General features: G+C 52.8%; 2 protein-coding genes across 4 annotated transcripts; one reads left to right on the top strand and one right to left on the bottom strand.

Annotated features, from left to right (window-relative positions):
* Window positions 1-13,551: 13,551 nt before the first annotated feature.
* Window positions 13,552-28,774, top strand: TCEA2 (transcription elongation factor A2). 2 transcript variants are annotated; one of them, XM_041396122.1, is made up of 10 exons: window positions 13,553-13,748; window positions 16,128-16,190; window positions 16,799-16,904; window positions 17,977-18,067; window positions 23,073-23,206; window positions 24,623-24,679; window positions 25,376-25,530; window positions 25,861-26,007; window positions 27,854-27,925; window positions 28,480-28,774. In XM_041396122.1, the coding sequence occupies exons 1-10, from the start codon at window positions 13,680-13,682 to the stop codon at window positions 28,486-28,488; spliced, it is 903 nt and encodes a 300-aa protein (XP_041252056.1). In that variant the 5' UTR covers window positions 13,553-13,679; the 3' UTR covers window positions 28,489-28,774. The 2 variants fall into 2 exon arrangements, with proteins under 2 accessions (XP_041252054.1, XP_041252056.1); XM_041396120.1 differs by lacking the exon at window positions 28,480-28,774 and having other exon boundaries at window positions 13,552-13,748; window positions 27,854-27,970.
* A 2,078-nt stretch (window positions 28,775-30,852) lies between these two features.
* On the bottom strand, window positions 30,853-47,080 carry RGS19 (regulator of G protein signaling 19). 2 transcript variants are annotated; one of them, XM_041396124.1, is made up of 6 exons: window positions 46,987-47,080; window positions 35,788-35,924; window positions 35,511-35,647; window positions 34,055-34,129; window positions 32,803-33,037; window positions 30,853-32,264 (listed from the first exon to the last, which is right to left on the bottom strand). In XM_041396124.1, the coding sequence occupies exons 3-6, from the start codon at window positions 35,609-35,611 to the stop codon at window positions 32,076-32,078; spliced, it is 600 nt and encodes a 199-aa protein (XP_041252058.1). In that variant the 5' UTR covers window positions 35,612-35,647; window positions 35,788-35,924; window positions 46,987-47,080; the 3' UTR covers window positions 30,853-32,075. The 2 variants fall into 2 exon arrangements, with proteins under 2 accessions (XP_041252058.1, XP_041252057.1); XM_041396123.1 differs by lacking the exon at window positions 46,987-47,080 and adding an exon at window positions 38,427-38,524.
* Between the last annotated feature and the right edge of the window lie 17,808 nt (window positions 47,081-64,888).

The raw sequence follows: 64,888 nt of genomic DNA, 5'->3' as shown, positions 1-64,888 counted from the left end.
AAAAAAAAAATTTAAAAATCGTGTCTCACTTATTCTTCAATCATCAACCAGGAGCGACAGAGGTTTCGGGTGAGATTTCCTTCACGTTTCTGGAGCTTCTTATTAAAATTTTGAAAGTGCAAATCAGCACCAGTCCACAGGAGAGCCCACACAGCTGCAAGGAGTCTCCTCTCCTCTCTCCCCCATCCAGAGGGAGCTGGAGCACTGCTTTGGTGGAGAAGCAGTCCCTGCTGCCATCCAGAGCAAAGCCCCTGGAGGCTTTGGCTCTTTGTCCCAGCTCTGGGAGAAGCAAGGTGGGTGCTGGGGGATCTGGGGACTCTCAGGCTGGGACCTGTGGCTGCCTGTGGAATGAAGTGAGCAGCCTTTGGGGGAGTCAGTCTGGGCAGTTGGTAGGAACATCCCCCTTCTGCCAGGCTTCAGCCAAGCATGTGGTGCTTTCCCTGATCACATCCTCTCTGTGGCCTCCTCCATGGCCCTGGCAGAATCCTTGGCCTCCAGGTGTGCTCAGAGGTGCCCTGGAGCCAGGGTTGGACCTGGTGGCACCAGTTGGCATTTGGGCTGTGGTGGGGATGAGCTGCAGCAGGCTGGGAGGGGGGACAGCTCTGATTTTCCTAGCTCTGGAATGATATTAAGAGCTGAGCAAAACACAGGGGAGGTAGAGCCTCATGTCACCCACACTTCTTGCTCTTGCAGCCACTCCAGACCTGGGCTCAAGATGCTCTCCCTGTTGCAGAGGGCAGAGATCAGGGTGGTGCTGCTGTCTCTGTTATAATGGGATTGTTTGAGAACTCCTGGCCATGGAGCAAAGCCAGGCACTTCAACCCTCAAGCTTGCATGAAACCCAGCCTCACCCTGGGTCTGCAGACCGGGTCTTACAGTGCATTTGCTGTTGGTTCTGCATAGGAGAGAAATCATTAAGAGAGAGAGAGAGAAAAAAAAAAAAAAAAAGGGGAAAAAAGGAAAAAAATGCAAAAAAGAAAACAAACAGAGAGGAAAAAAAAAGGAATGGGATGAAGAGCCACGAAGTGTGGCATGGTTTTGGAGGAGGCAAAGCACAGAGAGTGGGGAAGGAGAGCTGCAAGAGGGATGGAGCAGTATACAAAACTCACAAAAATGCCTGGATACAGAAATGCCTGCGTGCAAAGCACCCAAAATATCCCCAGGCCAGCCCGGGAGGAGCCTGCCTTCAAGGACAATGTCACCCCACTTTGCTCTCCTCCCTCTCCCCACAGCCAGCAGCAGAGAGCTTCACTCCAGGGAGTGAAAGCCCCCTCACCCAGGTGTGGGGTGAAGTTGCAGGGTCTTTCCTGGGAGGGGGATAAAGCCCTGCTGCCCACAGGGCTGGAAGGCGGGGTGTTGGTGACCCAGTGGCTCCTCACCAGCCACACCAGGGAGGAAGCTCTGGGCATCCCTGGGCGGAGCAGGACCGGTGTGTGCCAGCCGAGTGACCTCTCCCCATGCCCTCCCCGCTGGCCTTGGAATCACGCAAGCTGGACCCCAGTCCAGCACACAGCCTCTGGAGTTGTGTGGTTTTAAATTTCTTTTTTTTTTTTTCATTCCCTCCCCAGTTTCATGGAGCTGGCAGCTGGCTGACCCCATCCCGGCCCCTGGCTTCCCTTCCGAGCATCCCGCGCAGCTCAGCACCACACCTAGCAGAGGAAGCGTGGCGGGACGGCCGCCTCTGCTCCCCAGCACAAAGGCATTTTCCCTCCCCGCCCCCAGCCCGCCCGCTCCCGATTATTTCTCCCAGTCAGGTCCAATGCCGAGCTCCCACCCGGCTAAAAATAGATGTGGCACCACCTGGATCATCCCATGGATGTCAGGGATTTGAGGGCTCAAAGAGGGGCTGGTGGGGATGGCAAGAAGGGAAGAGCCCGTTGCCAGCTGAGCTGATGGTTATTTCTGCTGCTGCTGCCTGTGGGCTGGTGCAGGAGCCCCAGGCTGAGGCTGTGCAACCAAATCCAAGGGACTTGTCCCCAAAATTTGCATCCAGGTAACAAAGGAGGCAGGTGGATGCTGGCAGGATCCTGTGGCACAGCAGTAGCCACGCTCCAAGCTGCAATGGGAAAATTGCTTTTTATCCTCATTTTGCAGAGGGTGCAGGGCAGGGGCAGGATGGGTCCGTGGGCCTGGGGACAAGTGCTTCACCCTCCTCTGGTGCCCAGCACTGCCTTCCCCTGCTCGCACAGACCAGCCTTGCCTCTAGATGTGTTCACATCACTAATTGATTAATCACCATGCAATTACCAGCAGAGTGTGGCCGGTGCTGTTGTGTGTGCAATTGGATGAATGAGGTATTTCACGGGAAGAGATTTGTTATTAATTATAGTGAATAATTATCATTAGGCCACTGGGAGCAATGCAGCCAGGTGGGATGGAGGTGACACCTGCCAAAGGAGATTGGGACCCTCGGGGTGGCCATGGGATGTTCCTCACACAGTTTTTGGGGACCTGTGCAGCACAGCCCAGGCTGGCAGCTCCCCCAGTGCCCTGAGAGGTGCCCCCGTGCCGCAGGTCCCATGGGCATCCCTGGGGCTGGAGCTGCTCCAGCATTGCTGGAACAAAGGCTTCCCAAAGAAAGGCACTTCCTGGAGAGCAAAGGACTCCGGGCTGGGGCTGTGTGCGAGCCCTGCTGGGAGGCTGAAGTCATCCGCTGGGAAATGCTGTGTTCACCGGAGCCTCCCTTGCTCCAGGGCCCAGCTCAGTGCCCGGTTTCCTCGGGCACAAATAGTTCAGTGGGTCAGGTGGAGCTGGAAAGTGCCGAGCGAGGCAGCTGGGGTTCAGCAGCCGTGTCAGGAGCATCCTGGCTGCAGCCATGTGCCTGTACAAGGGTGACAAATCCCCCGTGTCCCCAGCCAGGATCAAACACCCACCCAAGTGGGGGAAAGTGGGCAGTTGTGCCACTCCCAGTCCAGGGAATGCCCAGCTCAGATACTTCCTGCTCATGTGCTCTTTCTTTTGGCTGCCAGCTCCCTCTGATGAGTGAAGGGCTTCAGGGACAGTGGGAAGGTGTCCTGGGCCACAGTGGCTCTCTGCCTGGGTGCTCACTGCCACTCTGCCCTGCTGCCAGCCGTGCTGCAGGTTCCCATCAGCTGCAGGGGCTGAGCTGGGAGCACGGTGTGGGCTGTGTCGGCCAAGCCTGGCAATCAGACACCGCATCTGAGGAAGCAGAGAAAGTTGTCTTTATTTTCAGCTCTTTTCAATAACCAGAGGTCAGCCTTGTTTATACAGGATTATAACTGGAACGACAACAGCGATATCCATTGTGCGAGCAGCAAAACCCACAGCTAACCTGAAAAAGCTGTTTGCTCTGCATGGGTGCAGCCACTGCACCTCCTGGGTGATGGCCAGAGACCTTGGGCCTCCCCAAGGCTGTCCTGCCTCTCCTTCCCCTTCTTTTGCTCTGCCACAGCCCCTTCTGGCTCAGCCAACTCTCTGGTCCCACCGTCAGCTCGGAGTGCTGCACTTCCAGCCGCATCACCCTGTGTTTGGCTCCCTAAACTGCTCTCTGAGAAACTTGGGGTGAGATCCCCACACCCCAAGCATGAGCAGAACTGTTGCAAATCCCACCCATGGTGCTTATGGACACTAAATCTTGGGAAAAGCTTCAGCACAAGGAGATCAGAGCATGTGGGAATGCGCAGGGCACACGCCGCCTGCAGTCGCTTCCCTGGCAGCTGATTGCAGCAGCACTCGTTGCTTTAATACCCAGTTCCCATCACAGAGAGAGCCTAGACTTTTAGGAAGGAAAGTCTTACACTTCTACCAACTATTTCAAGACTTCCATAAACACATTTTTGGTTGAGCATTAATGAATTACCTCAATGCAGAGCTACTCATGCCAAATACATGAATACAGAGTGTAGAAAAGCCGCCGAGAAGCAGATTTGGCTGCCATTCAGCTGCTCCGATCCGCACAATTTCTTTTCTTGATTATAGCAAGAAAATGCTCCCTGCCTGTGGCACTGCATCCTCCCAGGAACAGGCAGCTGGCCGACAGTTGGGCTGTGCAGAGCCTGGGCATGCCGGGGTTATTCGCTGCTTCCATCGCTTCAGTTGGCAGAAAACGCTGCTTGCTGGTGTCTGTGCAGGAGATGCAGCCAAGAACTGGGATCCTGCTCCCTCTGCATGCCCAGGCTGGCTGCCTCGGGATGCCTGACCTCCTTTTGGGTGCTGAGGAAAGGAAAACTGCAATTAGAAGGATTTCTGAACCTGGATTTTTTGGGAGGTAGGTTGGAGCTGCCCATCTGTGGCCATGCAGCACACATGCCCATGAGAACCACGGCCATCTGCAGCTCCAGCATGGCCCCCCTCCATGGCCTTAGCATTGGGGATTCCCAGGAGAAGATGTGATTCCCCAGGAGAAGTGCAGTCTCCCCTTTGAATACACCTTTCTCACAGGGCTCTGTTCTGTGCCTTCCCAACCTCTGCGCCCATGTGAGACAGTGGGTGGTGGCACCCCTGTGGGCATCGAGCCCCCTGGCTGGCAGCAGAAGGGTCACCCATCCTCTCTCTCACTGGGATGGCTGATCCAGCAGCACAGCAGCACAGGACATCTCCTGTGTTTGCTGTTAGGAAAGGTTTGCTGTTCTCAGGAACTGCTGTGGCTCCTGACATGGTTTAACTTCGCATGGGGCATGACCTCCACAGGCAGCAGCAGCAGATGGCAGATGGCTGCTGGCTGTGCCATGCACCCCTCTTCTCTTTCCCCTCTTTCCCCTCTTTCCTCTCCCCTGCCCTCTCTCTCCACTTCCCCTACGGCCCCCAGCCCAGTGCTTTCTGCTTGGGGTTTCCATGCACTGGCTGGTTTTTGCTCACAGGAAGGCAGCTGCTTGATTTTTGAGCATCACCACAATCAGGCCTGGAGAAGGAAGAGCCCTTTGCAGCATCCCTGGAGGAAGAGGAACGCTACAGCATCCCTAGAAGGAGGGGAGCCCTTTGCAGCATCCCTGGAAGTGACAACCTTTGCCAAAGCTTGCAGCCCACCCCACTGCACACAGCATCTCGTGGCCACTTCTGCGCTTCACCAAGGCTTTTGCTGCCCAGCAGAAAGAATGAGGATGTTGCTGAGAGAACCTCACCTCAGACAGACAGGGAAAGGCATGTGGAAGAGAGGAATTTTGGCTCAGAGTGGAGTAGATGCTGCTGTGGCTCCATGCCTCAGTTTTTCCACATCTTTTACAGGGCATGGGTTGACCCAGCCTCACCTCGGGCCCTTTAGAGACAACAATCTCCCCAGCAAAGGGCAGGATGTATCTCTGACAGAGTGCTTCTATCCTCAGAGAGAATGATTATAATAATTACAACAACAACAACAACAACAACAACAACAACAATAATAATAATAATATTAATAACAATAATTACACTAAGAATAAAGAGAAGGAACCTGAGAACATTCCCTCCTTGCCAGCAGAGGAACAACTTTTGCTTTTAGGTGTGGCACTGGGGACATTAAGGGAAGGGAAAGAAGATGTGCTGTATTTGCAGCTCAAAACCCCAAGAACTGTGACATCCCTCCCATAAGTTGGCCTAAAAATGAGATTTTAAAGCTTGCTACAGGCAGCATCATTTTCTTTGCTTTCTGATTTCAGAGCATCCTTTGTGCTGCAGCTCAGAAAATCCCCCAGCAGCAGAGCTGGACCTCGGGGATGCTGGGAGCAGCCATGGAGGGGTTTGGCACAGGGATGCAGGGTGGGATGAGGAGGATGCTGCGGACCCCCAGGGCTGTGCCGATGCCGGGGATCCCCGGGGCTGGCGGAGCGCAGGGGGCCGGGGCAGGAGGGAGGCGGCAGGGAAGGGCTCCAAGGGAAAGGCTTTGTTCGCGGGCCAGCCGGGAGCGTGCGAGGGCCTCCGGGCTCCAGCGTTTCTCCTCCACTTCGCTCCTGCTGTGTGCGGGAGCCGAGCCAAGGTGGAGCACGGCGGGGTGGAGCGGGTCCCTGAGGAAGGCAGGGGACAAGGGACGGCCGTGCATTTGGCCCTTAAATTGCCTGGGAAAGCAGCTCTGTCTTTTCATCTCCCCCCAGGGCTCTTCTCTCACCCAAGCTGAGGCTGTTTCCCAGGCTGGTTGCCCTGAACACCTCCACCTCTGCCCTTTGCCAGTGACCCCTCTTCTTGGCCCATGGAGCCCGTGGATCTGCAAGCTCAGGGGAAGGATAAGGAAAGGCTCACGACAGAATGGCCCTTCGTTCTGCAGCTCGAGCTGCAGAAATAAGGCTAAAGGCTCTTATCTGATGGAGCTGCAGCCTTGCCAAAGCCTGTTGCTATCAGCTCGGGACACATGTGCTATTGGCAAAGCTTCGGGGACACAATAATACAAACAGTTTTCATTGTCGAGTCAACAATGATGGGAGAAGGAGCCTGGTGCTATTACCGGTATAAAAGGCACTGTAGGAAAGCTCAGGACAGGAGGATGCAGTCAGGATCAACAGCAGGGTTTAGCAGATTACAGTTATATTTGTATTCGGGAAGGAGAAGCCTTCCATCCCCAGTGGGCTGGAGCCAGAAAGATGGAGCCAGTGGTGGGGGTTTAGGCTGCAAGGAAAAACTCTTAGAGCAGCACTGGAAGCAGCTGCAGCAAAGTGCTGATGGCAGCGGGTTTGGACAAGGGCAGGTTTGCAGCACGTCAGCCCAAGGTTGTGCTCTCCTCATGAGGAGTCACTCAGGGAAAAACTCACAGCTGCAAGGCAAGAGAGGCTGTGCAGCAACAGCCCGAGGCTTGCACAATCCTCCACATTTTCACTAAAAATTCTGTTTATTTGGAAAAGCCAGTGTTTGCAGGGTGGATGGGTGATGTGGCACACACTGTATCCTGACCCTGCTGTCACTTGGGCAGATTTGAGGATGGTGGGGAGAAAGTAGGTGCCTCCACAGGGCTGGTGCACGGAGGCCAGGCAGTACCTGTGTTTCACAGGCATCCTCCCAACACCTATGTTGCTTATCACCCCATTCCTTCTCCTCAGCCTTCCTGACCCCTGTCAATCTGAACGGGGCATTTTTGGAGAACACACAATCCCATGCCACCCCATACCCTTGGATGTACTTGGTGAGGTGATGGGCAGCATCGTGTACATTGTGCCCACGGTAGTGAGGAAAAGGATGCAGATTTGCCAGCTGTTGTGCCATGGTGGCAGGAGTCAAGCAGGCATCTATCTATCTATCTATCTATCTATCTATCTATCTATCTATCTATCTATCATCTTTCTATCATCTCAGGCACAAAAGCCTCCCCACCATGGGGGGCTGTGGGAGGCTGAAAAGCCGGACAGGAGGTCAGGAAATTGTTGGCTAATGTCAGGGACCGAGTGGGGCCAGGGTGGCCATTCCCACCAGGAGCGATGATGTCAGGCGGCGGCCGGGCCAGGAGGCAGGAAGCCCAACGCAGCCAGCGAGTCTGTCCTCCTTGGACTTCCCCATGTGTTTTCATGAACAATGCACCTCGTGTCAGGGACACTGGGAGGCAGGTCCTCCTTCACTTGGGACACTGCAAGGTTCATCCTCCTGCACTGGGAACACCGTTGTGCAATTCCAGGTGCTGCTCTTTGCTCATGTGAGCTCTGGGATGGTGCTGGCATTGCACGCTTTGCAGGGGGATTTAGTGTGCCTGCTGCATTGCTGTGAGGTCTGGGGGTGACAGCTCTGCTGCTATACTGTGCTGCTTCCCTGGCACATCTGGCCTTGTGTGAGGAGAAAATAGGCTGGTGAGCTCCAGAGGAAGTGCTTGGAGAAAGGATGGCCATGCCAGCTGCTGGTCCTCTCCCACTTCCAGCTCAGCTCAGAGAAGGCACATACCTGCTTTGAGCATCCAGCCATGCCTGCTTCGGTGTCCAGATATTCCATCTGGAAGTGGAAACAGCAATTACTCAAATGCGACAGGAAAGGCTTTGTCAGCCTGAGACACTTAGGGAAGCTGTGATATGTGGAAAAGCCTCTCCAGGCTGCAGGTCCCCACTGAGGTGAGGAGTGTCCATGGCCCTGTCCTTATCCTCTCAGCCCAGGCAGCTGGGGCTTAGTTTTGCATCTCGGCCCCTTTGTGAACTGAGTGGGCATTCAGAGCGGGCAGGGGCTGCAAACGGGGTGGCTGCAACAGAGCAAGACACCTGGTCACAAACAGCACGAGGGAGAGGGACTTCCTGAGGCCAGCGAGCTCATGGGTGGCCCCAAGGACTCGAGCTCGGCCTCTTCCTCCACCCCACCCAGCACACCCTTGTTTTCGCAGGGGTGCCTCCGTGCTGGGGCTGCCGCAGGCTGCGTTTGCCAGCGGCTGGCAGCGATGGCTGTGCTGGTGCCGACAGGCCGGCTGGCATGCTTTCCCCCAGGGAGGCTTTAGCAGGAGGCTGTGCATTTCTGGGAATTGTGTTGGTTATTGTTCGAGCTGCAAGTGTGCGGCGCGCTGATGAGATCAGGGGCTCGGTGCTCGGGCTGGGGCAGCGGAGCCGCTGCAGAGCCGCTGATGGGGCGATAAGCGGGACAAGGTTCTTATCTGTGCTGCCATCGCTGCGGGGAGCAGAGGGCACGGCACAGCCGCGGTGACCTGGCTCTGCTCGAGGAGGGCAGTGAAGAGGGAGCACGCTGCCTTTGCCCTCTGGCAAAGCACGGCTGAATGCTGAAGTTATTTCAGAGAAAAGGCTCCAGCCCTCCTCGCTGAGCCTCTCCTTCCTCCTCTCTGCCAGTCAATCCCTGTCTCCAGCCCCTTTGAGGTCTCGACCCCAATCCTGTGTGATCTACCACAAGCTTGCTCTTTTGCTGACAGGACACAGGTCTGGTTGATCCCAAACTGTGTGGGAGACAGTATCAGAGCTCTGCTTGCAAAAGCACGGAGAGGAAGGTGTTTGAGCCCTTTGCAATTATTTGCTGTGGCTGAACTGAGAGGTGCCATGTTACCCCATAAGAGGTCAACCATTTTTTCCTCCAGCTCCTCAGGAGGATGCCTCCACTGTGGCTTTTGACACAGTCATGAGATCCCGAGGAGGTTAGACCTGCTGCCACGGAGGGGCACTGCCATCCAGAGAGCTTCCCACCGCCCCGGTCTGGAGATCGCATGGGTGAGCAGGGACAGCGTAGGAAATGCTACATGGGAAAGCCCTGTGTGGGAGCCCAGGAGCCCCTGCCTTCCCACAGCAGACTTATCAAGGCACCAGTTCAGAGTGGTGCTTTCCATGGGCCAAAAGGGAAGTGCATACACACCAGACTTCTCAGGGTCAAGGCTGCTGGGCAAGCAGTGAGAGGAGAGGAGAGGCTGCAGGGGGCAAGGGAGGGAACCGGGGCGTGGGGAAGGAGACACAAATAGCAAAATGAATGGCTTGAACTTCCTATGTTTTATGGAGGTGAATAAAAGGAGACAGTGAGGGGGAGAGAAAGGAGACCTGAGTGCCTGCACAGGCTCTCACGCTCACACAGGCCAGCCCAGACCCACCATCTGCTGGTGGCTGATGCGGGGTGGCAGCCTGCACCCACTTGGCTGGCATGGCTCTGGGCTGGCTGCTTGTCTGGCCCAGTGTCCCCTGGGGGCATCTCACCAAGCGTGACAGGCTGCTGCTTAGCATTTATTCCTCTCCCTGTCATTATTGTTTTGAACAGCAGCCAGTATAATTAAAATCGTTAGGAGGAAGAGGTTTAGGGAAAATCCAAAATGTCTCAGAAGAGCATCTGCAAAGCTGGAGGTCCAAACTCCACCCTGGCACTCGCGATGAGCAGGACCCTTGGGAGCCATCATCTCCTCTGCATCCTCCCTTCCATGCTCCCCGTTTCTCAGGGTGGCAGAGGCTGGGCTAGCACACAGGGTGGTCCTGGCCACATTCCCCTTGCAGCTGCTGCCCACTGTAGCCAAATCCTGCAGCTTTTCTTGGTGTAGGACTTGTCCCAGGAGGTCCAGATGGCAGTGTCCCCAGGCATGGGTGCTCACCTGCAGCTCCAGGTCAGATGCAGTGGGGGGATGCAGGGAGTGGAGGACAGAGAGCCTCTGTGGGCTGCTCTTCCAGAATGGCATGGATGGATCCTAAAATATCTCCCAGGAACCAGGATGCTTTCTGTTGTGTTAGGAGGGCCTGTGCCACAAGAGGAGGTGTGGAGAGGCCCCTTGGCTCCTCAAAGGAGAAAACAGGATGGTCTGTAAGACAGAAATGGAAGTCACCATTCATACCACATTCTCCAGGTTTCCTAAGTGTTTGAATGGAGGATTTGACTGCTCCAGGGTCAAATGTCCCCAGTGCCAGGGCTAGGAGATTAAGGACATCAGACGGCTGCAGCAAGGAGGGGAAGAAAAGGCAGATCCCTGCCTCCATTCCAGGGGTGGCACAAGTGCATGGTTAGAGGATCAGTCAGGAGCCCTCCAACCAAGGCTGAGGGTGAAAAGGAGAGGAGATACATCAAAACCATGACGGTGAAAAGGAGGGGAGATACATCAAAACCCCTCCTCAAAATGTGTTGCTCTGGCAGAGCCTATGGCAGCTGCTCCCATCTCCTGCCTCAGTGTCTCCCAGCTACTGATTATCTTTTTTTCTCTGGATGGGGTCACTCATTACCAGCTCAGAGCCCAGTGTGTCACCTAGGACAGCCAGTCCTCCAAACAGTGACCTGCTGAGGTCCTGGAGATCTGAGCACCCCTGAAGTTAGGGGGTGTCTCAGGACAGAGCTTCCCTGTGGGTTTTATGGTGGGTGGATGGACAAGGCAGGCCCAGGAGTGCCTCTCATCTCTTCTTTTTCCAAAAGTGGACCAAATGAAGCCTCTGGTGGTTGGGAGCAGAGAAAGGGTGGGGTTTGATGGCTGATCTCCAAATGACTTGAACTTACTGGGGATACTGGAAGCAACTCAATCCAGCCCATTCGCTGTGTTCAAATCTGCTGAGAGTTGCTTGGGAAATACAGTAGCCCAGTGGAAAAAACAGGTGAGATTTTTGTGGGGTTTTATTTTGCAGGAAACTTCTCCTGGCTCTCCCAGATCTGCCTGCCAAGGGCAGCTGCCAGCGAGGCACCACAAACAGAGACTTTCAGGGAGTCTCTTGGTGTGCAGGGGTCAGCAAAAGCCCCCTCCCAGCCTCTCCCTGACGGACTCGCCCCTGCTCTGTTTTTAGCACATTCAAGTAGCTGCTTTCACAAGAGGTAAAAGAAAGTTCATGGATCCGTTGACAGATCACCCCAAGCAGGAATTTCTCTGGGAATTCCTGCAATAGCAGGTTGGCTCCCGCGGAGGTGGAGTTTCCTCTGGATCTACCTCCACCCAGGCTTGCGGAGCGCTCCGGCCACCGGCTCCACGCTTGGGGGGCAGGGCTGAGCGACGCCACCGCTGCTTCCCAGCCAAGGTCAGCCAGAAACCCTCCCTGCTCTGCAAGCGTCTGGCCTGTTGTGTCCTGTTAACCCTTGGGAAGAGCAGAGGCACAGGCTGACAGGCTTGGGCTGCAGAGCTGGCCCGTGGGCACACAGGGGCAGGGGACGTGCCCAGCAGGCACGGAGGGCTGCAGGCGTGAGGATTTGGTGCCATTCTGTCCTTGGGGACCCGCTGCCAAGCAGGCAGGGGTGGGCCCTGGGTGAGGCTGGCTGCCACTGCAGGAGGCCAGCGCTGGCAGGGTGATGGCTCCTGCTCCAGGCAGGGAGCAATGGGGTGATGGCGTTCGGCATCAGTGACTGTGTGCTCTGGAATCTGAGACACGTCCCCGGCCATACTTGTGGTCAGGAACCATCTCTGCGTTGCAGCGACACAAACCACACTCACAGTGGCAGCAGTGCCGCTCGAGCGTGTCTCTGACGCCGAGGACCGGCGTGACCCGAGCCCACACACGGGACAGGCAGCTGCTCATTTCCAGAAGGTCCTCTTGTTGGGACTTGTTTCCTCCTCCCTAACAGAGGTGGGCGTCTCAAAAATGGCACCCCCTGACTCCACAGCCAGACCCTGCCAAGGGCTGGAGGATTTCCAGGTGCTGCACAGACAGGCTCCAGACTGCGGGGTGGAGGGAACTTGTCTTTGCAAGAAGTTTCAAGGTGTCATGCTAGGGAGAGGGTCCAGGGCTCACTTTTGGTCTGGGACCACCTTTGCTGCTTTAGGGATGAACTGACACGTCTCTTACACATCCAGGGAGCAGCTCTTGCTCAAGGGGATCCCAGAGCTCCATGGTGTTTCTATAAATCTCCATGGTATTGCTATAAAGAACAGCAAGCTGGCAGCTTGCTAGTGGGCAGATCTGGGGGTCATCAGGGCTTTAGCACTGATCTGTTCAATACTTCTGTCTCTGGAGGTATTCAAAACCCACCTGGACAAGTTCCTCTATCACCTGCTTTAGGTGACTCTGACTTTGAAGGTGGGCTGGACGATCTCCAAGCCCTTGAACCCTGCCAATCCTGTGATTCTGTGATTATGCCCTCAGTGACTCAGCCTGCCCCAGGACAGAGTGCACTTGGAGATGAGTGCTGGGAATTCTGATTCCCAAGACCTGCCTGTGCATCCCGAGGCCACATGTAGCATATCCCTGTGCTTCCACACGCTCTGCAGCTCCATCGGGGCCGGACACGGCCGCTCTTCACAGCACAGTCAAGGCCCTCTCTGAACCATCGGCGCTTGGCGAGGGCTGTGCATGGCTGTGCATGGCTGTGCATGGAAGCTCACTTTGCCAGGAACCAGCTGGAGGAGCGACAGCTCTCAGCAGCAGCTCCCGGGGGATGCGCTGCCCTCGCACAGTGTGCGAGTGCCATCTACAGGGGGTCTAGCCTGGCTCCCCCAAAACAGCCGTCCTCTCACCGCTGGTTACTGCTGTGCAGCCCCCAAGGCCGGATGAGGGGCACAGCCTCGGTTTATGAAGGGAGCATTTATCCAGTTTATCCAGCAGTTTATCCAGCACTGCTCCGAGGGCTCAGGACAGTCATGGACAATAGTCACAGTCACAGAATGGTTTGGGGTGGAAGGGACCTTAAACTCATCTTGTCCCACCCCCTCCCACGGGCAGGGACCCCATCCACTATCCCGGGCTGCTCCAAGCATCATCCAACCTTGGCCATGAACGCTTCCAGGGATCCAGGGGCAGCCACAGCTTCTCTGGGCACCCTGTCCAGTGCTGTCACCACCCTCACAGGGAAGAATTTCTTTCCAAAACTCCATCTAACCCTGCCCTCAATCAGTGTGAAGCCGTTCCTCCTTGCTCTGTCATTCCAGGCCCTTGTCCAAACCCTCCCTCCATCTCTCTTCGAGCCCCCTTTAGGCAGGGGAAGGGGCTTTGAAGGCCTGCCCGGAGCCTTCTCTTCTCCAGGCTGAACCCCGCAGCTCTCAGCCTGTCTCCACTGCAGAGGTGCTCATTATCTCCCTGGCCTCCTCCGGACCCGCTGCAGCACTGTGGGACACGGCTGTTCCTGCCGTGCCATGGTACAGCCCCGGGGACGGGGGTCCCTCAGCCCGGCTCCGCTCCGAGCCCCCTCCTCGGGGCGAACCGCAGCCACCACAGCGCCCCCGGCGGCCGGGCGGCACCGCGCGGGACGGGCGCGGGGCACGGTGGGAGATGAAGTCCCGCCCGTGGGTAGCGCTCCGGCAGGCGGCGGGTGGAGCTGGCGTCCCGAGGACTACAACTCCCGTCGTACCCCGCGTGCGCCCGCCCTGACTGCGGCACCGGGGGCTGAGGTGGGCACCGGGCACCGACCGCAGCTCCCCCCGCCCGGACCCCCGTCCGACCCCGGCACCGATCCCGGGGAGCGGCGAGATGGGCGGGGAGGACGAAATCGTGCGCATTGCCAGGCGCCTGGACAAGATGGTGGCCAAGAAGAACGCGGTGAGTGGCGGCGGCAGGGCCCCCGCAGCCCGGTTGGCGTGGGGGGCCGCCCCCTGCCCCGGGCTCGTGTCTGGCGGACGCGCCCCCTCCTTTCCGCAGGATCCCCTCCTCGCTGCCGCGCTGGTGGACCCCCGCCGCTCCCTCGGTGCCCGTTGTCAGGGGCCTCCCTCTCCCCAGACCCCATTTTGGGAGCCTGTGTTTCAGTGCCGCCCCGTTCATTACATCGTGCTGGAGCAGACGCTCCCCGCTTTAAAGTGGGGTTCCCTCGCCCAGGCCCCGTCGCCCTCTCCCTTCCCCATCCTTTGCGGAGGTGTGGGATCCACCCACTGCCAGTTATTGGGCGGGCAGCCCTGTGTGTCCCCTTGGGTGCTGTGCGAGCCCCCAGTCCCCATAGTGAGCCCCCGCACCCAGGCCTCCGGCATGCCCAGCCCGCATCTCCGCGCTCCGGGGCTCAGCCTGTGCCGCCTGCCCGGTGTTCTCCTCCCGGAGAGCATCCTCAGCCCTGCTCCCCTGTCCCGTTGGGAGCCCTTTGGAAGGGGAGTTCCCCACCAGCACCGGCCTGGCGCTCCGGTTTACCCTCGGGGAAAGCCCCGGTGCTGATGGATTTGCTTTCTGCGTCTCCATCGCACATCGGCACGCTGCTCACTGCCGTGGCCTCTGGAGTGTGGAGGGCTGGCCAAGCTGCTGTCTGTGACCCGTGTGACAGCCTGGGGGGACAGGAGCCGGTGCTTTCCAGCTTAATGGGATATATCAGTGCTTGTGGGAACAGTGTCATGCAAGTGCTGAGGCAGAAAGCTGACAAGGGTTTGTGATGGAGGTAGGCTGTGCATCTGGTTTTGGGGTGGGGGACAGGATTTTGGGGCTGGGAAGGGCTGTGGGGAGTAGGAGATGATGGGCGAGGAGGGGGAGGGATTAGAGGAGTGTGATATTCGTGTGGTGGGATGCTGGGTGCTGTTATCACATGAACTTTTGGATGTTGGACTGACCCTGCCAGCCATGGGTAGAGCAAGCACTGTCACTTGTGTCGCTGTTGGAACAGCCCAGGGAAGTGTGTTCGGGCTAAAGCACAGCCTGTGATGTCTGTTCTTGCTCATGGCAGGTTTTCAGCATCAGTGTTGAAATAGGAAAGGAACAATTTTGCAGAATTTGCTTCCAGCTTCATTGGGAAAGAGGCAGCTTCTTACAGGAGGGGTATGCAACATTTCCTCTTGGCTGGCGTTTGAGATAGTGCTGAACTGCAGCATGTTGTGTGTTGGCTAATCTTAGAACTCTTCCTGCAGGACAGTTTCCTGGAGTACCTGTTTGTTGCTCTAGTTTTTTCGTGGATCCTCATTTGCTGTCGTTGTGGCGAGTGGCTCCATTTGGAGTCAGACCGGGTCACTTTGGGCATTCAGGGCTGGAGGAAGGGGAAGGTGTGAAACTGTGGGGGAAGTCATTCATTCTGGGTATGGTAAATGTGTGTGGTTTATGCTGGTGTGAGTTGCTTGTGTGCACACTGGAAGCTTTGACTCTGATTTCAGCATCTGTTCTGTAGGGTGGATTGCAGCTGGATTGCTTCCTGGGATGAGTTGGAAGCAGTCCTTCTGCACAGGGAGGATGGGATGTGAGGACAGGGCTGGCAGTGCAGGCAGCTTCGCACAGTGGTGGCTGTGCAGGCCTTGTGCTACAAGTGGGCTTGGAGTGGTCGGTGTTGTAAATGAGCTGCTAAATGTGAACACTGGAAGCCTTGTTTGAGGGAAGGGGGTTGGGAGGAAAGAGCCAGCTGAATGGAGACAGGCCTACTCTAGGCTGAGATGTGCTAGAGGGAGACAAGTGATTTCCAGTTCTCTGAGTGACTGCCAGTTTTAGGTATCTACAGATTCCTCGTAAGATTTTTCCTGGTCCTGGGTTCTGGGATGTAGAGATGGTGTAAGGAGACTTCACAGAACAAGTTTCAAGTGACCAACTCTTCAGCATCACAGCTCGCTGGCTTTGCTCCTGGTCTCTCTTTTCTCATGAACAGAGTGGAGTGTTAATATGAAAACCAGGAAACAGCTACATGGAGTCATTGACAGTTGTAATTCAGAGTGTGTTTTTCAGGTGTTAAAAATGTTCAGTGTGCCAGGTAAGAATAATAAACTAATGCTGCACTTGCACCATACTCAAGCAAGGAGCTGTAGCATTCCAGTGATCTTCTGTTTTGCCCATTCCAATGATTCAGATGCCTTCAGCTTGCAGGGTCTACTGTCTGTGTGGAACAGCACCCAGCAGTGCACTTGCTGATGTTTCAGGGAATGCTTGTTTGTGTTTTTCCCCTTGAATTCAACTTTCTGTGCCTATTCCCAAGCTGTTGAATTTCTTTAATAAAAGCTGAGGCACTCTTTCTCTTTTCCTCTCCAGGAAGGTGCAATGGATTTACTGAAAGAACTGAAAGGCATGCCTATGACTTTGGATTTACTGCAGGTGAGTTGCACAGTTATGGTAAAAAGCTTAAGTTTACATCTGGATGAGTTCAAAATGTTGTCTAAATAAACTTAATAGATTTCCTCATGCAAAGAATAAAGACAAACATTAAATCCAACAAAATAGTGCAGAAGTTGGGTTTTGGACTGGCAATTAAAGAGCTCTGGGTCACCATGTGTGTAACTGCTCAAACCTTGTTTGTAGGCTGCAAAAAGAGGAAAGACTGGGTTAAAGTAGCAAACACAGAGGGCAGTCGTGGGAGAAGTTCTTTGTAATGTTGATATTCAGAACACTGAGGAGGAGTGAGCAGAATTACAATTTGGAGTTTGTGATGCATCTTGGAGTTTTTCACTCTAAGCTTGAATGTCACTCACAAGTGTGTAGGGAAGGGATTTGTGGGAGATGGGATGTGTGTTCTGTTCATTTGTACAAGCTGGAGAGTGTCACTTCGCTCTTCCAAAATTGTAAGGGTGGTAGAATCGTTCTGCATGCCTTTGGATACTCCTGTCTTGGGCATGGCTTTGACTTTGTTGTGGTTATTTGAGATTTCAGTTAGTAACTAACACTGAATCTGTTCTGGAGTGGTTCACTGGGGTGTTCCCTTGCAGTCCACCCGCATTGGGATGTCGGTGAATGCACTGAGGAAGCAGAGCACAGATGAAGAAGTGATATCACTTGCCAAATCCCTCATCAAATCTTGGAAGAAACTTCTGGGTAAGGAAATCAGCATGTTCCTGTCAGATTCAGCTTGTGAACAAGCTGCCTTCAGTGGGAGGCTGAGTTTTTCAGGAGAGCTTATCTCTTGATCTGAATAAACATTCTAGCAAATCAGCCTTTACAATTCCACCCTCTCTGTCTTTCAAGTTTTGTGTCCTATCATGCATCCTCCTAGATTTAGCTCCTGTTTAGCCAGCTTATCATTGGAAGAGCACTGAAAGCTTCAGGACTATTAACTTATACCTCATCACATAATAATTAGCAATGTTATTTGTGCTCTGAGCCCTCTGCTCCCACTTGTGCTCTGTGTGACATTAACACCATGTGTGCTGTCAGCCTCGTGCAGCAGGTCAGGAAGGGAAGTGCTGGAATGGATTTGGGGTGGTGAGTTAGAGAAGGATCTTAGTTAATCATCTTGTACATAAACTCACATGGACCATTTCCCGGGAGGAAAGCTGGGGAGGCTTTCCCTGTTATGGGCTCCCATTTCTTGCCAGGCTGGATGAGTGTTAAAAGGGCTCTTTTCCTGTCCTGCCTGGATTGTCACCTCCTCATTAGGTTGGGTGTGTATTGGCTAGACTCAGACAATTTACCTCTGGGTCAAACTTGTTCTACAGTGTCATGAAAGTCCTCTCTAGGGTTGTGCTGTTGGCTTTCAGTAGCACTTGGGAATCAGAAGAAGCTGTAGCTCCACAAGGACCAGCCTGTACTGGCCCTTCAGCTGGTGTTGGCTGGAAATTCTGCTTTAATTGTGCTTGAGAGAACTTGATCTAATCCCTGCTCAGCAGCCTCTGAAAGAAACTTTTGTGAAGAGGCATGTCTTGTGAGGAAGCTTATCTCCCAGGCAGGGAAACTGATTGCTCTCTAGTTTGGTGAGGAAAGCTTTTGTTTGAATTAGTTTCTGCTTGGAGGCAAGGAAAAGGTCTATTGGGAAGCAGGAAGACCATAAAGGCATTTTCTCCTTTTGGGGAAATAATATCTTAACTTCAGGCCAACAGTGAAGTATAGGAGTATAGGCAGGGCTGTAGCATAAAGACCAGTTCTGAATTTATTCTTCTTTTGAACATAGATGCTTCTGAGGAAAAAAATGAGGACAAAAAGAAAAGCCTGTCTTTGCCAACATCTTCCTCCAGGGAGACTGGTAACTCAAGAGACCAAAGGTAATACTTCCCTTTTACCAAAAGTGACTGTGTTAGAGAATTTAAGTTTTCTTAAGGCAACTTACTTTAATTTTTATGTTTAAATGTCTGAGTCAGGAATTTTGTATAGTCAAATTTCTGGTCAGAGACTCTGGAAGTGTTTCTTCTTCAAGGTTGATCTGTGTGGTGTTATTAATTAACTGTAATGCAGAAATACACATCTAGAAATTCACTGGCTTTAGTGAGTTTTAAAATTTTATTCATATTTTATTTAATGTTTTTTACTCTTGGTTATGTGTTGTTTTTTCTAGTAATAGAACATTCCTCTATTCTTTTTTTCTATTGCATTTTTATGTGTTTTTGTTTATTTCTAACTTTGAACTCCTTAGAATGAAGATTATTTTTGGCCTTTGCAGTGGATGGGATTGATTGATACATTACTAAAGTAAAATTTCCATTTCTTTGTCCTTGACAAATCCCAGCAGAAGTCCCCTTTTCCCTGTGGCTGATGTCCCCCAGCTGGCAGGTCAGCTGCATGCTTGCTCCTTGCCATGCCTTGAATGCTGCATCCTGTTTCCACTGCCTATGACTGCAGTTGTTGAGTGCAGACAGTGATCAAAGGGGAGGGGAAAAATGGGATTTAAAGCTTTGTTCTAGAAATTTCTCCCAGCCTCAGATCCCAGGAGGGTGTGTGCTTCCTAGATTTGGCTCTTAAGTGATTTAGCCAATTTCCCAAATTTGACAGAAGATTTAGAGTATTCAGGCTGTAGTCCTGCTGGCTTGCAGGATTTTCCATGTTTGTAGCCTTTGTTTGTCACTTTCTTGTCACTTCTTTGGTTTTGCTCAGCTCTCTCAAGGCTTGGCACATCAGGGTGAGCCTTTGCAGCTCGATCCAGAGCTGCTGATGGGAGAGAAGGCTGCTGATGCTCCGTGACTTTAAATGATTGGTATCTTTGGTTATCTTGCTTCCATAAAATGGGAAAAAGGATTTGCTGAGTAGTGTCATGAAAGGACTTGGGAGACTTCACAGCCAGGATGGAGTTCAGTGATGCAGTGCAGAATGGGAGCCAGGGCTGTCCAGATCTATGTGGCATTTCACCTGGAACAGGATCTTGGCTGTAGGCACAGAGGCAAAACCCCTCCTTCCTGCCTCCTTGCTTTGTCACTTATCTTGGGGTATGTGGGGTGCAGCTGTTTGTCTTGTGCTGGTGATATTCCCTTGTGCCTTAATGTGCTGCAGATACTGCAGTTTTATGGGGTTTTTTAAAATCCTTGATGCTTTTTACGTGTATTCAGCCTCCATCTTCTGACTAGCAAAGCATCCCCTTGGCTGTGGAGGATGAACAGAAGCCAGTGGATTAATGTAGCCTAGACCAGGAGCAGGGGCCAGCTCCTGGTGTTAGTCTGTTGAGCCAGGCTCTCTTCCAGAGACAGGAATGTTTTTTCTCCAGTCCTACAAAATAAACTACTAATCCGCCTTAAAAAAAATAATAATTTATTGGCAGAGGAGAGTCTCTGTTCTTTGAAGCAGAGACTGCAGTGAAGTCAGACTGGTTGCTCAGTGTGTGATAGCTGGTTCAGATGAGGCTGCTGTCAAGACACCAAAGAAATCAGTTTGCATTCAGATATTTCAGCCTCTTAGTCTGTTAGATTTTGGCTACGCCTTCCATTTTGGTCAGGGAAAAATATTTGACTAACTCTTAGCCTGAAACTCATCTTGCTTTCTGGAGCACAGATGTAGAAATCCCTGTGTAGTGACTGGAGCTAGCACTGCAAGACCTGAAGGCTCTGAGCCAGCCAGCATGGAGCTGGCACCTGTGAATTTAGATACTGCATTACTCTAATCCAAAGCATATTCTGTTGTGCTGTAGAGTCTCAGACCTATGGTGTAGTACATTTTAATGGGCTGTGTCTAATGTTTCTGTCTCTGGCAGCATGAGGTTTTTCTTTTCCAGGATTCTCTAAACTGCCTTTATTAGGAGGTTTTGGATCTGTGGCCTGAATTTTAGCTCTTCTGTGGCATTTTCTTTCAGTGCAGCCCTGAGTTCTGTTTGCCGTCCCTGGCTGCTGCTGCTTTGCCACCATTTTGTTCCAGCATAGCTTTGTTTTATGTATAAACTTTTGCTGCCTGGATAGATTTACAAGCTCTTTCTCATGTTTAACAGGAACAGTGTGAACCACAAGGATTTCCTGAAATAAGTCTTCTAGGTGTGTTTGAGCTCTATTTCCCAACAATTCTATTTATAAACTAACCTCTAAACCTTAATAAATAATTTTCTGTCTTTGGAATGGCTGAGAAGTCTGTTTCATATAATTCTTGAAGGATCAGCTCTCATCTCAGTGCATGAATGATGTGTGTATGCAGGCAAATGTATCTTTCCTCATCAGCTAACAGAGATTGGACCATGCATCTTGTTGAGCTTTTTTCCACCCCCAAGGAATAAACATCTAAATATTCAATTGTAGATAGAACCTTCCTGAAAATCAAATATTACCTCTGCAAATACAGGTTTGAAGACCTGTGTTTGAGGACTCATTGTAGTGAAGGTCAATGTTCTGAGTTCACACTGAGGTCACTGAGTTCACACACAGCATTTTGCTCTGGGAAACCTTTGTTTGTTGACTGCAAAATGATACAAAATTTAAATCTGGAAGAGCTTTCAGGGAAATTTCTCCTGCAGCCCCTTCTCAGCACAGCAGAACCTCTGCCCAAGCTGTCCCTGACAGGCTTTTTTCAAGCTCTTTGACAACCCTAGAAAACTTCAGGGCAAGGCGTTTCCACAGCTGCCCTTGACAGTATTTCCAATTCATAACTCACCTTTACAGTTTAAAACTTACTCTCAAGCAAAACCTGTCTTGCTAAACCCATATCTGTGGATTTTTCTTCCTACCATCTCCCTTTGGAAGGAATCTCAGGACTTGTCTCCTTTAAGTTTCTCTTGCCACAAACCACCATATTCCTTCAGTCCTTCCTTTTACTGTAAGTATGTTTTGTCTTTGTCCTTTGGGAAGTCTAATTTTCTCCAAACTATTTTATGTAACATGAGAAGCTGTGATTTTTTAGATGGGTTATTCCTGAATTATGGGTTATTCCTTAGTGTATGCTCTGGTATATACACCCCCATGAGTGCTGCCTGTGATTTGTGTGTAGCTTCTTAAGCACAAAAGTACCTGATGGCAGTTTCTACATTCCAGATGGGAGAAAATCATCATCTAATGGATTATTTACAGGCTAAGTTGTTTCTTCTTTTTGTAACATGTGCAGTGTAAATCCTATTGAATGTTTTGAGCTGCTTGGACACAAAATCCGTTCTTTAATAAGCTCCTGCAGTGCTGACCAGTAAAACCAGCTGGTAAAAAGGGGTTTTATTCAGCTACTGGTAGGAAAAACACAGTGAGCTCACAGTACAGTCTCCCTTACAGAGTGCATCATCTCATTCACATAAGCAAGAAATCAAAGTTCTGCTTTGGTTTGATGTGAACCATTTCCTGAAGGTTCACTGATGGATGCTTCTGAAAAGGGCTTGGTGAGGTTCTGAACTGTGGAAATCCGGTAGCCCCAGTGGTGATCTGTGGGATTTGAGCCAGACTGGATATGACCTTAGTCACAGGAGCTCCCAGGATAAGTCCCTAAAGTTGTCTGGCTCAGTTTGTGTGGCAGCAGATTCGGAAGGCTTCCAGCTTAGTGCTGTTTTTTTGTGGGCTGACTAATCCCTTCCAGGACAGTGTAGTGGAAGTGCTTGTTCATAACAAATTTATTTTTGATGGCAAAGAACTGGCAGTAGTGACCCAGCTTAACAAAATTTGTCAAGCCACTTGGATCTTCAAGAAGATGTTGCTGGCATGCCATGGGTGAAATACTGAAATACTTCTTTTTTCCCTATTTCTTTGTGCAATAATGGTACCAGGCACTGGCCATAAATACAGGGCATTTTACAGCCAAATCACCAAAGCCAGAGCAATCTCTGCTGAAAAAAAATTGCTGTACTGCTGCCTAGATTTAGGGGGGAGAACAAAGCTCTAGAAAATCATCTATGAATCATACTAACCCAGATCTTTTACCAGCAGTATTTGCAGGGCTGACTAATGCCACGTGCAGATGTTAGGCTTTCTGCGTGCACAACCAACTGAGCTGCTCGTTGAGGTTCCTTCTCTGCATGCAGACCCCGCAGCAGTGACTCAACCTGCCCACATCGTGTGCTGATTGTGCAGGCAGGTCTCCATCCAGCTCCCCTGGCAGCTGACCTGAGTCAGCCACAGCAGGCAGGTGTTTGCATTCCCTTGCCTGTGCCCGTGATTGCCCGCAGGTGAAATGGAGTTATTTTTGAGAGCAAAGCAGTATTTCTTAGTCCTGTGCTAGCCTGGCACCTGTATGAGCTGTGTGTGGCTGTGTAGGGGTGCTCTTCTGTGAGATGAGTAATCAGTGTCTTGCTCAGATTACAGGAAAAAGGAAGAACCTTTTATGTGCTACACTTTGTTGTTGGTGTTTTTTAAATATCAAAGCTGAAGGAGCCATTTTCTTTCTTTTTCTTTGTTTTGCTTAGCACAGCTCCTTCTGGAGCTTTCTGCTTGCTTTCTGCTGAGAGCAGTGATAGGCCTGATGTCCTGCAAAGTTAAAGAGGAAGAAGTACCATGAATCTGCACTGCCAAATTGAGAGAGTGCTGATGGTCTCAGATGTCCTGAGTGTATTTGGGTTACTGGTGGTGTTCAACAGTGGTGTTTTCACTTCATGCTCAGTGGTGCAGCAGCTGATGTGTGTTGAATAACACAAGATGGTTGGCAGGGTTGTTCATGGATTAAACCTCTGCTAGCAGCCAGCAGTGTCCACAGAAGAGCTGGTGTCTGGGCTGAGGGCGTTGGCTGCCGTGTTGTGCTCTGTGTTGATTTGGGACAATGACTTTGCACTGTGTTCTGACTGGTTCTGTATTGTGATTAACAGGACGCTTGGCCACATACCTGCTGCTCCCTTCTCTGCTATCAGTAGCCCAAACTGAGGCATTCTGACAGGTGAAGTTTTTCTTTTAGCTCCAACAAAAGGCAGGAGCCTCCAAAGACTCCGACCACCCCCAAAATCACCACCTTCCCTCCGGCCCCCATCACCTGCGACGCCGTGCGCAACAAATGCAGGGAGATGCTGACAGCAGCTCTGCAGGCTGATGGTAAGTGCTGGGGGAAGCCCTGAGTTGCCTCAAGTGCTTCACGGCTCCTGGACCATTCTGACAGAGACTGTCAGTGCCAGCTCAGCCTAGACATACTGTTCTAGAGCAGCCTTGTCAAAGGATTATTGCCAGCAGCTCAGTCTAGCCACTGGTCACCCCTTTGATGAGCTGGCTGCTGTTGCAGCATTTTCAGACACTTACACAGGGACCTGGCTTGAGCTGGGGGCGTGACAATGTGTAAAGTAATGGCTGTTAAGAACTTGGGGTTTGTCACAGAGGGTTGCAACATGGGGTGGTCTTTGCTGAAGTTTAATCTTTCAGGTGTGCAGGGATTTGCTTCACTTTCTAGATCTTTTCTGATTGCTCTTAAGTGAAGCTGTCTTCCCTCTCACCCTTGGGGTACAAAGTGAAGCTGTAACTCAGTACGTGGACTTTGTAGGAATGGTGCTTATGCCAGTCAGCATCTGCTGTCAGACTCTGCTGCCTTTGCAGACAGGAGCTCCTTAAATATTGTGGTCCTCTGCATCTGGGGTGGAACAGATCCCGCTTGCACTCAGACTGTGCCATCTCAAGTGAGAGGCAGGTACTCAGCATGTCTGCAAGTTTGAGCATCTGGTTGTGTCCACATTGCAGATCCCTTTAAAAAATTGGGGTCTAAGCACTGCAGAGTCCTATTAATTTGGAGCCAAGGAATGTAGATCACAGATGGAGAAGTTCATGAGGTCTTTATTTCTAGCCTTCCTGTGCATGTGTTCATATGCTGCATTAAATGTTTCGCACAGCTCTTAGAAAAACCCTTTCCATATGAAATCTGGAAAGAGTTCCCTTGAGTCTTTCCCTAAGCTCAGCTGTCCCCTATGTTTCTTCCTTTATGGTGTTTTATCATACGGGCTGTCCAAATCCATGGCAGTTATGCACTCTGTATGATGCTGTTTAACTGGTGTGTGGGAGAAGAGGGGAGGAGCAGACAGTCCTGAGGTGAGATAAGAAAGAAGGCTTGATCCTGACACTGCACCCCTCCAGGCCCTCCCAGGTGGTTGGTCTGAGTAGAGTTACTTATTGAGGTGAATATCTGATGAAACTCAATTCCTGCCTATATACATTTGATTTCAATTGTATGAAAAATATATTGGAAAACTAATAAGTTCTTGGGCCAAGGCTGTTGTTAGCTCTGTCTCGTGCAGTCCATATCCTAGAGAGGCACAGGGCACAGACTGGCTAGATTAATCTATTTCCATCACTGCCCGTTTCCAAAGGGTCAGAGATTAGCAAGAGCAAAGGCCAAGATACCATTTGATGGGAAGAGCATGTGAATCAAACCAGAAAACTGCCCAGATATGTAGCTCAGACATACTGAGCCTGGGGAGCCCTGGCTTGGTTGGAAGCCACTGAGCTCCTGTTTGTGCTGTCTTACAGACGACTACATCGCCATCGGTGCTGACTGCGAGCACATAGCAGCCCAGATTGAAGAGTATATCCTTGCTGTACTGTGCTTCCTGCATGCCTCCAGCAGTGAAATCCATGTGCTCAAAGGAAAAACAGGACTGTCTGTGCATAAATGTTCTGCTGCAGCTTGTCAGGGTTCTGGGTCTGGTTCCAGCTCTGCTTGGCTGGGTCACTGAGGAACTACCAGTGTGGAGCTGGGAGCTCAGAGACTGTAATCCTTTGTTGGTCCTTCCCATCAGAGTGTTGTTTCCTGCTTTTGATTCTCCTTCCAAATACATGCAACTTCCCTGTTGAGTGAAGAGAGTGTGCTGATCTAGACAAAAGCAATGGAAAGGATGGAGCAGTGAGGATCAAGTTCCATGGTGATGTGAGATAAGCCTTAATGTGAGGAGTTTGCTTGGTTTAGGAACTGTGGGGTTGGAGGTGCAGCTGGGCTTTCTCAGTGGAGGGGTTTGTGCCTGCCTTGCTGAGAGAAAGGGGAGGTTGTAGAACCTGAGCATAGCTGAATATTTCCAGCACATTGAAAAAGCCCAAGCTGGAAGCCCTGGGCTTTGGGATTGTATAAACCTGCTCTCAAATCCAGCACTGACCTCCCAGAGCAGATGCTGCTGTTGTGTGCCAGCCCCTCCATCCTGGCAATGGGTGACAGTCCCTGCTCTTTGTGGGTGGCTGGAAAGTGCTTGATGCCTCTGGGATGGTTGCAGGCTCCTTGACCGCCCTTACGCATCTACCAGGATGTCAAGAACACCGACATGAAATACAAAAACCGCGTGAGGAGCCGCATCTCCAACCTGAAGGACTCCAAAAATCCTGAGCTGAAAAAGAACGTGCTGTGTGGGGCCATCACCCCCGAGCAGATCGCAGTGATGACCTCGGAGGTGAGGGAGCCTGGGGAGCAGGGTTTGCTTCTCACAGGGGATGTCCTGAGGCTTAGCTGGGCTGATGCAAGGGTTGCAGTTTTCTCAGTAGCTGCTGCCAGAGTGCATGGAGTGAGCTTGCAGTGGGGTTTGCAGTGTGGAGAGTGGTTTTTTGGGCCTTCCCACCATTCTGGGGCCCTAGGTATGAACCAGAAACCAGAATTGGAACAGGCTTTCTGTCTTAATGCCCATCTGTCAGGCTGCCTTGTCCTGTTGGCTGTTTCCACTGTAGTGGGTATGGTGGTAAAACTGGGCAGATGTGATTTTATTGCTTTTGTTTTTTTTTTAAAGGAAATGGCCAGTAATGAGCTGAAAGAGATCAGGAAAGCCATGACAAAAGAAGCAATCCGGGAGCATCAGATGGCCAAGACAGGAGGGACACAGACTGACCTCTTCACCTGTGGGAAATGCAAGAAGAAGAACTGCACCTACACCCAGGTTGGTTTTCCTGCTCCTGTCTCAGCCTCTGCACAGGACATGATCTATCATGGTCACGAGCTTGTACTGCTCTGTGACAGGCCCTGCAGCACAGCACAAATTTTGCTACTGGTGGACAGAAATCACTCATGGCTGTCTAAAATGTACTTCTGCACATGTTTCTGTGAGCTTGTGTAACTTTTTGACTCACTTATACAAGAGCGGGAGTTGTGCAGCACTGAGAAAGATTTCAAAAGTTGAGCAGTGCTCCACACTGAAAGCTGGTTCTAGGAATGCTGGGATTCAGACAAGAAAGGAGTGGGTAGTGTAAGGGAGAGGCTGCAGAAACTGACTCAGACATGTTGATGGTATTAAAAGTACAAATTAAGAATATAGATTACCTGCAGCTGGATAAGTCCCAACTTATTTAAAATCAAATAGCATGAAATGAGTGAAACAAAAGGAATAAACGAAGCTGTGATGTGAGCAGACAGAGCATTTTTCTTTCCTGTGGCCAGCTGTTGGAAGCCTTGTGCATTACCAGTGCTTTTTAGCTCCCATGTCTGTGCCAGGCATCTGGAGATAAATGTGCCTTCGCTGTGAGTCAGTGGTTTAGAATGTGCAGATACCCAAAAATGCACCAGCAGCCACCAGATTGCTGCTGAGTGACTGCGCACAAACTGCGTGTGCAAGTGCCGGGTGAGACTCCTGCGTTTGCTTGGACTTGACATACAAACACATGGAAAGAGGAGATCCAGGAATCTGACCAGAGAGTTTCCTTTGGCTCAGCAGCAGCCTTGCATCCCACAGGCTGGCTCAGGCAAGGAGCCTTGCTCTGCCAGTGCTCCCAGTAAGCATTCCTGGCCTGTCCCGGCACACAGCACTGTCTCCACCTGGAGTGGACCGGAGTTTGACTGCCTGGAATTTGAGCAGGAGACAGCAGTGTCCTTGAAATAGCAGTGTCAAGAGGCTTTCTCTGTTTTGATTTGTTTTCTAGTGAAATCACTAGTGGGTGATGAGATGTGGGTCTCTCAAGTAGATGAACTGGCATTTATGAACATGTTGGAAGCAGACAGTAAAGGAGACAGTTGGAAGCAGACAGTAAAGGAGAATTACAGGATTTAACTATCCAGCATTCTTGCAAAAATAGTTAATTTGCATCATGCAAATACTGTGACTCTTGCACATTGGGTAATTACACACGTAGATGAGCATAATCACCCCTCGACACAGTTCTGCCTGACTAGTGGGGAGAGTACCAGTGTTTTCAGTCTAGATCTGCCTCGTGGTATTCAAATGCCACAAAAATCTGGTTTTTAGTAAAGTATGTGTTTCTGGCAAGAGCCAGTCAGAGACAGCAATCACATCTGGGTTAAATATCGGAGTTCCTTAATGGCTCAAATACAAACCAGACTGGAACTGTGCAGAACCTGGTAACCTGAAGTGTGTTCCTGTGAGTTCCTGCTCTGTAAATGGGAATGACTTGAGTCCTTTTTTTATGCTCTTGTGCTTGGGACTGAGTGGCTTGACATGGCAGTGCTGGCCACATCCCTTCCTGGGGAGCAGTTTGGAGAGGGATTGGCTGTGGGCATGTCCACTTCGAGTCACCTGCAAGAAGTGAGCAGCAGACTGAGTGAGGAAGGAAATACGCTGTCCCAAAACTTGTTGCTGAAGTAATATCAGGCTGGGGGGGTCATGATGTCTGTATGTGTGTAACACAACCACCAGACTGATTTTACTGGAAAGTTCCTTTTGCCATCCCAAACCTCGGTTTCTCATTGATTTTGAACCCAGCACCACCCCTGGAGGCCAGAGGGACGGGGCCATGTGTGATGCTGAGCTCTCACCTCCCTTCTGTCCCCTCCAGGTGCAGACCCGCAGCTCCGATGAGCCCATGACCACCTTCGTCGTGTGCAATGAGTGTGGGAATCGCTGGAAGGTACTGCACCAGGGCTATTACTGGCACTGAGGGGTGTTGGGGTGGCTGCACCCACCATGCTGCAGGCATTTTGCTGCTCAGAGGTGCTTGCCAAACCCTCACTGGCTTTAGAGAGTGATCTTCCCTCCCAGTACAGAGGCAAGAGCTCCTGGGTTCATCCCTGCAGACCGGCTGGGGTCAAGTCTCACTTCCACATTCCCTGCTCTCTTCTCGTATCCCTTCTTCCCATAATCAACTTTACAATGCTTTCCATGCTGCCTCTGCCCTCTGAGGGTAGTGGTGATGATGTTGATTTCAAAACGGCTCTTTCATGCTGTGCACAGAGCTCACGGGTGAGCAGAAATCTCCTGTGGTGAGCAGAAATGATGCCACTACAAATTGCCAAAGAGCCACAGCGAGAGATTCACATGGGAGATCCCTTTGGCCCCTGCTTCTGAAAACCCCCAAGCCCTTGCCAGGATCTGAAACAAGCCCACACCTGGATCCTTACCTTTTTCTGCAGCTCCCTTGGCAGTGAGGTTTCTAATTGGGGTTTAAACTCCCTTCTCTTGCAGTTCTGCTGACATGTGCCAAGGCCCAGAGCGGCAGCCAAACGCAGACCTGAGCGCAGCCTCCACACGCCGGCTCCCATGGCAGTTGTGTTTTGTGTCCCAGTGAGTTTGCATTGTCACACGCTGAGAGCAGCAGCAGGGAGGCCTGGGCCTCGCAGAGAGCCACAGCCATGGGCTGACAGGTTGGCAGGAGAGCTCACTAAACACACCCAGTCATTACTTTCTCATCTAAGCGAGTACGGTCACTTTCTCTTCAAAACTAATATTAAACATTTTTGTCAGTTTCTGACTTTTATTTCAACTGTGTGTGCAGCACTTTGTTTTTCCAGCATGGGAACTTGACAGGCAGTCCATGTCCAGTGGATGAGGACTGAATAATGCCTGGAGCAGCAGAAAGTGAGATGTGACTTGCAGGCACACCCGTGGTGTGTGGAGGCTTGTTTCTGTCACCTCGCGGAATCTCAACCACTGGGCCACGGCCTGGGGCGGTGGGTGGGCAGTACTGTTGACAGGAAACAGCTTTTGGGGCAGAGATCAGATGTTACTTTCCATCTTTGCAGCATTCACTGGATTTTGCACTGATTCCTTGACATCTTGAGCCTTTAAATGCCAACAACATTGGCTGCTGCAAAGATCAGAATGTACTGCCCAGGTTGTAACAGACTGAAAGCTGGGTGACACCAGCCACAGAAAATCCCACCCCAAACTGTTCAAAGGGAGTTCCAGGCACTTTCCTGTTTGTGCTCTGCTTGTAGCTTGACAGCTGAAAAACAGCCTGGAGTTTCAGAGGGGCTTGCTGGAGAGGCTCAGGAGGAGGGAAAATGCTGCAAATAAAGGAATTTTTCCAGAGGCTTGGATCTGGACAAGGTAAGGGCTAGAGGGATGGGTGGGAGCTGTTGGCACCTACTGTAGAAGTGGAGGAGGTTTGAAGTGAGCTCAGAGCTGGTGCTTGGAAGGGGTCAGATAAGGAAAGGATCCTGTAGCAAGGCCAGCCCCAGGTGTCACATCTGCAGATGTCACCCTGTGAGGGAGAGATAGAGAATCGGCCTCCTTCTGGGAGCTAAGTAAAACCTGATGGGGACATTCCATCTGAGCTCACAACAGCTTTCAGCCAGACTTAAAATCCCTCTTCTTTCCTTTTCATAGCCTTTAACTTGGGTGATGCAGCACTGGGGGATCCCAGGAAGGTCTGTGGGTCTGAGGCTGCCCGGGAGCAGTGCTGTGCCCTCCAGCTCTTGTGCTGACGGGCAGGGCAGGAGCATTTGCAGTCACATCTCTCATGGCATCGCTTCCCTCTTCCAGAGTGAAAAACAAGTAATTCCACTGGCTTCCCAGCATGCCAGACAGCAGACATTGAGCAGAGACCTCGGAGATGTTTGGAGAGGAGTGAGCAGCCACATGAAAGCAGCGGAAAACGTGCTCCCAGCCCCTTTGAGGGCTGTGCTGCTCCGGAGGCAGGGATCCCACCAGCATCCTTCGCTCAGGGCTTTCACTTTACAGGGTGCAGCCAAGTCTCCCAAGAAGGAAAATATTCAAAGACGCTGACAACTCCTTTAAGCCTCACGAGTCTTGTGGTGAATGGGATTATTCAAGCCAGGCTTGGGAGGGAGCAGTGTCCTCACAGTGATGCTGAAAAAACTTCAGGATCTAAAACCCACGCTGACCACAGCACTGGCTCGTGCTCTGGGAAAGGGAGCCAGCTCTTTACCAGTGCCTCTTGTCTTTCTTCTTGTGTTCCTGTGAGCAGTGGAGCTGAGCTTGTGTACAGCCTTCTGACAATCCTGAATTAGGTACCAAGAGTCCCAAGCAGGAGTTTGAGAAAAGTGCCATGTCATTTTACAGTTCCATTTTCTGGGATAACACCAAGGAGAGCCAGGGAGGGGAAGCACACTGGATAAAAAGGTGTTTCAGAAGTAAAGGTTTGCTTGTTGTAAGGTGTTTAAAAGGAAGTGGAAGCAAGGGAAAAACTAGATTATCTCTAGTGGGGTCTTCCCTGTGCTGAGACCTTTGTGGTGTGTGGAGGGGCTTTGACCACCAGCCACGCTGTTGAACAGCTTCAGGGATATTCAACCTCCAACCCTCAGGCTGGGACCACGTTTCAGAGTGTTTCCCTTACTCACAGAATAAACCCAGAACTAAAACTTGCCCTGTGCAGGGTGGGGATGCTGTAAGGTTGCAGACTGGGGGAAAACCTGCCAATAACAACAATATTGACATTCCTAATAAACCATTGCTGGTCTCTCTCAAAAATACATTTTCTTGAACTGTATTTCCAGCTTGGCAAAGAAAACTAAATTTACTGACATGAATTTCCACACAGTCATGCCATGAGGAAGGAAGGAAACAAAAACAAAAAAAAAAAGCTGAAAGAATTGGTTTGTTTAAAAAATATGTTCAATAAAAAGCACTTTTTTTTCTCTTTTGGAAGGGCTGAACAGAGGAGGGAAAGGGGTGGATAAATAAGAAACTGCTGTGGTGGATCAGGAAAAGCAAAGACTGGCAGCAAAATCCCTGTGTTGGCTTTGTTTCAGTATGAAGGGCAGGGACAGACATGTTTTAATCCTGGATACTGAGCCTTCAGTAAATCATTCCTTGTGCTGTGCAAAAACATGGGAATTCTGTCTCCTCCCTGCGACACTTCCCATCCTGTGTGGAGCCAGGTCCCTGTTCCAGGGGTCAGGGCAGAGCCCTGGGCTTCTCCCTGCTGGCACAGCAGGTCTGGGCCAGCTGGGAGCTCTCATGGAGGCATCCTGGTGCCTGTGGGTTCTGCAGGAGGGCAAACAACGCCTGCATGGGTGTTTTCCCCCTCTCTGAGGTCCATGAACCAGGGGTGGAGGATGCTCTGGGTTTGGAGTGACTGTGTGGTGTCACACAGGGGCTGAGGCAGTGCTGATGTGTCATGGGGACTGGCAGGGGAGGCAGCTGTAGACATCTCCTGCCCACCCAGCACATCCCCACGGTCCCTGATGGCACCTCAGAGCTCTGCCCTCTGCTCCATCTGGATTCACTGGGAATACAAACAGCCTCTAGCACCAACCCCCTGCCCTCTGGGCCACCTCAAACAGCTGGAACCAGGTAAACCTGACAAGTTTTTATATGTACAGAGATGCTCCTCAACCCCCCCTCCCACACCTCAAGTCCCCCAGTAAAAGCCAACCAAAAGAGCATTTAAAATTAAAAAAAACAAACCCAAACTAACAACAGTCAACCTCCCCCCCACCTCAAAAAAAACCCCAACCCAGTCCCCAACTGGGTCTCAGGTGGCAAATGGGGACATGCCGTGTCCCCAGGTGTGGTGGAGATGGGATAAAGTGACCTCTTCCAAACAGGTGTGGGGGGAGCCAGGCGCTGGGCACTGTCCTGTGCTCCCCCAGCTCGCTCTGGCCAGCGCTGGGGACGGGGCAGACAATCAGTAGTATGAACTGGCCCAGGCTGTATGCTGGGGACAGTCCTGGAGTGTGGCCCAGACACGGGGGTGACAGTTCATAGGTAAAAAGCTAAAAACTTGGTGAGGTCTGGCAAGGTGGGCGGCAGAGGGGAGGAGGCACCGCCCCTGGCCACCATGTCCCCACTGGTGTCCCCACGGCTAGTGGGTGCCCTTAGGACTCCGAGGAGGAGTGGGAGACGGTCTGGAGCAGCGATTTGTAAATGGCAGAGTTCAGGAAGCGGGGATAGGAGTCTCTGTGCATCAGCGTGTAGATCTGGAGCTGTGCGTCGTCGAAGGTGTGCGAGGACGGCTCCTGCATCTTCCGGTTGATGACCTCCCTCACCCGCGAGTCCAGGCTCACCTGGGGGGCACGGAGAGAAAGTAGGGGCTGGGGGACACCCAAGGAGAAGCCCCCGGCCCAGCACCCATCCATGCACCCCTCTCAAGGGAAACTGGGTAACAATGTGGCACCAGATGTGGGGAGACCACAGTGTGCTCCTTCCCAGAAGATACTGGCACTGGAGCCCTGGTGGCTGGGGAGGGTTGCAGGGAGGAGTGGGGATCTCTTTGTGTCCCTTCTGTGTCCCGCAGCTGGGCACAAGGAGGTGGGATGGGGTGGTCCCACCCCGGGGATGCTGCAGGTCGGGATGCAGCATTTTCTCGGCCCGCTGGTGCCCTCGTGAGGTCTCGGCCCCGCAGCACAACCCGGCCCGCGGTCCCACTGCCAGCAGCGTCCCGGGGGTTTTGGGGGGCTGGATATCCCCCTCCCACCGCCGTCACCCTGCCAAACTCACCCCCGAACTGTCACAGGGCTCTGGCAGCAGTTGGAACTGAGCCCTCTCCCTAAGAGCCCTCCCCAGTTTAGCCTGAGCCCTCCCTTCAAAGGCTCTGCCTCCTACCTCCTTGGGAGAGAGGATGGAGATGTAATCCTCGTAGATCATCCTGGCCTTCTCGTCGATGGTGTGCTTGTTGCACTCGGTTTTGAGCTCCTCACATGCCAGCCAGAAGAGCATGTTCTCCTCGCTGTACTCAGTCCGCAAAAACTCCCGGAAGACGTTGCGCCCCGCCGGGCTCTTCATCAGCTTGTCGAAGGACTGTGCCCAGCCCTGCACCTCCTCTGGCGTGGGTTTGGCACTGACAGGTCCATGGGAAGGCAAGGGGACGGTGTTACAGCCGGCCAGGGATCCTACTGTCCCTCCTGTGTCCCTCCTGCTCATCCCTGCTCCCACCCCAGAGGAACTGTGCCTGACTGCATCCCCCGTGCTCATGAGGAGGCAGCTCCTGCCCAGGCTCTGGTGGTGTGGAGCTTTCAGAGGTCACTCCTGGGGTCTGTCCTGCCTTTGCTCAGCCTTGCTGTGGACTGGATTTCTCAAACTGGGATGTATTTTGGTGCTGGCTCTGCACAAATATCAACAAGAGGAAAAGCCCTTGGTGGAGAGGCAGCTCTGAGCCAAGAGACTGACATGGGTCCATCACCCCTCTCAGCTGGGGAGGGGGAGAAGGGGGTGGAGAAGGAGGGAGGGAGGGAGGCAGGGAGGCTGTTTCCCAGCAAATGCTTAGCACCTGCTCTAGCAGGCCAGGTACACTCATTATCCATGGCTAATTAGCACATCTAACCCTGACCCAGCTGCTCCAGGCACTGCACAGAGCCCCCAGGGCTGGGTGTGTCACACTTGTCACTCAGGGAATGGGTGCTTGGTGCCAAGCATTCCTGGAATGAGGTGCTGGCCCATCCTGCTCCTCCCTGAGTGGATGTGGACACTGCTGCCACTTCCTCTTCAGTGCTGAAAGCCCCTGGGAATGGCCTGTCCCTTCCTCTCCCTGTGGCTGCAAGATGCTCTTGGCAGTGGGTCTAAATGGCAGAATGAGGTCCAAACTCTGCTGAGGTTCTTCCATGCCTCAGTTTCCCTTTGCAATAGGCCTGAGGGCAGAATCATAGTAGGATTCAGCCTGTGGCCCAGATTCCCTGTTTCTTGGTGAGAACTGGGGATGAATTGCTGGCTGGACACACCACCAGGAACCCCTGAGCCCTGGTGTGTACCCCAAGGGCAGAACATAGTCCTGGCTGCCATGGAGGGTGGCAGAGGGGACAGTGCCACACTGTGCCATGCTGTGCTTGTCCCCAGCCCACTGCACTGCCCCTCCACTCACCACGCTTCACAGTTTGGGATGCTCTCCAGTTTGGTCTCCGGGGATGCCCTCCATGCTCGCTCTCGGTCCTCGTTCCTAACAGGGAGACAGAAAGGCAGTCAGGGGCATTGGGGACACATGCATACCCCACGCTGACCCCTGACCACTGAATCTCCTCCGTGGGCACCAGCACCCCCTCACCCACTGCCCTGGTGGCACCCTGGTTCCCTCATGCAGTTTTGCTGTCACCATGTGAGTGTGTCCCTGTGCTCAGGGGCTGCTGTGGCTCTGGTCCTGCTCCACCACTCAGGCTGTGTGTCAGGGCCATGTGCCAGGGCCATGTGCCAGGACTGAGCTGAGCTGGAGTGGCCACAGCAGCCGGCAGAGGTCAGTGCTGGACCAGCCCAAGGCGAAGCTGATGTGTTCACAACAACTGTGAGCTGTTGTGTCACGAATAATCACCAAGAAATAAACAAGTGTTTATTGGTGATGTGCCAGCACCAGTCCAGCCTGGAGGCAAATACTGGGATAGAGGTGCTGGGGCTTGGGGATGTGGTGTTCCCTGTCCCTGTGTCCCCTTGTCCCTGGGGGTGCTGGTGGCACAAGTGGAGAGCAGCCACCAGCCAACTTCCCCTGGGCCCGTGAATTTCGGTGCCCAGCGGTGACCGCAGCCCTTCCTGCTTGCGACACTGTCCTCACTGCTCACACAGCACTGGCTGTGCAAACCTCTGCCCCAGCGTGGGCAGCTGGGGTGGGCAAAGCTGTGGGCATGTCCCTGCCTGTGCCGCCCCCAGGGCTCACCCTGCCAAGCCTGAGCCCCACTCAGCAACCAGCACTGCTTGCCCCAGGAACAGGATACAGGAGGGACAGCTGTCCCATCTCTGGGGCTTCTGCTCCCTCTTTGCTTGCAGGGTCTTGCAGAGACACAGGGAATGCCACCAATCCTAGGGCAGTGTCTAGGAGGGAGATGCATGGGACTCAGTTTCAGGGTTTTTTACTCCTGCAAGCTCACTGCTCTTGGTGGCTGTAAAGACCAAAGCTGCTGCAAAGCTGGAGCCATCAGCAATCTCTGAATGAGCAGATGCTGAGGAGGAAGAGCAGATGGGCTCTCCAAAATCTGGGCTATCCAGAGAATAAGGAGCTGGAGATCCTCAGTAAGGACAGGAGATCCAGATGGAGGCAAGAAGCTGGTTCCATCCTCAGCTTTGGGCAGTGCTGGGAAGGCAGGGCTGGACTCTGTACCCACTGCTCCAAGGCAGAGCTTCCCAGAGGCTCATATGGATGGGGCCATCCTTCCCTGCAGACCACCAGGGCAGCACCGGGGAGTCCCTCTATGCTTCCCAAGAGATCTGTCTTGTGAACAGGAATCCCAGTGCCCCCAGGACTCTATCACCTGCCCTGCCTATGGGACAGCGAGGTGGGTGGGTGATGCTCACTGAGCCTGCAGGAGCCAGGCCAGGGGGGCAGTGGGACGTACCACGAGCAGCTGCAGCAGCAGCACCAGCAGAAGCAGCAGGCGTTGGGGCGGTGGTTGCTGGCGGGTTGCACCGTTGTCGGAGAAGTCTCATGCCGGGACATCGGAAGGAGTGACTCTGCGGACGCGGGTCCTGCGTACTGAAAGGCAGCAGGGTGGAGAGGGTCAGGCAGCTGCTGGTGATCAAACCCCACCTGTGCAAGCACACAGAGATAGAGGAGCAATCCCCGTGCAGTGACTTGCTGTAATTTAGTTTTGGCTCCTGCCTGTCACCCCTCACCTGTGTCCCAGCCTCATACACGGTGGACGGCGTTGGGTCGTGTTTCAGGGGCTGTTCTGCCGCTCTCAGCTCCTCCCAGCCCGCGGGTGAGCTGTGAGACCCCCTGGCTAATGTCCCTGCCGCCTCCTGGATGGAGCCTGTGGGGAGGCAGAGGAGTGGCACCACGTTACTGCACAGAACCCCCGGCTTCGGGCGGCTCCGGGGGCTGCTTGGTGCTGGGGAAAGCCCTGGGCAGGTGGCAAGCGAGGGCAGGGCAGCAGGCAGAAAGTGCAAGAAAAGGAAGTGAGAAGGAAAGTAGAAGAGGAAATGCATTGGGACATGCTCTGCCAGCCCCCTGCTTTGCCTGGGATCCCATCCCACACTTTGGGGATGCTGTGGGGCTCACTGCAGGCAGCAGTGGGGCTTGGCAGGGTGAGGGGCTCAGTGCTGGCCCTGCACACCCCTGGCCATGCCCTGTGCCACGAGGAAGAGTGGCTGAAATCCCTGGTGTCTTCAGGCACGGGATGGGGAAGTCAGAGCTGCCCCACGGCATCATATGAGTGGAAGGAAACAGGGTGGTGGTGGTGAGTTTTCACAGCTCCTGGTGCTAAACCAAACCTTGTCCCATGCCACCTGCCTGTCCCTGCCTGCACCACCGGCTCAGCCTGGAGCAGGGATGCTCCTGGGTAGGAGAGGTGCTGGATGCTGGGCTCAGCATGAGCAGTGGTTATGTCAGGCCACAGCTGGCTCTACCTCCCTGTGCCTTGCCAAACGTGATGGGCAGCAATCCTGGTCCTTCCCCTGCCAGAAGGAAGGAATGGGAGCAGAGGCAGCAGGCAGGGAGAGCCCCTGGAGATCTCAGCCTCAGCATCCCCACCTTGAGCAGCCCCAGGCCTTGTCTGAGTCTTGCTGCTCCTCAGCAAGGGTACAGAGCAAGGCTGTGGGATGCAGCTGGGGACACAGCTGTCCCCAGAACCCTCCATGAGCCCTGGGGGTAGAGCCCCCCTGTTCCCAGCACAGCCATCACCCAGCAGTGCTTTCCTGGGCCCTCACAAACCCTCCCACAGTCTCAGTGCTCCCACAGGAACGAAAAAGGAGAGAGTCTGTGTTTCACTCCCAATTGTCCCTATTTATAGCCCCAAGTGCTGGCAGGATGGCCGTGACCTTGTCACCCGGTTCAGCAGCAGCTCTGCTCCCTCTCGCACTGTGCTGCCTTCGGGTCCACTTAGCCCCCACTTTTTCCCTTTCCTCTGCCTCCCAACCGTCTTCCACTCCCAGCACCCTTCTTCCCACTGCCCACCCACATCCCACTGCTCCTCCCATGGCACCCAGCACTGCTGGGGGCTGTGGCACCAACAGGAACTGGGGTTGAGGCTGTGGGAACGGGCTGAGCAGGACAACTCGAGGACTGGGAAAACCCAGATCCCTCACAGCTCAGCCTGGCTCTGAACAGCCCTGGCCTACAGAATGGCTGAACTGGGGGTGACTGAGGGACTGGGACGTGGGGACAGCGTGTGGCTTTGCTCTTTGGAGACATCCAGGTACTTCAGTTTGCTCGTTGGCCAGAGCTGACCCAGAAGTGGCTGAGCCAGCACACTCTGGAGAGGCTGCAGGAGGGAGTGGCATCCCATGGCAGGAGCAACCCCCTCCCATGCCAGGGAGTGCGCTGAGCACCCAGCCAGGAGCAGGATCACACACCCAGGGCCATTCTGGAGGAGTGTGCTGTGCCATGGGGAACAGGGAGAAAGGAACTGTGGGCCTGCACAGGGAGCACAGCGACATTGTCTGATGGCACCCAGAGGTGATGCTGGTGTGATCCTTGTTGACACCAAAAGGCAATGCCAGCACATTTGGGTTGGCACCAAAAGCCAAGCTCAGCACATCTGGATTGGCACCAAAAGGCAATGCCAGCACACTCTGATGGACACCGAAGGGCACTGCCATCACGGTGTGGATTTGCAGGGATGATTTCCCAGCACCCTTTAATGCCCCTTCCACCCCCACCTCCCCATGCTGGCAGGGGCTGGGTGCCGTGGGGCTGTCACCAGCTGCCCCAGTGCCAGGCCTCCCCAGGGGGCTGCTGGGGCTGGCGGATAGGGAAGTGCCGGAGGGAAGGCGAGGGCGAGCGCTCGAGGCTGCAGAAAGAGGAAGGATGACAGAAAGGGGACATTTCCCCACAGAGAGAAGAGACACCCCAGAAGCCACCCTCCCTGAGCTCCCCAAGCCCCCTGTGAGTCTGGAAGTCCCCATGTGCCAGGTGTCCCTGGGCTGTTCCAGGTGGCATCACATGCCTGTGATGTCCCCATGACATCTGGCACCACACTGTCCCCTTGCCAAACGGAGCGGGGACCCTCCAAGCGACCAGACAAGATGAACTCTCCCCAAAATCACTTTCAAAGGGGAACCTCCCCTTCTAGCAGGCCCTGCTGAGATGTTGGCCCCATCCCTTACACCTGCATATGAAGTTCCTTGTGCCCTGCTCGCTGTGGGCAAAGCAGCCTCCCCCAGTTCTGCAGCATGGGGCACAAATCAGCACCCACCTCATTGCAGGGGCACTCCCAGCACAACATGTGCTGCCCCCCTACGTGCCCACCGACCCTGTGCCGTGGGTGCTGGGAGGACTGGGGGCTGTGGGAGCAGCTCCTGTGGTGTGTCCATACCTGCAGCCTGGCCATGGCACCAGCCAGGGTGACCCCGGCTGGCTCAGGGGGTGCGCGGCATCGCCAGGACCGCCGGCTCTGCGGCAGGGAGGTGGGGGAGAAAAGAAGAGAGAAAGAGAAAAGAAAAGCGGCTGAACACATCCTCTCACAGGAAAGGGAGTGGAAAGGGAAGTGGCAAACTCAACCGAAGAGTTCAGGCCTTTTTTGGGAAAGCCCCAGCCCGGCCCAGACGCTCTCCTTGCTGCTCCATCACGGGCCCAGCTGCCCCATCGAGGGGCACAGTGGGTCCCACCAGGGGCTGAGCCGGGTCAGCCTCCTGCCTCCCAGGAGGGCTGGATCCGGCAGCAGCTGCGAGCACCAGGGCTACCAAGATGGGGCTCCCCAGCCAGGACTGGCACTGATGGCAGCTCATCAGAAACAGCCCGGGCACGCTGGTGCTGGAACAACCCCGTGGCCGAGGAAGCGGCTCTGCCGAGAGTGACAGGCAGGATGTGTCCCCAGGCTGCACCGAGGTCCTCGGCGACCAGCCGGGGCCACTTCAAAGCGACAGTGCTTTCTGCCACGCTGTGCTTGTGATGTCCCCGGGCTTCCAGCACCGCTCGCAGGGCACAGACACCGGCAGCGAGGTGGGCAGTGCGGGAAAGGGGCCGTGCTGAGGGTGGGCTGAGTCAGAGCCGCCGGCGGTGCCTGCCGGCAGCATCGTCCATGCGAGGTGGGATGTGCCAGCCTGATGCACTGAGCACAGCCCTGCTCCCTCGGCCAAGAGTGACTCACAAACAAAGTTGTTTGATTTTTTTCCTCTTCAGGAAAAAGTAGAAACAGAAGAGAGAGAGAGAGAGGGAGAGAGAAATCAGCGGCCAACCTCCGTTTTCTTGATTAAATTCACCCTCAGCACTGCTGTGGGCAGAGGAGGCTTCAGCCCACAAGAGACCAACACTGCTTGTGGTCTCTGCTGGCGGCTGCCCCTCAGCGGCACGGTCTCACCGCAGGTGAAAAAGGGCAGAAGGGGAGAAAGAGGGAGGAGGGATGCTGGCAGCCACCCCCGCTCCCCCGGGGCAGCGCCATGTGCTGTTATCGGCTCATCCCAGCGCCCGCTCAGCGCCGCCGCTTCCCTTCCCCCGCCTTCGAACACGAGCTATCATCTCCCCTCCTGCCGAGCCCGCACACCCGGCACCCAAAACCCAACGCGGTTGGGCTGCTGCTGTCCCCAGCGCCACTCCATCCGGATTGAAACCTTCCCGTCACCCCAAAGTCACCACCGGCTTCGGCAGCTCCTTCCTCTGCCGTCACCCCTGGCGCTCCAGGGGCTCAGCCGGGCTCCGCTTCTCTGGGCACCTGAACCTCGTTTATTCCCAGATGGTTTTCCAGGATTCCCTTTGCTGCTACAAGGCAGGGAGAGAGCTGGGGCTGTCAGGATGCAGCCACGCTCCCACAGCCTCTGGCACCCCCAGCTCACAGGCACCGAGAATATTTTTGTTCTCTGGCCACCTTTTGCCACTCTCCACCCCAGGAGAAGACCTTCCCTTCGTATTTTATGGGTCAAAACCTGGACAGCAGCTTTGCTGCTCATCACAGAACCCTGCAGATCATTTGGGTGGAGACAACGAACAAACCTCCAGTGGCATGGAGACACCATCCCTGTCCAAGTCCCTGTCATAGGCCAGTGATGCCTCAGCCAGGAGCAGCACCGGATCTGAGCCCTCCCCATGCCTTGGAGGAGCTGCAAACACCCATCACCTGCTCGACCAGCCACGCTGGATCAGCACAAGGAGAGCTTGGCAGCCCCGGCTGCCAGCGTGCTGCTGGATTCTCCAGTGTCTAATAAGGGCTCAGCACAGCCTGCAGCTCCCCACCCCCTCCCTGGCATTCTCCCAGGAGGTCCCAGCACCTCTGATCTCTGCCAAATTTGGCTGGAACCAGCCACTGAGTGCAACCAGAGGCGAGGCAGCCCAGCAGGCAGCTGGGGTGGGTGGCAGGGGGCTGGCACCCCCCGGGACCCCTCTGCCGGGGTTACCCCACGGTGACAGCCGAGGCACCGCCGCCGAGCCCCACAGCTGCCTCCCGCCCCCGCAGCCTGTCCCAGCCACCTGCCAGCAGCACAGGAAGTTTTAGGAGTTATTTTTAGACTTGGTTTTCAATCCCCCATCCTTAGCAAACTTTTAGAAAAAGATTAAAGAGGTTGAGGGCTTGAGCCCCCCGGCTCTGCGGGATGGGGTTGGGCTGACCCCAATCCTACCAGCACAGAGGTGCCAGTGATCCCTGGCAGTGGCTGAGTGGGCTCTGCTGGGATGAAGGCGTGGTTATGCCCATGTGGCTGCACCCTGCCGTGTCCTCACTGCCCTGGGAGCCCACGGCACTGATAGCGAGCCCACGGCACTGATAACACCACAGATGTGCCCGCACACGTGGCTGAGACATCCGTGGCCAGCAGATACCTTTGGGGAGATCCTCTGCCCTGCAGTGATTTCTCTGCCATTCCCAGAGGCTGGAAAGGCAAATCCTGCTGATGGGAAATGTGAGATGCTTCAGTGTGTCCGAACAAATCCTCAGTCCTTAACACCACGAGAGCTGACAGGATGAGGACGATGCCAGGGTCCTTCTCCACACCAGCCATCTCCTCTGCTCCCAGTGTATTTCTGCATGAGCATCCTCCAAGCTAAATCCCATCATAAGCCCTCCCAAAAGGACCACATGAACCTATCCAGCACCTGCTGGGAAGAGGAGAACAGACCCATGGCTGTGTCCTGGCACCATGGCTGCAGGGCAGCAGGACAGGCACAGCGCTGCCAGCACCCACCCCCCCAACCCCAGCTTTTGCACTGAAACAGAGTTAATTATTTTATAGCATAAAAACAGCCCCACACCAGTCAGCTGGGGGATTTAGTAAGGCAAGCCCTGACAATTATGTTTCTACTACTAGAGGTACTGTGCTGTTAGGGCAGGTTCTGCCTTTGGTAATGATCCGTGGCAGAGGAGAAGACAGATCAGTGATCAATACTCAGCAGGGGCTAAAGGGATGGAGGAGCCTGGTGGTTGATGGGAGGGAAGATCAGAGGAAAGGGAGGGAGGTGGCACTGGCATGGCCAGGGTGAGAGCTGAGCTGGGTGGGTAGCAGGGTGCTCCTTGTACACAGCAAGCTGCCAGGCTCCTGGGACCACAGGACAGCGGTAATTTGAGGGATGAAGAGTGGCATCTTTCAAGGAAATGAGGAACCAGACAGAGAACCAAGGCAGGACTGGGATGAAAAGGAAGAACACTACATCACAGGGCAATGCTGGATCAAAGGGCTGGCTTAGCACAGCTCTGAGAGCTCCCAGCACAACGGAGGGATCACTCTTCCCCCAGCCCCAGCACAAGACCAAACCCCCCTGGCTGCATGCAGAGCCCTGCATGGGAGGCACCGGGAGGTGCAGGAGGAGGTTTGGGAGCCTGTGCTGGCACGGGCAGGAGGTGAGTGTGACCATGCTGAGGACAGGTCTGGCCCTGCTCTCCAGCCACACGTCCTGCCCAAAGCATGGCTCCACATGGCATTGATGTGGTCAGGGCAGGGCTGAGCCTGGCTCAACCAGCCAGGCCAGGGCCACAGCAGCAGGACAGCTGGGGACAAGGGGAGCACGTCCAAAACGCTGCACCCAGGAGCATCTGCCCACCATGGTTATTCAGCTGTGGGTGCTGCTGCCTGCACACTGCCAGCCCTGACAGATACCTTTGGAGGCTTCAGGCAGATGTCACTTTGTGCTGGTGGGGACATGTACCAGGGCTGGGCCATGTCCCCAGAATCAAGTCCCTGGACTACAGCTTTCAGAGCTGGGCTGTCACTGGTACCAGCAAAACTTCCTCCCATGTCAGACTTTGGCCCTGCATTAAAACACTGAGGGACTGAGGAATGAGCCCCACAGGACTCATCCTGCAGGCAAACACCCAGGGAAAGGGGGATCTTGTAACCCAATGCCCTGTCCAAGTTCTGGAGAATCCCAAGGGTCACAGGTGACCCCTGTGGTGTGGTCATGGTGCCAGGGCAGCAGGGAGGCTCTGCCCTGCCCCAGCCACCAGAATGGATCAGGGTGAGCAATTCATGTTCTCTGAATCCAGCTGCCCTGGTGATTTAAACCCTAACCAAAGCAGTAGATTGATGGCAGGGTTCAGCTCCATCAGCCCAGGGAGGAGCTGGCAGTGTGGGGAGGAAGGAAGCACTGTCACCCTGTGTGGCCCCATGCCCTGGGACACTGTCTGGCAGTGCAGCTTCTCATCCCCTTGCTGCCAGACAGGGCAGGCACAGCCGGGGTGCAGGATCCTGGCCATGGTGGGTGCCCTCCACAGGCATTCTGGGTTCAGATGGTGGGAGTGGGCCTTGCAGGGGATCTCAGTGAGACCCTGATTTGACAGGCCACGGTGGTGTCCTTTGCTGAGCCCCCAGGCTGCTGCAGGGTGCAGGTCCCATCAGAGCACACCAGCTGCTGTCACAGCAATACATTTCTGCAGCCCCAAATCTGCTTTGCCAGCTCTCTCTTCCTGGTGAAACCCACACCAGGCTCTCAGGCAGCATCTTCCCTTGGTTTTTGTTGTTTTTTTTTCCAGTCTACCTTGAAGCTTTCTGCCCACTAATGCCAATATGTACCTGTTTGTTCTTCTCCTGCCCTTTGCCCTGGAATGCTGCTTGGACACTCGCCTTCTGTCGAAGAAGCTACAGCCCTGCTTGGGTTAAACCTGCAGGAGGGGGAGCAAGGGGAAAACCCAAACCCTTGTCCCAAACCCTTTTGCTGACCCCCTTCAGGCTGACCCAGCAGTGCTTGCAGTGCTGGGAGTGGGCTGGCAGTGCACCCACAGCCCGTCCCCTGCACGCAGAGCACAGCCGTGCACAGGAATGCCGCGAGCTCCGCTCTGCCGTGCCCATCCCGTGGCTGCCCTGGAGGCTGTGCAGCATTTCTGCCTCCAGAGTGGGCAAGTGCTGACAAGCGAGTGTGGAGTGTGGCAAACCTGGGCCCCCAAGCCCAGCGTGTCTCCACAGCTGGAGCAAAGAGCCCTCAAAAGGTCAACCAAGGCTGGTTCCAAGTGCTTGGAGAACTGGAAGGGCGGCTTGCTCTAAAACTCGACCACACATTTTCCTGCTGTCAGGAAACCCCCTTTTTTCCATGTCTAAGATGAATGGTGAAGCTGAACCCCAAAGAACTTTGTTGTTGCTTTCATTGCTGCTCCACCCTTCTGCTGGTTAAATTTTGCTCTCACGAAATGGCCAAGGGCAGGAGGTTTTGCAGGATGGGTGAGTGGCAGAGCACTCCCCGCCTCTCCTGGTACACTCACCCAGAATGACTGAGGTCCCATGGTCCCAGAGGAGATGATGGGATGGGCTGAGGCATCACCCTCCATGCCCTGCACAGTGTCTGGGGAGGGGGAAAATCACAGGCAGGAGGTTTTTGTTACTGGTCCACTGTGAAGAAGGAACCCAGTGGATTTCCAGCCAAAAATAACAGAAATAAAAGAATTCTCCAAGCTCCCAGGGAGCGCTTTCGCAGAAGGGTGAAAGGTTGATCAAAACTCTGGGGTTGCTGCCTTGTTTTACATGGTGCTCAGGATCTGGATGGAGCCAGGATTCTGCCTTCACTAGTTTTACCCCAAAGCCACCAGCTTCTGTGTCCCAAGGTCCTGAGGAAGGCTGGGCAGCTGCACAGGGAACTCACCCCAGGGCTTGTGAACCAGCACAGCCAACAGCTCCTGCAGAGCATGCACAGCTGGATTTAAGATGTTTGATCCCTGTGAGAAGTTCTGGATGTCCTGAAACCCGTGGGAGCAGAGGGGAGAGCTGGCCAGTGGTGCTACTGGAGTTACCATCACACCCATTGGATGGCCAGGGCAGTGAGGAGTCAGGGTTTTCTGCAGGTCACCCTCCCTGTGCTGCATGGGGAAACCCATGGAGTGGCAGCTGGGAAAGGAAAAGGGCTGGCTGAGCCCAGCAGTGGTGGCAATGAGCTGCAGGAGGCTCGAGTGGTGCTGGTGCAGGGTGGGCAGAGAATAGGGAGATGCTGGGGCTGGATGCTCATTCCCTGAGCTGCCAGAGCTGGGGCAGTGATGGCACCACAGAGCTGCTTCCCAGTGTGTGACAGGGTTTTTGGAGTCCCTGCAAGTTCAGCTCCTTCCCCTCTCACACCACGGAAGATGTCAGACACTTCCCTCTCCTGTCCTCCCCACAGGTGAAACCCAGGTTGTAATACATGGGGGGATGCAAAAAACCACTGGTAAGGTCCAGGATCTTTTCTTCTCCCCAGAATAAGTGACAACTATGAAATAACGTATATAAACAGCTGGATTTAGATCCCCCCCCCCCGAAGAGCTTCTCTAATGGAAATGCAGAGAGGGATGTGCAGATGAATAAGGAACTGAGCAATAGGAAGTCTCGGGTGAAGGCCGTGGGCACCAGATCACTCAGAACCTGCTGTTATGTTATTCCAGGCAGGAACCCCACACTGCTGAACCCTGAGAGTGTGGCATGGCAGGGGGGGTGCCTGCTGGCCTTGCTGTGCCCTGCCTGATCTTTTTTGGGGTGCTCAGGCATGGCCAGGGGTTGGTGCATGAACTGATCCGAAGAGCAGAAGGACCTGGGGGGGAAAGGCAGGGTGGCTCTTACCCCCTCCTGAGCTTTCCAAAATTATTTTTATCCAGAGGATAAAAATTTGGGGGAAAAAAATAAAAAAGAGGAAAAGCCTCAGCAGCTCAAGCTCATGCTCTGCAGAGCTTGAGGAGTGACACAGTGGCTGCTTTGCTACTCCTGACCTGTTGCTCACAGGGAAGAGCTCCGAGCACTGAGCTCACCCATTCCACATCAGCCCAGCAGAAACCCAAGATGCTGGAGCCCAGGTCCAGCCTAAAAGCAAAGACTAGAACCAAAGCTTAGCCAAGATGGGAGAGGATGCACTTCAGGAGGCGGCTGAGATGGGCTGCTCCAGCACCTTGGGCAGACTCAGAACCAACAACCCTGCCAAGGTATTTTTCTCCCTTACCCTTTCTGGGTTTCATTTGAATTATCTGCCTTCAGTTCCTTCTTTTTTCTAAATAATAATATCAAAACGGGTGCCTGCACCCTGACTGAGATATACTCGTGTCACTAAACTCCTGCTTCTCCACTACAATCCTGTGAGGTGGAGGTTGTTTAATTGCCGAAGAACATGACTGTATTTTGATCAGTGGCTTGAGTCATTTGTGGGGAAGGGCTGACGCGGAGCAGCTAAAATCCTTGTAGGGAAGTCTGATGTGGCGCTCTCCCTTGGGAGATACTCTGAAATATGTGCCCACTGGGGTGACCCGTTTTCCCAAAGAAAACAACGTGCACCAGGCCAGCAAATGCCACAGCTCTGCTCATCCAGCGTGACACAGGACGAGCATCTCCACTGACGGGGATGGAGATGCATCCAGAGGGGAATGAACTCCCCTTGCAGCAGGGGAATCCCTCCCACTCGCTTAACACGTTTTGTTTAGTTTCTTAAATAAGGCCATGGATCCGTGCCAGAGCAGCCTCATGGAAGCAGCGGGGAGAGGGAGCTTCCCGGGGAGCCTCTGGGTGCCCGGGGACGCGCACTGACCCGCACACGGCGCGTGGCCCTCTCCATCCCTTGGCCACTGAGTCGCAGCGCCAAGTGGCAGCATCCCGCGACGCCACCCACGTGATGGGCTCGTGTTGGGCCACCGTCGCATGTCACCTCCCTTCGGGGGACAGCCACATCCTCGACACCACCGAGGCAGGTCCCACAGCCAGCTCTCGGCCGTGCCGCTGCTGGAGAACCCCGCGGGGACCGCAGCTCGAGGCTGCCCTGACCTCAGGCAACCTTCCCGAGCCCCGGCGCTGCCCGAGCCCCGGCCGGCCGGCCCAGGGCTGCGCATCGCCCTGCCGAGGCTCGGCACCCTTCGCACGGTGCCCGGGGAGCTGCACGGGCAGGGAGCTCTGCCCGGCCGAGCCGCTGCGTGGATGCTCCGGCACCGCCCTGGCACCCACCTGTGGGTGCAGAAGAGCCGGGGAGGCCTCCGGGGGGGGGAATCCTCCCTGCAACCCCCGCCCCGGGCTGGGCAAACCCCGGCATAGCCGGCCCTGCGGCTGGAGGGTGCCCCCCTCCTTCCCCCTCTCCATCCTCCTCCTCCTCCTGGCAGGAGCCCTGCCCTCCCCTGGGGGGATGCGGCGGGGAGTTCCCCCTCCCTGCTCGGTGCTCGGGGTCCCCCCGCCCCGCCGGCCGGTCCCCACGGAGCATCCCCCCGCCCCAGCGCTCGCACATGGGGCCGGTGACAGGCAGCAGCCGGACACACGGACGCACGGACAGACAGCCAGGCACGGGCAGGGCTCTCCATCCTCCTCGGGGCTCGGCGCGTGTGCGGGGAGCGGTGCGGGAGGGAGGATGCCCGGGGCAGGGGTCCGTGCAGGGGGAGCGTGCAGAGGGGCTGGGGGAGGGAGAGGGGGTGGGCAAAGCGGGGTCCGCCGGGGGAGCGAGGCTGGGCTGGGCACCGGGCGAGGGAGGGGGCGATGGGCGCGCGTCCCCCCCATCCGCGGCAGCCCCGGGCCGGGGCGCGGGGTACTCACGGGCCGGGCATCCGCGCCGCCGCCGCCGCCCCCGGCCGCCGCCGCTGCGCTGCCGCCGGGCTGGGCACCGGAGGGAGAGGGAGCGGCAGCGGGAGCCGAGCGGCGGCGGCGGCACTGCGCAGGCTCCGGCCCGGCCCCGCCGGCCACTTCCGAAAGCGATTGCAGCCCTGGCACTTCCTCACGGCTCACACACGCACACTCACACACAGACACCCACCCACGCCGCCCACGGCCCCCTGCCCCTGCCCCCAGCGCCAGCGGCAGGCACCCACTGCTGTGCCCCAGCGCCAGCATCACAGAACCAGCGCTGGTACCCAGTACCAGCACCCTGCACCAGCTCCCAGTGTCAAATATTGGCACACAGGACAAGCACCCTGCTCCCACTGTTGATAACCAGCACCAGCACCGAGTGCTGGTACGGTGCCAGCATCATGCACCCACTATTGGCACCCAGCACCAGCATCACACACCCAGCATTGGCTCCCAGTACCAGCACCCTGTACTTACACCCAGCACCAGCACCTAATGCTGGCACCCTGCACCAATACTGGGGATCCCCTCTGCCCCTCTGGGGTGTTCTCCCATCCCCAAGGGATGGGGAAGAGCTGTCTGTGCATCTTCCCCCAGATTGCTTCCCACCTAAGGCTCCCACCCAGGAGTGGCTTTCCCTGTGTCAGTGGTTTCTCTGATTTTTTTTTTCTCTCTCTAAAGTGGGGATTATACATCACTAAAAATAAAGGGTGATAAAACTTTGGGAGAGAAAGGAGGCATAAAAATTTCATGATCTTGCCAGCCAGGGAAATTATCCCACTTTATTATTTAAAACCTCATTAAAAACCATTTCCCTGGGAGAGACAATGATCAAACCAGCATCTATTTCAATCCTCAAGACGTGCACTCAGCGACGTGGGGGACGTGTTTAAAATAGGCCCCAAATGTGACTCCTGCAGTGAAATCTCCACCCTGACCCCCTCCCATGTGAGCAGCATCTCTGAGCTGAATCTCTCTGCCTCTGCACTGGGGGATCAGACAGACCCAAAGTGCCTCCCACATTTTCTACCTGCCCTGTCCAGCACTCTGGATTTTCCTCTTTTCACCGATCCGCTCACGACAGTGGGATGTCTCACCCAGGGGTACCTGCCCCAGGACCTCTGCAGACAAAGCAGGCTCCTTCCTCTGACTGCAACTTGTGCAAATCTTCGGAGCAGCTCCAGTGTGGAGCTGTGACTGCCAGGCTGCTCCCTCCTGCTGTGTGACCGGGCCACCAGCCCTCACGATTTTCTTTAGCAATTCATTTAACTGGAAGCTCACAAATGCCCCTAAAGGCTCCCACGTCTTCAGGAACTGCTTTGTAGTGTGTGTTTGGGATTTTCAGAAATTTCCACCAATATTTGCCCCATCCCTGGAAGTGTTCAAGGCCAGGTTGAACAGGGCTTGGAACAACTTGGTCTACTGGAAGGTGTCCCTGCCCATGGCAGGAGCTGGAATGAGATCAGCTTTAAGGTCTCTTCCAATCCATGGCATTCCAGGATTCTATGATTTGGGCTTGTGATTTCTTGTGATTCTCCATCCAGTCTGTCCCTTCAGATGATGATGAGAAATCACATTTTTTCTTAAAAAAGTGTGGATTGTGAGGAAATGCTTGGAGCTTCCAAACCCCCTGCACAGTGGGGCTGGCAGTGAACAGCCAGACTCGAACCACTGGCTGCTCAGGGTGCAGCAGCTCGGCCTCGCACAGGTAATGGAAACGCTGCCATCGATAGCCAGGAACACTGCTGGGATCTGGAAAGCTGCTTTTCCCCCAGCCAGCCTGGAGAGCTCCCGGGGAAGGACCGGCAGCATCCCGCCGCACCCAGAGGCACGGGCGGAGGGAGCGGCAGCCTCGGTCGAGCCGTGTCGGTGCCGAACGGCGACAGCCGGGGGCGGAGGCGCTGCCCGGAGCTCCCCGTGCCGGTGCCCCGGGGCCGTTCCCGCACCGGAGCCATCCCGGCGGTGCCGGCCCCGCAGCCGCCGCTGCAGTAGCGGGACCTGCCCGCAGGTGCCGCCCGACTCCGCCGGGAGCGCGGCCGGCGGCGCTCGGGGGGCCCGGGAGCCCGGCAGGTCCGGGAGCCCGGCAGGTCCCCGCGGTTCGGGCATCCCCGGCGGCTCCAGGAGCCCGGCAGGTCCCCGCGGTTCGGGCATCCCCGGCGGCTCCAGGAGCCCGGCAGGTCCCCGCGGTTCGGGCATCCCCGGCGGCTCCAGGAGCCCGGCAGGTCCCCGCGGTTCGGGCATCCCCGGCGGCTCGGGGGTCCCCGTGGCTCGGTGGGGCGGGGGTTCCCGGCGGCTCGGCGGGGCTCTGGCGGCTCCCTGCCCCCGCCGGTCGCCGGGAGTCCCAGCTCGTGCGGAGCGGGGAGCGGGGAGCGGACCCGCTGCAGCGCCCCAGGAGCGCGGGGCAGCCGCGCACCATCCCGGGAGCTGCTGCCTGTTCCTCGGGTACCCGACGGACACATCGGAAGGAAGTCCGGATAGCAAGAGCTGGGCGCTCCATCGGTTTTCCCCCTAATTTTCTGCTGGTGTTGCTAAGTAGGCTCAGAGCTGGCCAGCAGGACCAGGATAGAGACTGCCCTCCCTGTGCTGGGAACTGCTGAGGTCTCACCTCAAAACCGGTGTTTGGTTGACAAGAATGACATTGAGGTGCTGGAGGTGTCCACAGAAGGGAAATGGAGCTGGGGAAGGGCCTGGAACACTAGGAGCTGTTGAGGGAACTGAGGGGCCTCAGTCTGGAGAGAAGGAGGTTAAGGAAGGACCTTCTCACTGTCTACAGCTACCTGAAAGGAGATTGTAGGCAGATGGGGGTTGATCTCTTCTCCCAGGGGAAAAGCAACAGGACAAGAAGAAATAGCCTCAAGTTGCACCATGGGAGGTTTAGGTTGGGTATAAGGGAAAATTTCTCCCAGAAAAGTTTGTTCAGCGTTGGACAAGCTGCCCAGGGCAGTGGTGAAGTCACCATCCCTGAAGGGATTTAAAAGCCCTGTGGATGTGACACTTGGTGACATGGTTTAGTGGTGGACTTGGCAGCCATGGGGTAATGGTTGGACTCGTTGATCTTAGAGGGCTTTTCCAACCCAAACAATTCTGTTTCATTCTGATTCTGTGATTTTAGGAAGGTGCTGGGTGAGCAGAGGTGAGCTCTGCCATAGGCTGCAGGGAGCTGTGAGTACAGCACAAGAGCAGCACCTGCAGAGCTGGTGTTCCTCTTCAAGGAGAGCTCCAGTAACTCCAGGCAGGAGCAGGAGGCCTCCTTTGATGAATATCTTAGATGAACCAGCCCGTGTCAGGATTGAGATACAGCAAGGTTCCCAGTGGGTCTGCAAAGCACAATTTATTAGAGAAATCCTTCAACAGTTGCTCAATGCCATCTCCAAAGTGCTCTGCAGTATCAGCCTGGCTGCAGCAGCAGAATGGGCTGATCCCGTCCAGGGTGTTTCCAGCTTGTGTGTTCCTTGAGAGGCTGGCAGGTGATGAAGCTGGATGGATGAAGGCTTCAGAGATGTTTTGCTTTAGGAAAGCCTTTCCCCCACCAGCTACCTGGGCTTTTTAAAGCTTTCCAAGCAGCAGAGCATGTTCAGACTGGAGTGACCAAAAGAGATACTCCTGGCACTGAGCTCTGAGGAAGCAACATGCCTTGAGCAGCCTGAGTGGGAGGCAGAGGAGAAGCAGCTCTGTGCTGTCACCCTGCAGGAAGTGCTTGTCAGAGCTGAGATTGTAAAGGTCATGTTCACCCTGTCCCTGAACGTGCAGCTCCTCTGCTGAGGGCAGCTGGGGACACGCTGAGGTGATGCTCCTGTGTGTGCACAGAGCTGGCACATGAGGGTGCAGGAAGCAGAGCTGCTCTGGGGACCAGCCCTGCTCCAGGGCATGAATCCACCCTGTGTATCTCAGTGGTGGAGCTGTCTTTGCAGAATACCTGGCCTGAGCTGTGCAGTCTCATCACAGCTAATTTATTCCCTTGTGAGAAGAACCTGTGCAGCCTTTACAGCCTTTTTACTCTTTTAAGGCCTCAAAGCTTCCTGTGGAATGTCAGAGACACGTTTCCAATCCCAATCTCTGCCTTAGCTATCAGGTGTGCTTCAAACCTGCATATCTCTGTGGCTCCCCAGGGCTGCTCACAGGCTGACTCAAGAGTCGTTCTGGTTGGGGCCACGTTTTTTCCACAGGGACCTGAAGTGCAAAGATTGCCTCTCCTGTACTCAAGCTTGAAGATTAAGCAGCAACTTGAAGTTCTGGAGTGTGTATGGAGGTCGTGGAGCAAAGTTTAAAAGAGGATTTTGCACTGCCAGGCTCAGCATTTGGTCTTTTAATTCAATCCCATTTAGAGGGAAAGGGGTCGATTATTTTGATTTCCTAATGTAACAGAGCTTATGCAATTGCATTGTATATCAGCCCACTCATGTACTTCCAAATTATTATCTTCAAAATCTTTTTAACCCTTTGGCCAATTCTGTCAAAAACAGAGAGCAGTTAGAGCTGAGCTCCTGCCATTACAAACAGCTGGGCAAAGAATGACCCTGCCAGGGCTGCAGCTGTGAGAAAAACCAACACATGCTGTCAGACCTTATTAGACACTGGAGAATCCACTGGAGCTGACATTTGATTGATGCCCAAACCGTGGGAAAAGCTTCAGTCAGGGTCTGTGCCCTCGCAGGCACCCAGGTCTGTCCCCCAAGAGACGCCAGCCTGCTGAAAGCCAGACTCTGCAGATTCTGCAGCTCCCAGAGCTGTTTGTTTGCTTTCTGGTGCCAAGCTGGGAGGGGGTGGGCAGGGAGAAGGAGCTTAGCAGAAATCTTGGCCAAAAGGGCCAGTGCTGGTGTTCCAGGTTGGGGCTAAATGTCCCAAAGGCTGCCTGGGGTGGTGTAAAGATGCTGCCCTTGAAGGAGTCACTACAAGTTATCAGCTCTGCTGCTGGGTGGCACAAACTGATAGGGCCTTGGAGGGCACTAAAATCCATATTACCCCTGCAGTTGTCACCTGAGCCTCTCAGTGACCTACAGACTTTCTCTCAAACTCTCATCAATGTTTGAGAGGTGGCTGAACACTCGTTATGAGGTATGTCAGAGAGAAGTGGTGGCAATAAGGACAAAGCTAAGGTGGTTGGACTCCTCTGATTACTTTTGGCTGAAATTGAGCCAGGCAGAGGAGATGTGAGCATATGTGCCCTTTCCTTGGCTACAAGATGGACAGTGGAAAAAGATGGACCACATTTTAAAAAGTCACAGATATTTTGGAACTATCGCAGCAGATTGGAACAGACAGGAGTTGAGAGACACTTTGGAGATCTTCCAGCTGTAAAAACAAGCATGGCTTGGTCTGGTCCCTGTATAAAATTTCCCAAGCAGGTGGAACAGCTCCTGAGGATGTGTGGAGGGCCCATGGGAAGTCTCAGCTCTTTGGCTGCCGGGGAAAGGTGATGCTGATGAGATGAGAAGAGTCTATTTGAGAGGAAGGTTTGAGAAGCCAAGTGTCTGTCATGAAAAGAAAATGCTTTGCCCAAAAGGGGAAGATAAAGATACTCTCAGCTGTATGAGCTACCCCAAGAACTACATTCTCCCTTTTTTATTCTCCTGCATGAAGTGCATATCCCCATTGCTTCCTCATCTCTAAATAATTTGGTACACAGAGTTCATGACCTGACAAGAGAGCAGAAAAAGCAAATGATGGTTATGAGTGTGTGAACAAATATCACCTTGATATTTCCTTTTTAACACAGCAACATCCAGGAGTCATTGTCAAGAAAAGCTGGTCATGATTTTGAGGTTTCTCACTTATATGCTGAGCCGAGAACAACTTTGACATGCAGAGCAATGATGTTTGAATGTGGTTTTTGGTTTAACACCATACAATCCTTATTTCTCATTGATTTCATTGACACTGAAATGGGTCAAGCTTTGATTACAGCCTGATTTGCATTGTCTGCAATGCCAGAGCAAACAGTGGAGCTGCAGGATTTATACTGGCATCTTACATCACTAAGACCTGGTGAGATGATGGAGTAAAGGAGAGCAGGTGCTGTGCCCTGAGAAAATACATGAGTTCCCAAGTTATGATAGTGAATGTCCCTCAATCCAGGGGAATAAAGACAGTAGGAATATGGATATTGTCTCACTTTCCCCTCTTCTTTCTGTAGTGGATGTGGGGCAGAGGTCAGGTATTATTTGACATCCCTGCACTCTCAAGATGTTTTCACTGTAGAATTAAGTGTCAGAAGTGAGAGCCTTCCCTGTGCCTCACAAAGCCTGGCTCAGTGGGGGAAGCACCGTTTCTGAAGGGAAAGGGTTTATTTCTGCTCAGTCTTGAATCAGTCTCTGCTTGAATCAGTCTCTGCTGTGAGAACTGGAGGAGGAGGAGGGGAGGCCAGGCAGCCTTGTATGGAGGATTCATTTCCTCCAGGTCACTAACAACCCCCAGATAAGGTGACACTGGGGTTTCTCTGCCCTAATCCCAAACTGAACTTGAACCAGAGTCCCCACCTGAAATTCCCAGGGTGTTTTGGGGAGACATCCCTGCCCTGCTGCTTGTACCAATCCCCCACTCTGCTTCTCCTGCTGGAAATGGGTGTTAGGAGAGGTCTGAACCTGTCTGGCCTGAGCTCTGAAATCTTCTCACTGTTTTCTAAGACCTGTCCTGGGGACAGGCTTAAAAATATCCCAGGAACAAATTGACTGATGCATCCTCTTTCTGACACGCTCCTGGATAAGAGGAAGGGAGCTGTTTGCTCCTTCCTCCGCCCCTTTTCTCGGTGAGACAGATGCAAGCCACGCAGCTCTCCCTCTGCTTTGGCCAAGGGAGGGGCAGTTTCCTGTTTTTACACAGAAATTAGATAGATCCAGGATGCCTTTGTGCGGCTGCCGCTCCCGATGCACACAGAGGGGCTAAGGCTGGCCGTGAGCTCTCTGGGTTCTATTTCAGCTTTCCCGCTGGTGCCTGCATCCTCCTGGCTGTACCACACCGACAGATCTCGGGTTTGAGGATGGGGGGACATCCCTCCGAGCAACCCACAGGAGGATCCCACTGAAAAGCCTTTCCTGCAAAACCAGAGTCTGCTTTTCCAGGGGCGCATTCCGGGCTGTTTGCAGCAGCAGCAGCACAGCTCCATCCTGCCCCAGCCACGGGACTGCTCATCCCGGAGCGGGGCTGTGCCTGGCATTAACATCCCAGGAATCTGCTGCAGGAACAAAGTGCAGAGACGTGTTTGCAGCTGCTGGGGGGGAAGGCACAGAAACTGCCCAGCGCAGCAGTCTCACGGTCCGGCTGTCAAGGAATTGGTCTTGCATAAGGAGAAATGGAGAGCAAGCAGCAAATTGGCCTTGCTGAGTGATTTGGGCACAATTAATAAGGAGGGAACTGGGCAAAGGTACTGGATAATTAAGTTGGCTGATAGCAGAGCTCTGTCCAGAGCAGGAATGTGTTGTATGCTGTCACGCTAAAATTAGCAACATTTTGTTATAGTGCTTTTCCCTCACAAAATGCACTCGGGTAAAGTTGCCAGCTCCCCTCGGGGAGGGAGGCACCACGTCCTCCCTCCTGCGTGGTGGAGGGCTCTGGGGCTGGCAGAGGGAGTAGGATGGGGCTTTTCCAGCAAAAAAAAAAGGAGGAATTTTAATATTTCAGTGCTTTTACCCCCCCATCTGGAAGACACAGGGTCCCTCTGGTTGGGGTGACCTGTGGGATGGGTGATTTTGCCTGTGAGAAAGCTAGAGAATGGAGGGGTGAAGTGGCTGTCTGAGGTCACCAACTGAGTCATGGGTAAAGCCAGGAATAGAAGGCAGCAGTCAGGCTCCCAGCTGCTGTACCTATGGTTATTTCTGTTTATGCTCTTCACTTCTCTTGCCCATGGTTTACTGAGTGCATTCCAAGAGTAACTTGCCTGCCAAACTTCCTCCCCTTTAAAACCAGAAATGGACAGATAAGATAGTAAAAGAAATAAGTTTAACTGCTGGTATGTGCACAAACATACCTGAACCCTGTCCAAGTTATCAGCCAGTTTTTTTTTAATGCTCTTTTGGGGCAGGAGAAACTCCTCCAATCTCAAAGTGCCTATGGCAGTTTGCTGGCACGATGTCAGATGATTTATTTGCTTTGCCTGTGGTCAAAGGGAGAAAAAATTTAAAAAGGAAAAAATAAAGAAACATGTTAGACATAGCAAAACCCGGTCAAGTGACTCCACTATAAATCCCATGAAGGCAGTGGGAGAATTGTGGCTCTGGGAATTGGAAGTTTAGACTGTAAACCAAAATAAAACTGAAACCCCAAATAAATGCTACATTCTCACCCAATAAATTTTCCCAGAATGCCTTATCTACTTCTCAGTGAAGGCTCTGGGACTTTCTTCCACCAACTTGTAAATCAGATTGGGCCCAAGGCCAGAGTATCTGGAAAATCCTAAACTGGGGGGTAATGACTTGGATCCTCCTTTTTCTTGGCATAAGCAGAATCAGAATGCTCTGTTAACTGCTGTTCAGAGGCAGCATAAAAAGGTTAATCCAGGTAGCAGAGCTGACATGAAGTCAGACCCTTAAATCAAATGGTAGTGGCACAAGTGTCCAGCCGTGCTGTGCTGTATCCCTACCACAGGCTGCTGTCCCAGGGCATGGGATGGGCACTTTCCTACACTGTGACCTGAGCTTCATTCACTCAAATTCACTCAAACAGCCTCTAGGTGTGGATCAGAGGATGGGCTGCCTCTGCATCCCACAGTACAATCCCATCACATCCTCATACTTGGCTCTGTCTCCCCTTCCTTTGTTTTCTTGTTCTTTCCTTTTTCTTTCTTTTTGTTTTTTTTTTTTTTCCCCATTTTGCATTTTGCCATCTCTATTTCTATTTCAGTGCTTTTACTGCAGTTTTGTTTTATGGCTCTCTTCATTCCCTGACTGAGGGGTGATGCACTGTGTAAGGCATGCAGAAGCTACTGCTGCTGGCACGAGTCCCCTCCAAGAGCAGAGAGAAGTGCCTGGGTCCCCAGGCTGCCATCTGACCCTCAGGATATGGCCATGAGTAGTCCTGACAGGGATCTGCACTGTGGAATCAGGAGCTGCCTGATCTCTGACCAGGAGGGATTCAGCTTTGTGTGGTTTTCTGTGTTTCCCCTGTTCTCCTTTGCAGGATTCTCCCCAGCTTTCTCTGGGATTTCTTTGCAGAGAGATCAGGCTGGAATAATGTTGGTTTGGTCTCCAGATATCTTGTACACCCAGGCTATCCATTTCCAGGAGGTGACTTCCAGAGTGTCCCAGACATAAGAGCTGAGCTCTCCTCTTTGCCCTTGTGGTGATTCCCTGATGTGGAGCTGATGAGCAGTGTCCAGCTGAGCTCTCCCTCCTCCTGCCAGCCCTGGCTCTGCACACTGGAGTTCCAGGTCCTTTCACAGAAATTAACATTTACTTTAAGAACTAAAACAAACAAAACCCAAATAAATCTCCTCACAAAACAAGATCAATAAAAACATAGCCAAGTGCTTTGTTTTGCTTAGAAGACGCATCTTTGTACATATCCACTTGTGTGTTGCCAAGTTTTGGAAATCAGCAGAGGCTGACATTGTTTACTGCAAATTAAAGACCCTTTGGAGACACTCTGTCTTGCTTTCCAGTGTAGCCTCGGGATGGGGGAGAAAAGCACTTGGACAGTAGCATAGAAGAAACCCTGTTCCAGTGTTGCTAACTATAGCATTAATTTCAGAGTCATAAATAACTGCAGTACCATGGTTACAGCACTAGCCAAGTATGATATCATTTAGTTTAGGATTAGGGGAAAATATCTTCCTTGAGGCTGTGGGTTCTAAAATAAGCAACTTTTCCAGTATAAGTTTTCTCCCAAAGACTACACAAACACCAGCCTGTGGCCGTAAATTAGGAGGATTACTCTGGTAAAACTGACTGGATGAGAAGTGTCAGCAGGTAAAACAGCTCAGAGAGCAGATTCTTCCAAGTTCCTCAGGGAATGGCAGCCTGGCACTCCGTCAGTTTTCTTAGAAAACAGCACCTTCCGGGAAGGGAGCAAGCTCAGCCCTCCCAGCCCCAGCTCTGCAGTGGAGGAGAAGGTCCTTTCAGAAATGATCAATACAGAGATGGACTGAGAGGCCAGCACTGACAGCTCCCGTGGCAGCATTAGAACTGCACAGAGCAGTCACAGCTTGTGGGCATCCATTGGCCCAGCCAAGCAAACAGCTGGGATGTTTGTTTTACAAAATTTACACACAATTACACGCACACATGGATGTGCAGGAGCAACTGGGAAAGGCTGTTGTGAGGGAGACCCTGAATATATGTCTTAGAGAGTACAGCACTATCATGAATTACAGAAAGCACTCAAATGGGATATGGGTCTCTCATAACAAGAGAAAAAATTATGGAGAAACACAAGCACAGCAAAAAATGGTCACAGTTTGACGAAACAGGAAACCTGACTTTAGTGCTCCTGGGTACAAAATCCTAGACCACACAACCCAAAGCACTGATCCCATTCAAAATTGTTCAAGAAGTTATGACGTGAGGTCTGTATTGGTAGGCTTTATGCCAGATTAGATATTGTCTTTCTTCCTGCTGCTGGCATCCAGCCAGCACAAACGCCGTGTTGTGAGCCCTGGCTGATCCAACAGGAACCTCATTGTGTGCCCAGGCACGATCTGGATTGAATTTGTCCTGCTAAATGATCCACTCGTGCTCAAACCTGGCAGAAGGGACCATAGAATTGCGGTACAAAATTCCATTTAGAATTTCTTTTTCTTCTCTAACCCCAGGCAAGAGGGTTTTGCCCCATGCAAATGTCTGTGATAACCATTGGAATGCTCTCCCTCAGTTTAGTGGGTTGGATTAGAGGGTGTCCCCCCATGGAAAGCAGTGGATAAACTTGAACATGCAGTGAAAAATGAAATGTCTTTTTTATTTCTGCTTTTCCTGGTTCTGATCATGCAGACAACATCTGAAAAGTGACATTTTGGGATAGGCTGAACCAGTCTGATGCATACGCTGCATTCATTAGCCCTGCCCCTCACTCCTGCAGCTGGATCCCTGATGGGAGATCCTCTGATGGTTAACTTAGTCTCAGATCCTGAGAATCTCAGCTCTCAAGGAGATTTTGGGCTTCTGCAGCTCTGAGCGGCCCAACAACCCCAGCCTGTTTCTTTTGCTCTTTATCTGTTCTAGGCTTGACTTGTTCTCCACCACAAAGGTGTGGGAGGCCAGCAAGGTTTAAATTTTCCCAGCAGTGGGCTCTGCAAACATCATATATCTTGTTTTGGGTTGTGTTAAGACAGAGGGATGCTTTTGGTTTAGCAATAATCCTCTGTGTGTGTGAATTTCTTTATCTTGAAATCATCTTTATTGCAGCTGTGCATTGCAAAGCAGCCTAAAGAAAAAGAGAGGAAGAAGATGGGAGAATGAGATTTGTGTAGGAGGACAGAGGTTTTTTGAATTATCTGGTATGAGTTACATGATAAAATACAAAAATCATCTGGCCAAGGGAGTGTATAGAAGAGGTCAACTGACATTAGTACTAATTTAGGGTGTCAATAGCTTCTTTAATTCAGCCAGTGAATAAAGGTATTGCTGTCAGGCTCAGAAGATGGACAACACTTGTGGCTTCGTTGCTGATCTGTCCTTTAGCCCTCACAAACTCAAATCCTTGTCATTCCTTGTTTCTCTGCAAGAACTGCAGGACATCCATTCACTGCCAAATAATACAGGACCCTGATCTACACTGGGATTTCTACCACCACACAGGGCTTTACTCTTACAGTGACCCAGCACAAAGGTGTGGGAGGCCAGCAAGGTTTAAATTTTCCCAGCAGTGGGCTCTGCAAACATCATATATCTTGTTTTGGGTTGTGTTAAGACAGAGGGATGCTTTTGGTTTAGCAATAATCCTCTGTGTGTGTGAATTTCTTTATCTTGAAATCATCTTTATTGCAGCTGTGCATTGCAAAGCAGCCTAAAGAAAAAGAGAGGAAGAAGATGGGAGAATGAGATTTGTGTAGGAGGACAGAGGTTTTTTGAATTATCTGGTATGAGTTACATGATAAAATACAAAAATCATCTGGCCAAGGGAGTGTATAGAAGAGGTCAACTGACATTAGTACTAATTTAGGGTGTCAATAGCTTCTTTAATTCAGCCAGTGAATAAAGGTATTGCTGTCAGGCTCAGAAGATGGACAACACTTGTGGCTTCGTTGCTGATCTGTCCTTTAGCCCTCACAAACTCAAATCCTTGTCATTCCTTGTTTCTCTGCAAGAACTGCAGGACATCCATTCACTGCCAAATAATACAGGACCCTGATCTACACTGGGATTTCTACCACCACACAGGGCTTTACTCTTACAGTGTAAGAGTACTTACTCTTATTTCATCAGGGTAATTTAGAGCTTCACTGTTCTAGTCAAATCCTCTACTGTCAGGGAACAGAGTCAGGTCTGGCCCACTTGGGATATTTTGCTGATAGTTGAGCTGCAATATTCCAGACAGCCCAGTCTGTATTTGGGATGGGGATTGGGGAGTCTAAGGATTCCTCTTTCCTGCAAGGAGGAACCATCTGTCAGAGCTGTGCAGGGATCTCTCCTTGGAAGCTCCTGGAAGCTGCTCCCAAGTGTAGTTCAGAAATATGCAGGCAATTACATCTCACTGCTGTTGTACTGAGGCTGCCAGCTGCGGGGTCAGGTTGTCCCCTTTGTTTCCCAGTAATTACTATTTTTAGTTCATGTTTCATGAGCCCAAAGGTCCTCTGGCTGTGCACTGTGCAACTTCAGAGAAGACAGATGGGGCATTACAGGCACAGTGTACTTAGTCCCTGCCACTCATGAGATTCAAAGTCCAGTCTGGTTGCTTAAAGAACAATGTTCTCAAGTTCTGGGAAAAGCTCTCTCTGGGTGGAAGCAGAATATCTGGAGCAGAAGCACAATTAACAGGGGATAATTTCACTCCCAGTGAAACAAGAAGATCGGAAATGTTCAGGGACCACAGGGAAAATCTGCCATGGCTGGGGCTGTTTGACTAATTCAGACCATGTCAGCTTGTCAAGTGCATCCTGAGAGATCCATAGCCCTCCTCAGTTCCAAGGCAGGAATTGAAACCAACCCAAAATCTAAGGAAGGAACTGGGTGTGCAGAGCAAGTCAGCACAGCTCCCCAGCTCAGAGCAGTGGGGAAGCTGGGCCAGGCAGCATTCCTGGAGCTGTGCTTCAATCCCAGCTCAGTGCTGAGGTTGCCAGTGGCCATCCCAGCTGCAGTGTGAGCCGAGGGCATGAGTCAAAGCCACGAGGGGCTGCCATGGTCTTGCCAAATATAAAAAGCACAGAGATGCTGCCTTGTGTGCGCTTTGCTTCTGCCTGAAAACAACAGAGAAGGTATGAGCCACTGCATATCTGCTGCTCAAGAAATCCCTATAGTGCTTTAGTGCTTTGATGGATCCTAAAAAGCAAAAAAAAAAAAAAAGCTTATATATATGTTTATACATATACAGTGCTCAAAAATATCATACATATTCTAACCTTCCACAAACATTAACCAAGGGATCGTTGTAAAAGACCTGGGAAGATCCCCAATAGCACAATCTTCATTTTACTGAGGCCACAAATAGTAATTAGCTGACTAAGGAGTGCAAACTCAGCACCCACATTAAAACTGGGGCTCGGGGAGCTCTGCTCATGCTTGGCTGCTGCTGCCACACACCTGCAGCAGGGACAGCAGCTGGGGAGCACTGCCCAGAATCCCAGCACTGTGACACACACACACAGGGCTCTCACAGGCAGGGTGTCATCACAGCAGAGACACCCAGACAGGCAGGGTGAGGCCAACAGCTTCTGGGAACAGTCTGTGTAAAACAGAAACTGCTGCTGAATTTAGCTTGCTGCTCCTGACACAGGTTCCTTGGAGTCTCAGCAGTGTCCCAGAATAAACCCTGCAGTTCAGCTCCTGCTTCCAGCCCTCAGGGTAAAACACAGCTGACTGCAGGTTAAAACAAGGTGGCCACAGGTGAAAATTACACTCAAGGTGGATAAAGCACAGATATTATGGCTGAAATGTGGCAAGGTGAAAGACACAGGGAGAATCAGTACAAACCCATGGATGAACTCTGGGAGCTGGGGTTGTTGTCACCACGTCGTGTGAACCAAACCTGCTGAGTTTCACATGAAGGGCACACTTATTTTGTTCTCAGAAACTGGAATTTGTAATAAATATGTGGCGGTCTGTGGTAACCAGAAACTATTATTATCACAGGAAGCACTGCTGGTCAGGAGGAACAAAGGTGTTTGATGCCCATGGGTGTGAACAAACCTTGAATTTGTCTGTGCTGCACAGACCCTCGGGATTATTACATGGGCAATGCTCTTAATAACAAGAGAAACTGAATAAATAGGTTTGACTCTGAGCAGAGAAGCCAACAAGCCATGAAGAAAAACATGTTGTGAGCAGAGGAATATTGTGGAGGGTAAACAGTCTGCCTTTGCCTCAGATGGGTTCTCCTTAGAGCTGCACCCTGATGAACATGACTAGCAGGGAGGTAAATTGATTTAATTCGTGTATTAATAGAAAAGAAGAAGGTTTAGGGTTTTTGGAGGGTTTATAACACACAATGGAAGGTGGATGGTGATTTAACTGAACTAAAATAATCTAATTAAGTGTACAGGAGGTTAAATTTCTGCCAAAACTGCCAGAAAATTCCAACTTATCTCAAGTTAGGATCCATCAAAGCAGTGTTAAAGCTGGGTCTTTGAGTCAGCAGTTTATGCTCCTGTGGGAAGGAGTGGCATCCCAACCACAGTGGGAGAGGTGCATGGTGCCTGCAAATGACTCAGAATACATTAGCTTTTCACGGTGGATTTTGGGATGAAGATGGAAAGGAAATTAATTTCTATTTGAAATAAAGCCAACAATGTTTGTGGTTATTGCGACCAGTAAGTGATTTCAGTGAAAAATTGGTTCCTGTGCATGACCTAAAAGCTTTGCTGTGCTGTAAATATGTTTTGTAACAGAAATTGTGAATCTTGGGGCTTCTATGTGAACAGTAATTGTATTTAAAAAAAAAAAAAAAAAAAAAGAAGAAAGTGAGGAAAAGGATTTTGACTGTACAGAAAATACTATGAATTCCAGGGGAAAAGAAAAGAAAAGAAAAGAAAAGAAAAGAAAACCTGGTAGAAAAATGCTTTAAAGAGGGATTTTGTAAGTAGATTTGAAAGAAAAGCTGCTAAAGACAGAGAAAGGCTTTCTATACATGAGGAATCCTTTCATTTGTGCTGCTCTTACAAAACAGCACAGGAAATCACACAGGATGTGCTGACGAGGAGAAGGAAGTGGTTTTGAGGATGACACTGAGCACTGAGGGGGATGCCAGCAGTGCTGGGTTCTCATGCAGGGCTGGTGCTCCTGCCAGTCCCACCCTGAGCTGTGCCTGAGTGGGGATGGAGAGCCTGGGGAGCTCCATGAGCACCCCCTGAGCCAAACCCCAAACTGCCCCAGCCCCTCTGGATCCAGGGTGCTGCTGGGGGGTTGCAAAACCTGCTCAGGAACTGAAACTTCTGAAGCCTTCCCGAGGTGTCTGGGGAAGGCTCCACCTCGTGAGAGTCCTGCTCCACTCGGGACACTTGTGGGGAGCAGGCAGAGCGTGGGGAGGTGTCATTGTAGAAACAGGGCAAAGCACTCAGCTCCTGGGGAACTGGAGCCTGCCTTGGCCGTTTTGAAGTGATTACAGCAAACAAGATAATCCGTGTTTATTGAGGTCCTCGGCGTGTTATTTTCCTTTCCCTCTTGATGTGGTGTGCAGGTTCAAAGGCAGCAGCAGGGCTCTTTGCTCCCCAGGAGGTGCAGGGGGGTTTTTCTCAGCAGACAGCTTTGTGTGGCTGCTGCCATCACATGTGCTGCTGCAAATGAAAACAGTTTCTGTTCTAGACACTCGTTTGCCACAGATTTGAATATGCTTAAAAATAACTGTGCACACAAATAATACATAGGGGTGCACCGACAGAATTTTTGTGAGTATATATATATATATATATCCATATCTATCTATCTATCTATCTATCTATCTATCTATCTATCTATCTATCTATCTATCTATCTATCTATCTATCTATCTATCTATCTATCTATCTATCTATCTATCTATCTATCTATCTATCTATCTATCTATCTATCTATCTATCTATCTCTGTACGTATTTGGCATATTTTCAGTGCAGGTGCCTGTGTATTTCTGCACAGGATCTAAGTCTGTGCTTCTTTTCCTCTGTAGCTCAGATTCTTTTCAGCTAATCTACACGGCTTTTAAGCAGTTGAGTTCAGGTCAGTAGCTGCATGAAGCTGAAAAATCTTAAATTTCTCTCAGAGCCCTTAAATCCAAACCCAGAGTAAAATAGTTATTCATAAGGCTTGTTCATAAATGGTTCATTACAGTGTTGTATTGGTGAGCCTATAACAAAATGCAGGTTCCTATCTCCATGCTGTTTGTTACTTGTGAAATTCAGGAGGCTGACTCCACAGCATTTAATTTAATCAGATCCAGTGCAGATCTAGCAGTGCCTGTTTGTGTGGATTAAATCTCCTAACACAGTAATGCATCAGTTCTGTCAGCTCCTGCTACAAAACTGAAATAAATTTTCCTGCTGTCACCGAAGCATCAGAGGGATGAATGTCAGGAGGAAAAACCCCAGCTCTCAGCTGTGTGGCTCAAAGGGTCCCTGCTTCAGTGGCACACACCCTACCTCCCCTCATAAATGTGAAATGTGAAATGTGCTGTGTGTCTCTGTCTTCCAGGCAAAACATGGCTTCAAGCCCTGACTTCTGCAGTAAAGCAAGGGTCAGCTTTTTCATCAGTGAGAAAATACTCTGGACAAGGCAAGAAGGAGTAGATATAGTCACATTTTAAACCTGCAATTTATAAAACACAACTGAATTCCAAATACGCTGGAGAAAGAAGCACTCTTGCCTAATAAACAAGATTCACCTGCTGTTTGGCTCTTTTAGTTTCAAGGTTTCTCTTTGCTGCTGGAAATGTTCTTTGTGAGAATTAAATTCCATAAATTGTTGCAGATTGAGGTTTAGTGTTTATCCAGTTTCCCAAGTGGAGGTCAGCTTCTGATATTCCTGTGCTCCAAGGTGAAACAACACGGGTTTTCACAATGGGAAAAATGAGACAAGTGAGATCCCTGCGGTAGAGGTTTTCCAAGAGCCCTGGGGCCGAGGCTACCCCCGCTGCTTTCCTTGGGTAGAAGAGCAAAGAGCAAGGATTGCTTCAGTGCAGTCACTACTCTCCCAGATGGAAAACACCTTTGCAAACGAAGGAAAGATGGATTTCCCCCAGAACAGTTTCCTGGCAAGTGGAAGATCTTCCCCAGTCAGTCTGCTTTGCTGCTGCTCCAGGGTGGCTGCAGCCACACACCTCTGGCCTGAGCCCAGGTCCTGCTGTGAGCCCTGGGGCTGCCCTGGCTCCCAGGGCTGCCTGCCCACCCCGGGCAGTCTCAGCTCCGGGCAGGCAGCCCCTGAGGCCCTGGCTGTTGCCTGGCTGGGTGGAAGAGCCTCCCAGGCTGGCCCTGCACAGGGGAGGATGCTCGACAGAGCTCAGCGGCTCCGAGTGCTCCCTTCAGCAGCCAGGCTTTGGGAACAGCTCAGCTCTTCAGAGACTGAACTCTGGAAAATCTGCTCGGTTGTGGAACAAAAGGAGCTGCCACACACTAATTCATAGTGATTCTATCTCTAAGAAAAACCACTTAGCAGACCTGGACAAGGGCTGAAGCTGATAAGGAAAGAAGTCATTAAACTGATAGAATTAGAGATCTCTTTTAGCCTTCTCCCCATCTGTCTTTTGCCACCTGTCTCTCACTGTTGTTTCTGTAACTCAGAACTGTAGGTTTGGGGAACAGAGATTATTTCTTCCTACATCTT

This window comes from Onychostruthus taczanowskii, unplaced genomic scaffold (assembly GCF_017590055.1).
Source record: "Onychostruthus taczanowskii isolate IOZ18803 unplaced genomic scaffold, ASM1759005v1 scaffold126, whole genome shotgun sequence".
In the NCBI taxonomy this organism is placed as follows: Eukaryota; Metazoa; Chordata; class Aves; order Passeriformes; family Passeridae; genus Onychostruthus; species Onychostruthus taczanowskii.
Note: the sequence above shows the minus strand (reverse complement) of the source record. Positions and strands in the feature narration are given on the sequence as shown.

What these genes read in the sequence shown, in the direction of transcription:
- TCEA2 (XM_041396120.1), top strand. Translation starts at nt 13,680, where the DNA reads ATGGGCGGGGAGGACGAAATCGTGCGCATTGCCAGGCGCCTGGACAAG. An exon ending in GGTAACTCAAGAGACCAAAG is followed by an intron (nt 18,068 to 23,072) that starts GTAATACTTCCC and finishes TTTTTCTTTTAG; the next exon opens with CTCCAACAAAAGGCAGGAGC. An exon ending in TCGCAGTGATGACCTCGGAG is followed by an intron (nt 25,531 to 25,860) that starts GTGAGGGAGCCT and finishes TTTTTTTTAAAG; the next exon opens with GAAATGGCCAGTAATGAGCT.
- RGS19 (XM_041396124.1), bottom strand. Translation starts at nt 35,611, where the DNA reads ATGTCCCGGCATGAGACTTCTCCGACAACGGTGCAACCCGCCAGCAAC. An exon ending in ATCCCAAACTGTGAAGCGTG is followed by an intron (nt 33,038 to 34,054) that starts GTGAGTGGAGGG and finishes TGGACCTGTCAG; the next exon opens with TGCCAAACCCACGCCAGAGG. An exon ending in CCATCCTCTCTCCCAAGGAG is followed by an intron (nt 32,265 to 32,802) that starts GTAGGAGGCAGA and finishes CGTGCCCCCCAG; the next exon opens with GTGAGCCTGGACTCGCGGGT.